The sequence below is a fragment of the Bos grunniens genome, chromosome 5 (assembly GCF_055505025.1).
Source record: "Bos grunniens cultivar Pamir isolate PY7600 chromosome 5, Bosgru_T2T1.0, whole genome shotgun sequence".
Taxonomy (NCBI): domain Eukaryota; kingdom Metazoa; phylum Chordata; class Mammalia; order Artiodactyla; family Bovidae; genus Bos; species Bos grunniens.
Window position 1 is genome coordinate 77,030,439 of NC_141169.1, and position 71,211 is coordinate 77,101,649.

General features: G+C 45.7%; 1 protein-coding gene and 1 long non-coding RNA gene across 5 annotated transcripts; both read left to right on the forward strand.

The window, feature by feature from the left end:
* The first annotated feature begins 766 nt into the window (after positions 1-766).
* Positions 767-31,146, forward strand: USP18 (ubiquitin specific peptidase 18). 4 transcript variants are annotated; one of them, XM_086404039.1, is made up of 11 exons: positions 767-1,058; positions 12,750-12,860; positions 13,922-14,018; positions 15,053-15,198; positions 21,138-21,217; positions 21,473-21,619; positions 21,948-22,043; positions 22,469-22,636; positions 27,990-28,121; positions 28,594-28,643; positions 30,214-31,146. In XM_086404039.1, exons 2-11 carry the CDS (start codon positions 12,857-12,859, stop codon positions 30,257-30,259), a joined length of 966 nt encoding a protein of 321 aa, XP_086260165.1. In that variant the 5' UTR covers positions 767-1,058; positions 12,750-12,856; the 3' UTR covers positions 30,260-31,146. The 4 variants fall into 4 exon arrangements, with proteins under 4 accessions (XP_086260165.1, XP_086260164.1, XP_086260166.1 ...); XM_086404038.1 differs by having other exon boundaries at positions 767-1,015; XM_086404040.1 differs by having other exon boundaries at positions 767-854.
* A 4,350-nt stretch (positions 31,147-35,496) lies between these two features.
* Positions 35,497-36,413, forward strand: LOC147372477 (uncharacterized). The gene is made up of 2 exons (XR_015164878.1): positions 35,497-35,637; positions 35,735-36,413. It is a non-coding gene; the product is annotated as an uncharacterized LOC147372477 (long non-coding RNA).
* The last annotated feature ends 34,798 nt before the right edge of the window (positions 36,414-71,211 follow it).

Here is a 71,211-nt window from a genome sequence, read left to right on the forward strand (position 1 = left end):
TCTGTTTTATGTTTTGGTGTTTTGGCCGTGAGGCATGTGGGATCTTAGCTCCCCAACCAGGGAGACCAGGGACCAAACCAGACCCCCTGCTTTGGAAGGGGAAATCTTAACCACTGGACCATCCGGGAAGTCCCACTTAGCCTCTCTGGAAATTAGTATTCTCGCCTATAAAACTGAAATAAAAATGGGGCCTCTACTAGGAACCTGTCATATAGACTGAATTAGGTTTAGAGCTTAGTAGGGAGCCTGGCATTTCTCAGGGACCCAGTGTACGTGAGGTGCTAAGGTGGAACAGTTCACTTTCTGTTCCCCACCAGCTCTGCGTCACAGCGGGTTCCCCGAACCAGCCCCCGTGCCGCCCCAGGGGTACCAGAGGACAGCGGGCTACGTCTTGCATCTATCTACCGTATGTCATAGAATCTACAAGCCATCCAATTTTAAGATACCCAATTTAAGAAATTACATCATCGCTTCAAGAAAGAAAAAAAAATGCTGTCACGTAATAACGAAATGCCAAACGACTGTAAAACACCTCCAAATGACTATGGAGATCTTAAAATGTCCAAACAAGAGCTTATGCTAGGAACCAGTTTAGGCCTTGTTCTGCAAACCGCGCGCAAGTTTAAACACGAAACCAACTGCGGAGGCACGGACTTCGAGCTCAGGAGCGCTTCCTCCGCTGAGTTTCGCTTTCAGTTCGCAGGAAACGAAAGCCTAGGGCCAGGGTAGGGGCGGGGACGGGGCGGGGACGGGGCGGGGACGGGGCGGGGACGAGGGTGTGGGCGGGGACAGAGGTGCTGGTGAAAGGGCGCCCGGTGAGCGGGGACCCAGAGGGCCAGAAGTAGGGGACCGAGGTGAGTAGGGAGGCGCGGGGACAGACGCGGGGACCGAAGTGGACGGACCGGGCGTCGCCCGCTGCGCCAGCCCCGCAGCCTCCTGGAGGGCCCCACACTGTGGCTGTACTTCCCCCGCATTCGACTTGGCAGCGCGGGTCTGACGCTTCGCGGCTCTTAAGGCAAGTTTGGTGGTACTTACTGGAAACTTTCTCTCTACGGAAGGTAAGGCGGGGCTCTGCTCATTGCCTCGTGGATACTGACAGGATTTATTTGGGTTCCGCGGATTATAATAATGGTCTGTATTCATTAATAGGTGTATTGGATCGATGCAGTTTTCCCACTCTGATGTACTGATTGAGACTTTTTGCATGACTTTAATTAAAGAAGAAATGGCAAAACTGTCGAAGCTTGTAAGAAAAATTCCAAAAAATGCAGACAAATCTGTGAGATAGAAATGAGGTTTCTTTTAATCGTTAACTCGCTATCATTTTATTGGGTACCTTACCAGAAATTTTTATATGTACAACTCCAAAATTGCTCTGTAAGTTTGCTTTCCCCCCACCTAACAGTATATTATAGACATGTTTCTATGGCAAGAGATAGGGTAGGTCCACCTCATTTTAAAAACTGGTGAAAAATATGAGAGGTACGTCTTTCTATTTAAACATTCCATGGACATTTAGGTTCTTTCCCGTTTTTACTGGTATGGATGATACAACAGTATCATTTATAGTCATAGTTGTACAAATATATGAGCATATTTGTGGAGAGTTCCTATAAGTAGAATTGCTGGGTCAGTGGCATACAGACTGAGAAATTTTAAAGATTTTGTTAAATTGTGCAAATCAGAATATTTTAGTCTGAAGTTAGACCTTTAAACCTAAAACTCTATTCTATGACCCCTGAAAATCTGGACTTAAAGCGTTTTGAAAATTAAAGCAGAGCCTTCACTTTCATGCTTTACGGCATTGAGGTAGCTATACTTTGAAATCGTTGAAATAGGGGCACATATTTAAATTATTTCTTTTTGGTGGCTCAGACAGTGAAGAATCTTCCTGCAATGCGGGAGACCTGGGTTTGATCCCTGGGTTGGGAAGATCCCCTGGAGAAGGAAATGGCAACCCACTCCAGTATTCTCACCTGGAGAATTCCATGGACCTAGGAACCTGGTGGGCTACAGTCCATAGTATCACAAAAGAGTCAGACATGACTGGGTCACAAAAGAGTCAGATATGACTGAGCGACTGACACATACTTTGCATTTGGTGTCACACTGTGAGGGTGAGGTGGGGGCTTCAGCCTGGACATTTAGGAGGTCTGCTGTGCTCATAGGAACCAGACAGGCCATCAGCTAACAGGTACACAACTCCATCCTGGTTTTTGGATCTCTATCAAGGAACTGGAAAAAAAAGAAACTTAAATTTTTTTTTTTAACCAATAAAAATTCATTGCACAGTATAGATGCTTTTATATTAAATATGGTGATGAGCTTGCAAAGAGGTTTCATCTGGAGTGCTTCAGTCTGTGTGCCCAGCGCATTACCATTACTGGAGAAGCACACACAAACATGAAATATGAGATCTGAATCTGTTGCCGTGATGGGTTTGATTTGGACTGTGAGGCTTGCATCACATTCCAGGCATGTAGGTTTTGTTCCTCTTTGGGCATTTAAGGACGGATTTGGTTTTCCTTGCAGAGAGTCTAGTAGTGAGTGAAGAGCCCAGTTAGAGCCCCGGGCCAGCCCAGGTTTCCTACATTGGGTCTTACGCTGTTTCTCTGAAGTCTCCGGTTGTTTCTGTGGCAACAATGGTGCCTAGTCTAAGCCAGCTGTTTCTGTCCTCCACATCTCCCATTTATAAGCGTGAAACTTTTAGGAAGAGTGGGTTAAGTTAGTTTTGTTCTTTGGAACCTAAAATTTTATTAAATAGGAGACTATTTTTCAGAGCAATTTTAGGTTCACAGCAAAATTGAGTACACAGAGTTCCTATATACCTCCTGCCCCTCCAGCCTCCTCCACTGTAAACAGTTTGTTACAATTTATGAACATAGGTCATTATCATCCAAAGTCTGTGCTTTACATTAGGGTTCATTGTTGTGTGCATTCTATGAATTTTGACAAATGTATAATGGCGTGTATCCACCATGTGTCAGACAGAATAGGAATAGTCTCACTGCCCTAAGAATCCTGTGTTGGAGCCCATTTTTCAGTCAGGCATTGAGTTTGAAAATTCAGCATCGTTAAAATATTCCTCAAAATATATCCATTCTCCTTTCCCCCGTCACCACTTGCTTAGCTCACTTTCCCCATCCTTCTCAGATCTTTAAGTTTCGCTTTCCTCTTTTTTTTTTTTGCCCCACCTACCTGTCTCCTCTGTGACTAGCTCTGAAGTTTCCCTCCTCTCTCTTGCTCTTTGGGATCTGGCCTCTCACCTCTCCAGATGATACCTCCACTGGGTTTTACTGTCTTATTTTCAAGGTCTGGCAGACTGCAAAGTAATGTCTCTGGAAAACAGGCTGATCCCTTCCTACTGTTTCATCAGATTTCCTTCGATGGGGTCTCAAAGTCCTAGGTTTTGCTCATGGAATTGTCAACCGCCATCATTTCTCTGTCAGTTTAACTTTCCTAGGCTGATCCTCATAAGGGGAACAACTGTTTATGACTATTGAAAATATTTACTAAGAAAAGAGAGAGTGTTATCTGAGCCATTTAACATGAGCCTGTTAATTATGCCACTTATATTTAGCATTTTCTGAGTTTATTATGTTCTCCTCCCTTCACCTTTTATAAAAGGATTGAGAAAAAATTGTAAAACTTCTCATTCCTAATTCACTAATTTTTTGGATCTTAGAATAGAAACACTATTGCTAAGAAGGACTCCCTTAAAAGATTTTAAATCTATGCCTTATATGATTTATTGCTTGTTTAAACTCATATTAATTGTAAGAAATTAAGAGAAATAATCCAGGGAAAGACAAAAATTGTTTGTAACCAATTGGAATTACCCTTTAATGACATTTTTGATATATTTTGTCTCAGTCTTTTTTTCTCTATGTGTGTAGTTATGTTTTATAAAATTGAGTTCATACTATGTAATTTGTAAAATAAAGAAAATAGGCTGTAAAAATGAATTGTGGTGAACAGTCTTCACATAGATCTTTGTATGGATCTCTATTTCTTGAAGCCAGAGTCCTGGAGCAGAGTCATGTTAACCAGTAGTCTTTCAGCTAAAAGTATCAGGAACCCATTTCAGGCTAATTTTAAAAAGAGCAGAGGGGATTCTGAGTGGAGACCTCTGGGGGCAGGCATCTGGAGGCTGGGTTGGTCCAGGGCATCAGCTGGCTGTCTTGGGACTCTGTCTTCTTCTCCATCTCTTAGTTCTGTTACCTGTCATTGGCCCTTTTCCTTGGCTGGGGTTTTTTCTTCCTGTAGTGGGAAAGATGGTCTGATTTACAATCTTCTGGCCTAAAATCTCATCTAAGAAGTCTAAAGGCTGATTATTAGTCCTGATTGGGTTGTGTGACCATTGCAGAAACAGCCACCGTGAGCCCTGTGAGGCCAGGCCTCTGAGCCAGGCAGTGGGTGTGGGCTCCACCCCGTCTTCATAGTCTGAAAGTTGAGAGAGTTTTTGTAAAGAAAAAGTGAGTCTGCTACCAAAAAGTGGGGTACTGGGCTGCAGAAATGACAGCTGTCCACTGGAGTCGTTTTTGAGGTGTGGTGCGCATTGCCAAGTGTGCGCCCAGGCTGACTGTGGTTGTCCACTCCCCGTGGCCATGTGTGGATGAGGAGCTGCTGCTCTGCACCTCGTCTGTGTCTGCCCAGGTGACACTATGAGATCTTCACTGCTGACGCCTTAAATGGAAATAAAGCAGCTGGGAAATCATGCCCCTTTAGGGAGAGCAATACTGGAACTGAACTGAAAACAGTCTTCATGAAATGACTTGAAGGTAGCTGGTCTGCACGCACACCTCTGTGCCGGTGGTCAGCCCCCTGAAGCCTGAACTTGGTCAGTGCTTGTCCAGAATAGCCTCTCAGCCTTAATACGCCCCTAGGCGCATTCACTCGGGAATCTTGTCAAAATGCAGATTCCAGTCCTGCCTCTTTAACAGACTTCAGGTGGTACTTACGCCACTGGTCCAGAGACCTGCCTTTCTAGTGACAAGATGTTAGACAAGTGGTTGCCAGTATTTTAGCAAAACGAAAGAAAACCTCCCCTTCAGATAAGAATCATACTCTCAATATCCATTAATTGAGAAAACACATTGGAAATTACTACATATTCAGAAAAGCTTTTACACCTTTTGGCAGAATACTAAAGGACTGAATGTTAAACTCAATGTTTGATTATAGGTGAGGCCATCTGCCTTTCGCCTGTGCTGAAATGCACTCCAATTTCAGTACATTGCTGGGGTTGAAGAACGGGAGGATCTTATAGCTGGTGTCCCCTGAGAAGCGTTTGGATTCTCAACAAGGCTTTTAGTGTGGCTACTTCTTCAGTACTTTCCAGTGAACAAACTGCAGGTGCTAAGTTCTGCAAACTACAGCATTAGGGCGTATTTGTGTGAGTGTGTGTGTTATTGTTTGAGTAGCCTTTTAATCACATAGTGTCTGCTATTCAGTAGTGTTTGAACATCTTACAGTAAGTTTGTGACAAAACCATTCCAAAATCTCTGATGAAGGATGGCGAAACTGTCTCGCTGTCTTTCTCTGACCAGGATTTCTTGTTAAATTCTTCTGTGCTATAGTTACCTCCTGGACACATACTGAAGGGTGTGAACAAAACACTGTATGCCAGACCTGCCATATAATTTGTGGGTCCCCTAGTAAAGTAAGAACATGGGGCTCCTTATTAAACAGTTGTGAAGAATTTCAAGACTGCAACAAGGGAGCATTAAACCAAACCGGGCACTTCTGTGTGTGTCTTTGCAGCTACACAGGTTGTGTACTCATCAAGCCAGCCCTGACTATGTCTGTGACTGCCAAACCATTCATAGCCTTCACCTTGTTTGCTCCACTGTTGATGACAACTGTATGACATTGACATTTAAAAAACTGGTTTTCCAGTCTATAAATATTCTTCAATCAAACTTTTTAGGAGAGAATCTGACTGGACTCACCATTAACCCATCATGCTGTTTAAAATAGGCTCTGGTTGTTTCTGCCTGTTCAGATGCTTGGTGTATATGATACAGAAGTAGCACATTTAAAATGATCACTGTTTATTTGATGTGTACAGCAGAATGTAATTCAGAAAATTTATTTCTAGAAACATATTTTCCAGAGCAGGTTGTCCTTAGGATTCATAGTTTAGGTAACTGTCAAAAGTCAAGCGTTTTATTTCCAACCATTGAATTGAGTAACCATCTAAAGTCATCATTCAGACAAGCGTTTTTAACCTCCACAAGTAGAACAGATCTTAAAAAGAGTGCTTGATTCATGTGTATAGTCTGATTTTTGAAGTTTGACAAGTGTGAACAAATTGTGTTTTTGGCATTTGGTTTCTTTTCAGATTTTTTAATATTGTTTCTTATACCTGGATTGAAAAATGATTTATTCTTGATTTTTTTGTAGATATTTTTGGAGTTTTTCCTCCTGATGATAACTGGTAAAACTGATGTTCTGGTTTAAATTCATCTACACAAGATTTGAAGTATTTGCAAAAAAAATAATTTGCAGATATGTTTTTTTTTCTTGAAAGACTCACGACTTAATTGGAATTACATAATTAAAATTTAAATACAATTCTTAGAGATTATTTTGTTTAATATGAGAAGTCTGACATACTGAACAATTTTGCAAAGTGTAGAATTGTTACAATCTAACTCTGTTATTCTAAATTACTTTAAAATTTAATAAAATTGCCTAACATAGCTTTGTAAATCAGCTATATTCCAATAAAAAATTTTCATAAAGTTGTAAGCCAAAAAAGATAAAATATTCTCTGTAAGCTATTTAGCAAACTTATTCACTCTCTTTACTACATGTATTTTCAATTTCTTTTCCTTTTTTAATATTGTAAGATAATTTTATGCATATAATTAGTGGTCCAAACCATTCACTGTTGCAGCATCTTTCTTTTGCAGTGAAAATTATGCTTTAATGTCTCAACATAGAAAGTATATGAGATTCTCTACCCTAAGCTGTGTGGATCATTTGCAACTGGATCTTCAGATATTAACAGTTAATCCAGGTGACCCCCGTTTTTTGTTACACTGGTCACCTGGGTGGTGACCACAATGACCATTCAATCATGTGCCAGTGCAGGGACACCAGGAGGGACACTGAGGTGGGCGTTTGGTGGTTGGGCTCTCAAAGGCTGAGGCCAAAGAGTGGATGGATCTTAGCTGAATAATAATAAAGTGAAGCCATGCTCTGGTACTTCCTACTCCATCTGAAAAATGGAAGTCCTCATACAGTGTTTAGCGTGCGTTTGGATACGGTGCCACTTTCGTCCAGAGCTCTGTCTGTAGATGGGAATGACTGGTCTTTCTGTCACATCTAGGGTTTGGTATTTTGTCTTTTACTATCTGTTCTTCAGTGTGTGCTCTGGTCTGCCTACTTGGTACTCTGCTCTGCAGTCTGTCTTCAGCCTTTGTCTACACGGTCATTCCCCTGCATCCCACTAGGTGGCAAGGCTGACACACCCACATGATTCGGCTTCTGCTTTTCTCGCTGGAGACAGAGCTCTGAGGGAATCTGCCTTTAAGGTTAGGGTTCTTCTTAATTAAATTAATTAAACTGAGTGTCTTTGGGAAAAATCCTGGGAGTGATCTGTGATTCAGATTTGTCAGCAGTAGGTCAGCTCTATGTTCCCGGCTGGGCTATGCAATGTGAATGACTCCTTCATGCCCATGTCAGACCTGTGTCTTCATGCCTGTGTCTTGTCTCCTCAGACTACTGCCCTTGACTCCAAGTTCCAATTAATTCATTAGCTGCTGCTGCTGCTGCTGCTAAGTCGCTTCAGTCGTGTCCGACTCTATGCGACCCCATAGACGGCAGCCCACTAGGCTCCGTCGTCCCTGGGATTCTCCAGGCAAGAACACTGGAGTGGGTTGCCATTTCCTTCGCCAATGCATGAAAGTGAAAAGTGAAAATGAAGTCGCTCAGCCGTTTCCTACTCTTTGCGACCCCATGGACTGTAGCCTACCAGGCTCCTCTGTCCATGGGATTTTCCAGGCAAGAGTACTGGAGTCGGTTGCCATTGCCTTCTCCGATTCATTAGCTAGTGAATTATAAATAAATGTTTATGAACCCCTTTCCCCTAGCTGGAACATTACTGGCAAGTACATGCTTTCTGCTTGTCTCTTCTCTCTGCTTCCCTGTCAGAGGTAATGGCCTTTTTGATCATAGTTATCTATTTAAGAAGCTTTATCTCCTGTGCCCATTGATGCCTGAACAATGTAATATCTCATTTTCCTTGAGTTTGAATTACAAAAGAAATATTATATATTATCTTCTAAGAATTGTCTTTTGACTCAGCACTGTTTCTAAGATTTACCCTTTCCGGACATGTTCACTCAGGTGCAGCTAAGGAGTATAATTTCACTGTGTACATCTATTACAGCCCATGTACTCATTCTTCTGCCTTTGGGTCAAGTGCTTGGATTGTTTCCATGTTTTTGCTGTACAAACAGGACTGATGTGAACTTTCTTGTATATGTCTCCAGGGACGCACGTAAGAATTTCTCTTAAAAATTTTTGGGTCGAAATTAAGTGAAACTAGATGATGCCAAATTGTTTTCCCAAGTGATTGTACCATTTTACACACCCCCCAAGTGGTGTGTAAGAGATTGTATTTATCTACATTCTTTCCAACACTTGGTTCAATCACAAATTTTTTTGGCTGCACTGAGCCCTTGTTACTTGAACCGTGAACTTCCAGATGTTCAAACTGATTTTAGAAAAGGGAGAGGACCCAGAGATCAAATTGCCAACATCCACTGGATCATTAAAAAAGCAAGAGAGTTCCAGAAAAACATCTATTTCTGCTTTATTGACTCTGCCAAAGCCTTTGACTGTGTGGATCACAATAAACTGTGGAAAATTCTGAAAGAGATGGGAATACCAGACCACCTGACCTGCCTCTTGAGAAACCTGTATGCAGGTCAGGAAGCAACAGTTAGAACTGGACATGGAACAACAAACTGGTTCCAAATAGGAAAAGGAGTACGTCAAGGCTGTCTATTGTCACCCTGCTTATTTAACTTATATGCAGAGTACATCATGAGAAACGCTGGGCTGGAGGAAGCACAAGCTGGAATCAAGACTGCCAGGAAAAATATCAATAACCTCAGATACGCAGATGACACCACCCTTATGGCAGAAAGTGAAGAAGAACTAAAGAGCCTCTTGATGAAAGTGAAAGAGGAAAGTGAAAAGGTTGGCTTAAAGCTCAACATTCAGAAAACTAAGATTATGGCATCCAGTCTCATCACTTCATGGCAAATAGACGGGGAAACAGTGGAAGTAGTGGCTGACTTTATTATTCTGGGCTCCAAAATCATTGCAGATGGTGATTACAGCCGTAAAATAAAAGATGCTTACTCCTTGGAAGAAAAGTTATGACCAACTTAGACAGCATATTAAAAAGCAGAGACATTACTTTGCCAACTAAGGTCCATCTAGTCAAGGCTATGGTTTTTCCATTTGTCATGTATGGATGTAAGAGTTGGACTATAAAGAAAGCTGAGCACTGAAGAATTGATGCTTTTGAACTGTGGTGTTGGAGAAGACTCTTGAGAGTCCCTTGGACTGCAAGGAGATCCAACCAGTCCATCCTAAAGGAGGTCAGTCCTGGATGTTCATTGGAAGGACTGATGTTGAAGCTGAAACTCCAATACTTTGGCCACCTAATGCGAAAAGCTGACTCATTTGAAAAGACCCTGATGCTGGGAAAGACTGAGGGCAGGAGGAGAAGGGAACCCACAGAGGATGAGATGGTTGGATGGCATCATCGACTCGATGGACGTGGGTTTGGGTGGACTCCGGGAGTTGGTGATGGACAGGGAGGCCAGGCGTGCTGCGGTTCATGGGGTCGCAAAGAGTCGGACACGACTGAGTGCCTGAACTGAGCCCTTGTTGTGGTGCACAGGCTTTCTCTAGTTGTGGAGTGCTGGCTCTAGAGCACGGGCTCAGTAGTTGTGTCATATGGGCTTAGTTGTCCTGTGGCGTGGGGGATCTTCCCTGACCAGAGATTGAACCTGTGTCCCCTGCATTGGAAGGTATATTCTTAACCACTGGACCACCAGGGAAGTCCCCAGAATTCTTAACCGATGCCAGTTTAACAGTGTAAAATGGTATCTCATTATGGTCAAGGTTTGCAGTTCCCTGACCACTAGTGACCACTTAACTTTTTATAAAACTTCAAATTCTGAAACTCTACATTTTTTCCAGTCCTGACTTAGATTCAGCTATGCAGATTTGCTCAGAGTCCTTTGCACACTCTTCCCACATGCTCCTCCCCCAACCATTGGGCTTCTTTGCACATCACCTGCCTTGTCCCAAGGTGTCCTTTATTTTAAACCATACCCTTTCCTTCATAATAAACTCAGATCCAGACCCACTTTTCCCACAAAACTTGCCCTTGTGAACATCAGGGAATTTAGGTCACTTCATTTAAGTACTGAGTCCTAATAGGCCTCTCAGCCAGTGGCTAAAGTGCAGATGGGTGCAAGGCGTTTAGCTATGTTTATTAATAACCTTAGGGGGAGTTCCATGGTGGTCCAGTGGTTAAGACTCTGTGTTCCCCATGAAGGGGCCTGGGTTCAATCCTGGCCGGGGAACTAGATCCTGTCCACTGCAACTAAGAGATCCCTCGTGCTACAGCTAAGATCCAGCACAGCCAAATAAATGTTTAAAAGCAAACCCTTAACTTTGTACACTGTGACCTTGTAATTATATTTCTAAGAATCTCTCCCAAATACTGATTTAGCGACTGGTTGTATCTGATGGTCAGGTAAGTTAGAAAGCCACAGACTTATTTGCATCAGGATAGGGAAATGATGGTCATGAGTTTGCGCAAGCTCTGCAAGATACAGAACAGGGAAGTCTGGTGTGCTGCAGTCCATAGTGTCACAAAGAGTTGGACACGACTGAGTGACTGAACGACAACAAGGGGAATAATTGAGCAAACAGTATGGGTTGTGGCCTCAGCTTAGACTCTGGGCAGGCCTGAGCCCTGAGCTGCCGGCAAAGCTGAAGCCCTATCAGCAGAATTCCATGAGATGAAAAGGAAGGAGGCAGTGGGAGGCCTGGGCGTAGATCCCACTTCCGTATCAAGTCTGCTTGTAGACACAAGGGAACCTTTGTGCATGGATCGCTGTGTTGGGCAGTGCCCTGCAGACACCTGTGTGCACTCTGGGAAGGTACAGACAGGGTACGGTGCTTGGGACCTGTTCTGAGACTCCTGAGATTCCAAGTATACCTGGAGAGGATGCACAGGTAGCTGAAGTCTGTGCTGTCTGGAGGAAGTGGGTTCTGGTTCACATGACCTTGTTTACAGCTGTGGTTTTGTTGTATCTGTGACCTTTGGTTTGACTGAGGAAAAATCAGATAGGTAGAGAAAGGTTTTATACCTAAAGATATTCCCTGTATTTTTTTTTTTTAAGTAATGGTAAATAATTGAAAACAACCAGATTATTCCACAGTGTTTGTTGCTATATTAGGAATCATTGTGAAATGGTTGATAATGTACTGCTTTTTCTATCTCATGTTACAAGAATTTTCCCAAGTCATTTTAAGCACTTTACAAATTTTCTTGTGTGCTGATATAGCAACAAAATTACAGGCCTCTGTCAGTGACCCGTGACCACAGAAGGGGAAAAGGAGAAAGCCCAGGGCAGAAAAGAATGTGTGATAAAGTTTATTATGTGACTGTGCACACACGGGCGTGGTGTTTGGGTTCCCAAGGACATTTACCAGTCAGTGCTGGCTGAGTGTCGGCATTTCTTGGTGGAGCCTGTTGAGAAGAAGAGTATATACTGTGTGTGTGTGTGTGTGTGTGTGTGTGTGTGTTGTCTAAGAAAACTCAATAGACTGAGGACCTGCTATTGACTTGCTCCTCCGTTGATGGTGTCATCCCAGCTGAGATGATCGTGGGAGAGGTGTGCTGGGGAGCACCCTTGGGAAGACACCAGGGCGGGGGGCAGGGAGAAGTGAACACAGCAGGGTGGGCAAAGAGGGGACTCGAACTGCCAGACTCTGCAACAGAAGCCTCAGCTGATCCTAAGGGGAACTCGGGACTGGGTGACCCTTCAGAGCTATCACACCTTCAGGCAGGTGGTAAGGCCGTCATGCCCCTCATTGTCCAACCCCTGGAGAGGGACTGGGCCAGCTGTCTTCACTGGGATGAATTCCTCGGGGGCCTCAGTGGGGGGCTGTTGACCACCAACACCTGTCGGCCTGGGGAAGGGCTTCTGCCCTTCCAGAGTCTGGGTGTCGCCACCTCCCACCACAGGCAATATAGCTGTTCCCACATCAGGGTACAATGAGCCAGGTATCCGGATGGTCCTTGTACTGCACCCATGGGGCGTCAACAGCACCCTGGCTTCCCCGCTGAGGAACCAGGACAGGCTTCCTCCGGTCCAGCATGCAGACAGCCTTCGGGCAGTGGCACTGATGGCCTCCAGCGATGGTTTGGGCCTGGGATTGAGCAACAGGGAGACCCAGGTGTATGGCCTGGACCCTTGGTGAATGTGGAGCCGTTTGCCTGAATAGAGAGCCCGGAGGTAGGGGGAGAGGTTGTGGCCATGGGTCCTGATGAGGAGACAGTGGGGATGAGGGACCACAGGGATGGTGCTCGCCGAGTTGTCGATTTTCGCCCTATAGCTTTGTGGCTGGTCTCCCCAGACACTGACCCTCTAAGACTGACTGTTGGAAGTCAAAACTGGTCACACAGATGTTCTTCCTCTTCACAGAGGGCCTCCCAAGGCCAGCTCATGAGCGCTCTTCTGGGAAGTGAGGTCTAGCTGTCCTGAAGACGCCTGCAGCAGCTGTCAGTCCAGGGACCTTGGAGCAACCACTGATGGGTACGTGTCAGGACCCCTGCCGGTCCTGGCTGTCTGCATGTTTCTCTGCAGAGCCCATTGAGAAGGACGAGGCAGAGGAAGCCCAAGCCCACCAGCCACGACCCCGCTTCTGCTCTTTTGTCTGCATAGAAACGCTTTGCTTGTCCACTGGACCCTGAAGCCGTGGAGCCGTGTGGTCCATGAGGCCTGCTCTCTTGTGCCTCCACTTTGGCAGCTGTGCAGTGGGGACTATTGAGCTCCTGAGCACATAGGCTTGTTGGGAAAAATGGGGACCACTTTAATCCCGCACACCTGGGGCTTCTGCTGAGTGGGGAGTGGACATCTGTGGCCCTGCTGGACCAGATTCCTGGTTCTTGTTGCCCTAGCGTGTATACCAGAGCCCTTTCCCCAGGAACTCTGAGAAAGTGGACTCCCTTCCTCTTAAATGACACACCTTGTAGGGCCTGCTGAGCACAGGGTGGGTGGGAGAGGGGAGGTTGGTGGTTAGTGGGTCAGAGAAATGCTCTCTTGGTTTTCCCACATCCACGGAAGTTCCCTGTAGCTTGCAGCCTCTTGAGGTAAGTTCAGATGAGGTGGGTCCCCCAAGCTTTCTCTTGATTTCCTTCCACCATGTGGTAGGGGCTGGGTAGGGTGTTTGCACCAGGGTCTGGAATAGGTTGTCTGGGAGGGTGTTCTTGGCCCTGACCCCGTGGATGCCCACTGTGGCCCAGCGCTGTGGGGCAGCTGCCGGGCAGGGCTCCAAGCTCCCCCAGATGCTGTCTGTAGTCTTCTCTTCCTCTGCTCTTACTGCTGCACTGTTACCAGTTTGACAGCGAATGATGCCCCTCGTTGTGGCGTGTCTCTTTCCTGGACGGTGGAGACTTTGGCTGCTGTTTCACTTTTCAGAGGCTGGTGTTTCTCTTTCGTTTCCAATTTGTTTGCAACCTCCTTAGTGAATTCTTTGTGCCCCTGGGAGTCCTTTGTAGGATTTCACGTCCTCATGAGGGCCGAGAAGAATGTTTGGTGTTTGTTGAGTTCCATGGAGGGCCTTTCTCTCAGTGTCTTCCCTCTGCTCCTTGCAGGCCCGGTCGGTTTACACAACATTGGACAGACATGCTGTCTTAACTCCCTGATCCAGGTGCTTGTTAGAAATGTGGGATTTGCCAAGATACTGAAGAGGTAAGACCATTGTTAAGGCAGATAAATGTGTGTATTGTTTTTTGTTTTTGTTTATTCTGTTATTCAGTTATTTGGACTTTGAGAAGTCTTCTTTCAAAAGCTGCCAGAGAAGAGATCTTGTTTTGTACAATCTGAACTATACATTGTAATCATCTAGGAAGTTTAAAAAAATGTGAAATGCTGATCCCACTCCAGATATTTGGTTTCACTTGGAATCTGCATGGGTTTCTAGGGTGGGGCCCAAGATGGGTACTTTCCAGAAAACTCCCCAGATGATTCTAAAATGCAGCCAGACTGAGAACCACTGATTTGGTTAAAAGGAAGTTGGGGTAGTATCAGTAGGCGGGTCCATGAGTCTGTTGACTTTTCTCAAACAGCACACACACACACACACACATACACACACAGAGTATATATACACACAGTACACACACTGTGAAAACCCTTCTTTTCAGTGGGTTCTGCCAAGAAGTGTTGAGGCTCAGCCAGCAGTGACTGAGTGGAAGACCATACCAATGTGTGCATATTCACATAATACACCTTATCGCTCATTCTTTTCTGCCTTGAGCTTTCTCCTTTTCCCGTTTCATGGACACAGGAGGTTGCCTGTAATTAAATCATTGCCAGAATACACTGACGTTCCTTCCCGTGTCCTTCCCAGGACTAGACCTTACTTGCTGTTTCCCTTTGAAGGACTTCAGGCTGGGCATGTGCTGAGGACCGAGGACCTACTGCTCTTGCCCTTCATCTTGGTGTGATTCTCGTGCAGGGTGGGGAGAGGGTGCCCCGTCTCGAGAGGATGCTCTATAGCTGATTTGCTGACATGGCCGTCCTCAGCCTTGTCTGTACATTTTAGTCATCCGGGAAATAAAAATTTTGATAAATGGGCCCCGCCCCCAGAAATCCTGATGTGGTCCATCTGCGGAGTGGCCCGGACATGGAGATTTTTGAAAGTTCTCCCAGGTGACTCTAGTGTGGCCCTGGCGTTGAGAACAGTGGGGACAGGGAGGTTTGTGGCTCTTCTCACCCGGCAGGATAACGGTGCCAGGCGGAGCTGAGGAGCAGAGGAGGAGTGTCCCCTTCCAGCTGCTCTTGCTGCTGGAGAAGATGCAGGACAGCCGGAAGAAGGCGGTGCAGCCCACGGAGCTGGCCTACTGTCTGCAGAAGTACAACATTCCGAGTAAGACGGTCCTCCTGCTCTGGCTCCCGGCCTGGTGCTCTGAGGGGAAGGGGAGCTCTTGGAGGGGTGAGGGGGAGGGAGCAGAAGAGAGGAGAGTGGAGGAAAGGAGGGGCCTCATGGCCCTTGAGTGCACAGGAAGGAAACCCTCCTTGTGTTGGACGCCTGTGTGTGTATCTGAAATACCTTAAACAACCCTCATCTCGCAGGGACAGCATTTATTTCGTTATTCATGTTTTACTTTCGTACTCACTCTTTTCCTGCCTCTCAGTGGAGTAAGTCAGCCTAGGAGTCTCCTCAAAGCTGGTTCAGCTGCAGGTAAAGCATCCTAAAGAAATAGAATACAGGATTCGTAAGGAGAAACCATGTTCTACGAAAGGAAACTCTTAAATAGCTTAGTTTTTTTTTTTAAACAGACTCAAATGAAATATACATCACATACTATAAATTTAGTCATTTAAAAGTATACAATTCAGAGGTTTTTAGGATTTCACAAAGCTGTGGAATTATCATCACAGTCTAAATTTAGCAAATTTTTATCATCTCCCCAAAGAAATCCTCTACCTGTTAATAATTGCTCACCATCCTCCTTTGTCTTCTTCCAGGTTTCCCACATCTAGCTTTTAGATCTAGACCTGTGTTTCTCTTAGAGTTAAATTTTGTGAATGGTAGGGGTCCAGCTTCGTTCTTTTGTACGTGGTATCCAGTTGTTTCAGCGCCACGTGTTGAAGGTACTCCTCTCTTGCTCAGTTGGTCTAGTTTCTTTCCTTATTCCAGTGAGCATCCTCTCACTTCAGCCTGGCAAACTCCTCTCAGCCATCCTTGTGAGGCAGGCCTGGTGGTGATGATCTCTTAGCTTTTCTCTGTCTGGGAAAGCCTGTGTCTCTCCTTCATTTCTGAAGGACAGCGTTCCCGGATAACGTTCTGTTTATCAGCAGTTTCTCCTTTCATCCCTTTGTATATACCTTCCTACTTTCTCATGGTCTGTAAGGTTTGTGCTGAGAATATACTGATACCTTATGAAGCGGGTTCCCTTGGGGTGATAGGCTTCTTTTCTCATATGGCTTTTAAGATCTCTTTGATTAAAAAAAAAATATTTTTGGTTGCTCTGGGTCTTTGTTGCTTTGCGTGGGCCTTTTTTCTAGTTTGGGGGAGTGGAGGCTACTTTTCCTTGCAGCGTGTGGGCTTCTCATTGTGGTGGCTTCTCTTGTTGCGGAGCACTGGCTCTGGGGCACGTGGGCTCGGCAACTGCAGCTCCCAGGCTCTGTCGCACAGGCTCAATGCTGTAGCCCATGGGCTTAGTTGCTCTGTGACTTGTGAGATCTTCCCAGACCAGCGATTGAACCTGAGTCCTATCCACTGCACCATCAGGAGTTCCTGTCTCTGACTTTTGACAGTATTATGATGTTTCTTAGAGAACAGTTAGTTGAGAGGAATATGTTTGGGAACCAACAAGCTTCCTGAACTTCAATGTCTGAATGTCTCCCCGGATTTGGGATGTCCCAGCCACTGTTTCTTGAGATAAGTTTTCTACCCTTTCCCTTCTCATCTTCTGGGACTCCATCAAAGTGTAGGTTGTTTCCATGCATTGTAAGTTAGGTCGTGGATTTGAGATCTTTCTTGTTTTTTTAACATAAGCATTTGTAGTCTGAATTTTTCCTCCAGCTTTGCTTTCACTGCAGCCCATAAATTTTGGTATGTTGTGTTTTTATTTTCATTTGTCTCTCAATATTCTCATTTTTTTCTGTTACACAACACAGTGATTAAGTATTTCTACACATTTCAAAATGAACACCATAGGTCTAATTACCATGGGTTACCATGCAAAGATATTACATAACTATTAACTCGGTTCCCCACACTGTACATTTAATACCTGTGCTTCACTTATTTTGCAACTGGAAGTTTGTGCCTCTTAATCTCCCTCACATATTTCTGTCCTCTCTCCGATTCACACTGGAGACGGCTCAGGTTCCTTTTTCGTTGTTATTCAGTCACTCAGTCATATCTGATTCTTTTGAGACCCCATGGAGTGTAGCATACCAGGCTTCCCTGTCCTTCAGTATCTCCCAGAGTTTGCTCAAACTCATGTCCATTGAGTTGATGATGCCATCCAACCATCTCATCCTCTGTGGCCCCCTCCTCCTCCTCCTCTCAATCTTTCCCAGCATCAGGGTCTTTTCCAATGAGTCAGCTCTTCCCATCAGGTGGCTCCATTATTGCAGCTTCAGCTTCAGCATCAGCCCTTCCAATTAGGTTGTTTGTTTTCTTAGTGTTGAGTTCGAAGAGTTTTTTGTATATTTTGTATCTTCTTAAAATATCTCTTTTGTAAATATTTTCTGTCAATCTGTAGTTTGCTTTCTCATGCTCCTGACAGAGCAGAAAGTGTTAATTTTAATGAAGTCCAGCTTATCAGTTCTTTATTTTATTGATTATACCTTGCTGTCATATCTAAAAAATAATCACCAAACCCAAGGCCGTGTAGATTTAGTCTTATATTGTCTTAAGGAGTTTTATTTACAGTTTTGCATTTTAAATTTAGGTCTGTTATCTATTTTGTTCATTTGCTTCTTTTTTAGGATATAAGGTCTGTGTCCAGATTGGTTTTTTTCATGTGAATGTTCAGGTATTTGAGCAACATTTGGTGAAAACGCTGGTTTCCATCGTGAAAGAGCAGTGGACAATTGTTTCAGTCAATTCAGTCGTTCAGTCACATCTGACTCTTTGTGACCCCATGGACTGCAGCATGCCAGGCTTCCCTGTCCATCACCAACCCTCGGAGCTTGCTTAAGCTCACGTCCATCAAGTCGATGATGCCATCCAACCATCCTATCCTCTGTCTTTCCCTTTTCCTCCTGTCTTCAGTCTTTCCCAAGACCTTTCAATCTTTTGACATTGTTTATTTTGATGTATTTTGGGCTCTCTCTTCTGTCCCATTGATCTGTTTTTCTATACTTTTGTAATACCACTTTGTCTTGATAACTGAGGCTCTGTAGTTTGATATTAGTCATCTGATTTTATTTGATTTTTTCCTTCAGTACTATGTTGGCTATTCTGAGTCTTCTGCTTCTCCAGGTAAACTTTGGAATAAGTTTATCAATATTCATGAAATAACTTTCTGGTATCTTTTTTTTTTTAATTATTTTATTTTATTTTATTTTTTTAACTTTGATGGAATTGCATTGAGTCTAGAGATCAGGTTAGGAGGAAGAACTGGCATGTTGACAATTTTTAGTCTTTGTATCCATGAACATGGAATATCTCTCCATTAGGTAGGTCTTTTGATTTTATTCATCAGTGTTTGTAGCTTTTCTCATATCGATCTTGTACATATTTGGTGAGATTTATATCTAAGCATTTCATTTTATGTGCTCTAATATAAATTATATTGTGTTTTAAATTTAAAATCTCACTTGTTCATTGCTGATATATAAGAAAGTGATTGACTTCTATATATTTGCCTTGTAGCCTGCAATCTAACCATAATCACTTATTAGTTCCAGCAGTTTTTGGTTATTTTGCATTTTCTATGTGAATGATCATGTCATCTGCAAAGAAGGACATTCTGAAATCTTCCTTTCCAGTCAGTATACCCTTTATTTCCTTGTCTTATCTAATTAGCTAGGGCTTCCAATACAACATTGAAAAGGAGTGGTAAGAGGGAACTTTCTTGTTTATTTTCCTGATCTTGGAAGAAACGCTGCTAGTTTCTCACGATTAAATGTGATATTAGCTGTAGGTTTTTTGAAGATGTTCCTTATCAATCTTAGGAAGGTTCTGTCCGTTCTTAGTTGGCTGAGAGTTTTTATCATGAATGGGTTTTGGATTTTGGCAGATGACTTTCTGTATCTATTAATGTACTCATGTGAATATTCTTTAGAGCCTGTTGATGTCATAGGTTCATAAATTGATTTCCAGTTGAACTAGTCTTGCATGCCTGGGATAAGTCTTGGTTGTGGTGTATAATTCTTTTTACATTGTTTGGATTCTATTTGCTAATATTATCTTAACAGATTTTGAATCTGTGTTCATGTGAGATATTGATCTATAGTTTTCTTTTATTGGAATGTTTTTGTCTGGCTTGGTATTAGGGCGAAGGTGATCTTATAGAATGAGTTGGGAAGTATTCCCTCTGCTTCTATTTTAGGAGATTTTGGGGAATTGGAAGAATTCCTCCCATAAATGTTTGGTTGAATTCATCAGTGAACCCAGTGGATGCTCTGTTCATTTTTCATCATTCATTTTTCCTTTCATTTCTCAGACTGGATAACCTCCGTTGACCTATTTTCAGGTTTGATGATTCCTTTGCCAACTCAGATCTGCTCTTGACTACTTCTGGTGAGCACTTCTGTCCTTCTACTCTTCTAGTCAGGAATTTCGATTTGGTCTTTTACGTGTTTCTTTTCTCTATTGATACTTTTTATTTGGTGAGACATTGTTTTCATTCTTTAGTTATTTTGGGTTTTTGGATGCTTTAGTTCTTTGAACATACAGTAATAACTAATCTGAAGTCTTTGTCTAGTACATCTGGGGCATCTCAGTGAGTTTCTAGTGATTGCTCTTCTTCCTGTGTGTGCACCATATTTTCCTGTTTCCTTGTGTGTCTTGGAATTTTTTGTTAGAAACTAGACATTTTAGATAATGTGACAACACTGAACATCAGAAACCCCCACAGTGGGGTCTCTTCTTGCTGTTGTTTTTACTGTAAGATCTTTCCTTTGAGTTTCTGGCCAGGCTTTTCTTGCCTCGGCTGGCATGGTTGCCTTAGGTAACTGAGTTGTTTATTGTCGCTGAGCATTTTCCACAGACACCCTGGGAATATTACAGGCTTTCAGCTTTGAGTCAGGTTAAATAACAGCAACCTCCTTTAAATGGGCTTTTCCCCGGAGCTGCTGCAAACAGGTCAGATCGTGGGAATGCTCCTGGCCTGGGGCTTTCCTAGGTGCCCAGTCCAGCCCCAGCCTGTCGCCTGTGGCAACTGCAAGGCTTCTCGTTTTCAAGCCTTCTGCAGAGCATTGAAGAGTGTGTGGGAACCAGCCAAGTTGAGGAAGCCGCAGTCCCTGCTCTGCAGTTTTTCCTGAATTCCTAAGATTTTTGTAAACTCTTGGTTTTGTTGCTTGTGTGGAGGAGTGGGTTTAGAGAGACCCTCTCTCTGCTGCCCCAGGTATAGCTCATGTTTCTCTAGTTTTCCTAACAGTTTGTATGCCTGGGGAAGTCTTCTCTAAATTGTGAGTCCATACATGGATACTCACCTTCTGCTAGAATGTAGGTTTCCTGGGAACAGGCTTGTGCAGTACCTGCATGTAGCAGGAGTGAAGGAAATTATAGGTTGGGCAGGGCCCCGGTATTTCTCAGATGAATTGGGACTCCTGGTTCTGGAATGGGCAGATGAGGCAGGACGTCTCTGCCTGGCAAAGTGACTTGACCCTCTTCATGTTCTGTGTTGGCTCTGGGGAAGGCAGCCTGCTGAAAGTAATTCTCTGGAGACAGCATCAGTTCAACCTGCTACTAGCCTGTTAATCCCTGTTTTGGGATTATTAGCTTGGAAGTTGGATTGATTAACCATTCATCTGGGCTTTCTGGGTGACTCAGATGGTAAAGAATCTGCCTGCAATGGAGGAGAACCCGGGTTCGATCCCTAGGTGGAAGATCTAATAAGTAATGCTCACTGATTATGTGCTGGTTATTGAGTTGGTAAGGGAATTAGACTGACAGAGTCTTTGCCTCCATGGAGCTGACAATTGAGAGAAGAGACAGGCCAAAACAAAATAAAACCCCCAAACACTGAGTACAAATTGTGATAAGTATCACAAAGGAAATGGTGTTAACAGGTATGAAGGAAATGGTGTTAACAGGTATGAATTCTGAGTCTGGCAGCTGGGGCAGGAGGGCATGACCCGCATCATGGGCCCTCCCTGGGAGTTGCTTTTCTCTTTGGCCAGTGTTTGTCCAGCATGATGCTGCCCAGCTCTACCTCACAGTCTGGAACCTGATCAAGAACCAGATCACAGACGTGGACTTGGTAAGTCCTAGAACAGAGAGCTCAGAAAGGGAGGATGCTGTCCTTGTGCACATGGAAACCAAGAGGAAACGTGTAGAATGCTCACCACAGTCGTGCAGTGTGGCCGCTGTGACTTCTCTGCACCTTAGTGAGCAGGGGCAGGGGCAGCCGCTATTTCTGGAGCTCTGTGTGGTGTCTCCAGCTCTGGACGTGGCTGACCTGTTCACTCGGGCTCTCTTTGCCCCTCTTCCTCCTACCCCCCGCCCCACGTTGCAGGTGGCAAGGCTGCAAGCCCTCTACACCATCCGGCTGAAGGAGTCCTTTGTCTGTCTTGAATGTACCTCGGAGATGAGCAGAAACAGCAGCATGCTGGCCCTCCCCCTGTCTGTCTTTGATATGCACTGGAAGCCCCTGAAAACGCTGGTGAGGTTCCTCCTGGGGAGTTTGCTATTCCCTGCAGCCCAATGTTGTCAGCGCTCCCTTGCTTCTTTAATGCACCCTTGGCTTTTAAAAACTGATTTCCATTTCCTAAGCATGGGTCTGCTTAGTTCTCCTTTGATTTGCAGGAAAAATAAGTCTCTCCTCCCGCTCCCCTTGTCCTTCCTGCTCCTCAACAAGTAGATCCTCTCTGAGATCCTGGCACGTGTACCACGCGGGCTGATGTTAGGGGAACCTGAGGAGAACCCTTGTCTGTGGGGAAAAGGGTGACCCCAGGTGGAGTAACCCTGGCTTTCCCTGCTCTCTGGGGCAGGAGGATGCTCTCCACTGTTTCTTCCAGCCCCAGGAGCTGTCCAGCAAAGACAAGTGCTTCTGTGAGAGCTGTGGCAGGAAGACTCTCTGGAAGCAGGTACTCGCTGCTGATCAGAGGCTTCCCTAGACTGTGGGGTGGGGGGTGCGGGCCCTTGGGGAGGGGGCATGCTGAGGGAGGGAATCCGCCAGGCTGGGTCCAGGATCCTGGGGGCTTCTGATGCCCAGAGCTGTGGATGCGCTCCTGGGGCCCCATCACTGTAGGGGTGGGGAGGGCACAAGAGCCACACTCAGGCCCACCCTCGCCTGGGCTCAGGGAGCAGACTCCATAGTCCCCTACAGACACCTGTGGAACCCTGGGCTGCTCAAGCCTTCTGTGGGAGACCCAGCAGATTCCAAGGAGGGGTGCTGTTTCACTCCCTTCTTTTTGGGGAGGAAGAACATCCTGTTGGCCCTGGTGCTTCTTGGAATTGACCTGTTTGAAGTGCCTGGGACTCATCTCCACGGTGACTGTGTTTTTTCCAGGTCTTGACACTGACCCATCTGCCCCAGACACTGACCATCCACCTCATGAGATTCTCCATCAGAAACCTGCGGGCAGAAAAAGTCTGCCACTCATTGTATTTCCCCCAGAATCTGGATCTAACCAAGCTCCTTGAGACAAAGGGAGAGCCCTGCAGTGCTGAGGAGCAGGTGAGGGCCCTCGTGCTCCTTACACACAAACACGCACACACACACATATACACACCCCACACACACACACCCTGGCCTCATCAGAGCCCATGTCTTTTGTCTGTCTCCCTCCCCACCCCTATCAGACACCACATCCTTTGTCTGTCTCCTTCCCCTGAGCTGCCCAGCATCACACACACCAGAGATGCATTTTGGGTTTGGGGCGTCATCCTCTCCTCTGTGGCCGAGCTCAGGACGCACAGGGAGGAACACTCACCAACGCTTAGTGTGATTCATGGAAACATAGTCACACATTTAAGAAACACTGATCTTTCAATAAGGAGTTTAGACTCTTCTCGAATAACAGCCATGGGGCTGTTAGCTTCACATTCCCACCAGGGTTGCTGTTGGCAGCTGCATTTCTGTTAAGACTATTTCTAATGACTGGACAGCTATCTCCCAGTACTGACAGAAGAAACCATACTTCAGAACCTTCCTTTTACATAGGGTGTGCCACAGGTGACCCACATCCTGGGTGCTAAGCAGCACCAGCCTTGCTTCCTTCTCCCGACAGATTACACTTGCCTTGGGGATAAGAAAGGAGCCAGCACTTGGGGCCAAATTGATTTAGAGTAAAGTTGAATCCAGTTGTCTCGAGCTAGTAAGTTGTCGGGAGATTCTGAGAAAAGTGACATAAATATCTTTTCTCCATAGGTTTAAAATCCTACATTTATTGCCATATATACATGGGTCAGTTTTTGGACTGTCTGTTTTGTTCCCCTGAGCTCTTTACTATCCATGCTCTAGAACTATGGGTTTGTGTTTTTTTTTTGAAAAATTGAGGCCTGACCATGTGTTTGATTGGCTCCTATTATAATAGGGTTTCCTTCCCTGTTTGGGGCATAGGATTCTGTTCTTTCCTTCTAGTTTCCTTATTTCCACTTGCACAGCCTACCTAATGAAGTATCTTAAAATTCTTTTACCTTGAAAAGACATGTGAGACATATAATGTCTCCCTATCTACCAACAGCCTAAACAGTTGTGCAGACTCACAACCAGTCTTTCTTTATTTGTACCCCATCCTTTTCCTTCTCCAAACCTCTACTGGGTTATTTTGAAGCAAATCTCAGATGTCATGCATGTCATTTGCCAGTATTTCATTATGTCTCTCTAGGGCTTCCTTGGTGGCTCAGACGGTAAATGCTTTCAATGCTGGAGATCTGGGTTCAATCCTTGGGTCAGGAAGGTCCCCTGGAGGAGGGCATGGCCACCCACTGCAGTATTCTTGCCTGGAGAATCCCCATGGACCGAGGAGCCTGGCAGGCTACAGTCCATGAGGTCTCTAAGAGTTGGACATGACTGAGCACCTAAGCGCACAGCACATGTCTCTCTAAAGAAGAAGCACACTTTTTCCAAACATGACCAGTTTCATCTCATGATTATGTAATATCCTCTAATATCCAGTTGGTATGTGGATCTCTTGACTGTCCTGTAAGTTGTTTGCTGTGTTTGAATCTAGATCCACATAAAGTCTACACTTGCATTTGCCTCAGTTTGCTCCCTCCCTCCCTTGGCCTTTCTTTCTTCCATAGGTTCTGTTTCTTTGTTGTTCTCTCTCCTTTTCTTTTCCTTGAGATGCATTTGTTTGAAGGGTTTTATGTACGTCCAGAATTGGCTGGTGGTCTTGTTTGGCGCTTTCCTCTCTCCTTGTATTTCCTATAAACTGATAGTTCCATCCAGAGTTTGCCCCAGAGTAATATTAAAAACCCAGCGTAATGTCCTCACGTGAGAACAGAGAATGATTTGAGCCCTCCCTTTTAGGGACAAAGCTTTGTTTTGTCGACTAAAAAATACAGTCACAACCTGAAAGTAGAGAGTTTTTTATTTGGTGGGAATATTTAGGACTCAGAGTCCCAGAGACAGTGTCTCAGTAGCTCTGAGAAAACTGCTCCAAGGAGGCAGGAGGGCAGTGAACCAGTGAGGTTGCTCAGTCGTGTCTGCCTCTTTGCAACCCCATGGACTGTAGCTTACCAGGCTCCTCCATCCCTGGAATTTTCCAGGCAAGAGTACTGGAGTGGGTTGCCATTTCCTTCTCCAGGGGATCTTTGTAACCCAGGGATCAAACCCGGGTCTCCTACAATGCAGGCAGATGCTTTACCATCTGAGCCACCAGGGAGTCAGTCTACATACAAGTTTGCAATGGAGGGAGCAGGCAGTCTGAACATCACAGATCAGGTATGAAGCTAAGGAGTTTGGCATTCTGTGTATGGGTGCAAGCCTCTAGGCTTGGATTCACTCCTTTCATGTGCAGCTCAGCGACCTGAGCACCTCAGCCAATCCTGTTTCCTCGTTTGCCTGGCTTCTTGCATCACCTCCCCCCAACAGCAGTCACTGTGGGGTGGCAGCATCTGCTGGACCTCAGTTTTGGGGAGCCCTCATTCACATTTGGAGGCCAGAAATCGCTGGTGGCTGTGACATTCCTTGTTTATTAATAGGCAGAAGATATTTTCATTTCACAGTTTGTACCACCCTCATCCTCTCCCCTTCATAATCCCATTTCAGAGTCTCAGGTAAGGGACATTATTTGACTGTATTGAGAAGAAAAGTACAATTTTCCTGACTCTTGTGGAGATCTTGCTCAAAATGAAGACTCTCACCACTGTTCCCTTTTCACAGAGAATCATCTCTTATCTAGCTTTTCTGAGACCAAAGGGAGCAGGGTTAATTACCCCAAACCTGGTGACTATGCTGGTCTTTCCCTTACCATGATGCTCTCTTACTGATTCTGCTCTGCTTCAAATCTGTCTCCTCCAGGCCTCTCTCCTGGGGCTTCTTTCTCTGCTTCTGGGTCCTTTCCTGCCCATTTTTATTGGTATTTAATTTTCATCGCATTCCTTTTTCTTCCCATTGTTCAAATGTCTTCTCATTAATTCTTATGGTTTCGATCATCTGAAACTGAGGACTTTCGAGTCGCTGTCCCCTACCCAGGTCTCACTCTTGATCCCCAAACCAGGGTGTCCACCTCCAGCTGAGTCCTGAGAAACTCGCTGTCTTCATCCCCAGACACCTCTGTTCCATGCGTAACTTTATAGCACCAACATCTTCCTAATTTCCAAGCCAAGAATCTGGGGTTCATCCTTGCAGTGCCCCCTACTTACTCCTCCCCACTGTATCCATCAGTTGCCGAGTGACTTACTGTTTTTCCTTGACTTTGCACAAATCTGTCCCCCACTTCCTCAGTACTGCAGTCAAAAGCTGGCGCCTCAGAGCCAGGCAGGCTTGGGTGGAGGTCCCACCTCTTGATAAGCTCTGAATCTGATGTGAGTTACTCTACTCCTTGAGCTCAGATTCCATGTCTGCAAAATGGGATTGATGCCAACACCCTGTGTACAGGTTCGTTGTGGATATTAAATGAAATAGTGCATATGAATCACATTTATCTCTAAACATAGAATCCTATTTAGTCATTAGCTCTCATCAGATGCAAAATCCATTTCAGAATGCATCATGTTATATGAAGACGTACCATATTGTCTTATGAGCCTTGAATGTCTTGTTCTGAAGATGTATTATTATTATTTTAAACAGTGGACCTCCAGGGAAGTTCCCATAGCATCTTATTTTTTTTTTTAATTTTATTTATTTTGGCTTTACTGGGTCTTTGTTGCTTTGTACTGGCTCTCTCTAGTTGTGGAGGTCAGGGGCTACTCTTTATTGTGGTGAGTGGGCTTCTCATTGTGGTGGCTTCTCTCGTTGTGGAGCACAGGCTCTAGATGCGTGGGCTTCAGTAATTACAGCAGCCGGGCTCAGCAGTTGTGGCTCGCAGGTTAGATCTGCAGCATGTGGAATCTTCCCAGACCAGGGATCGAACCTGTGTCCCTTGCATCGGCAGTTGGATTCTTATCCACTGTGCCACCAGGGAAGTCCCTGAAGGTGTATTATTAAGTGAAGTACAAAGTATTTCCTGCTTCTAATTCTTACACTTCTCATGAAAGATGTGAAGACAGTTTTCTCTCAGTGGCTAAACATATTTAGGCATATTTTTTATATACAGCATAGGTGTGTGAGTATGTCTGCAGTTAGTAAAATTGTCATCACAAGACTGCTAAAAGCACTGTAAAATCATAAAAAGCTGTAACTTTTAGCAAAGCAATAAATAATACAAATCTAACAAAGAACCAGAATAATAATGTTTAAGCTTGTTTTGAAGTAGTTCACTTGAGCAAGTATGTCATAAAATATTTGAGTGTGTTGCTAATGGAAATATCACTTTTCAAATTTTACATTATATATACATTTGTCTATCACCTATCATATAACAATTCAAGTATGGTATTAATATTGTAGCACATAAATTATATATTTATGCTCATTATTTTTCTTACAGCATATGAACCTTAGGTTTCTAAAGAAAAAAATTATAGACTCAGCATCTAGATATGACTCTTTAATTGGTCAGGAGGAATAAGAAACATTTAATTCACAATGCAAAGTAATTTTTTTCTTTGAGGGTGCTTTATGATGTAATATGTAGAAGAATATTGTATTTGAAAGTGAAAGTCACTCAGTCATGTCTGACTCTTTGCAACCCTGGCAAGAATACTGGAGTGGGTAGCTGTTCCCTTCTCCAGGAGATCTTCCTGACCCAGAAACTGGGGTCTCCTGCATTGCAGGTAGATTCTTTACCAGCTGAGCTCCCAGGAAATATTGTATGTAAATCATGGAAAAATAAAATATTAGTTCACTTTTAGGATAAAAAAAGTAATGTATGTGAAGACTTAGCCAAATGCTGGAAGCTAGCTAGTAATTATCATGTTTATAATGCTTGTTGTCATTTCGTGGTGCTTCTTGCAGGTGGTCAGTCTCTCCCCACTTCTTCCGCTCTCAGCTGTGACTCTGCCTCACTTGGACTCTCAAGCCATTTTCATATGCCTTCACTCTGGTGTTCTCAAACACAAATCTGATGCTGCTGCTCCTCTGCGCAGAGCCTTCCAAGGCTGCCGCTGCTGGGATGTTTTGACTCCTGACTTGGCCTCAGTGGGTCCCTGCACCCCTGCCCCATCCCTCAACCCCATCCCCCACCACCATGCCCTCCACAGATCCTTCAGGGTAGTTTAAGCACATTGTCTCTGGGGAGCTTTTCTCAACTGCCCATTCCTTCTTGTTTTGGGGTAGAGACTGCTTCCCAGATTTATCTGTAAACCTGGTGTGAAACCTCGCTTTACAGCTGTGCTGTAATTAGGTATGAGCATCTTGTGGTCAGAGATGGTCTTCTGGGGCCCTGGGCGCACCAGTGCCTGGCAGAAAGGCACTGAGAAGCAGAGGGTCGGAAGAGGAGGTGTGATGGGGGTCCCTTTATCCTTGTGTCCTTCAGTGTGGAGGGCACTATGAGCTCTTTGCTGTGATCGCCCACGTGGGGAACGCTGACTATGGTCACTACTGTGCCTACATCCGGAGTTCTGAAGATGGAGAATGGTTCTGCTTCAACGACTCCAATGTTTCTTGGGTGAGAAGCGTCCTCCCAAACTGCCTCTTGCCGTGGGTTCTCCATCGCTAATGGGTTCTGAGCCAGGACTGGAAGGCTATTGTGACCCAGACACACTAAGATCCTGTTTTCTGTGGCAGGGGGGCCTTTGTGAAATTTGAAGCCCTTTACTGCATGGAGCCCCGTCTGGTTCACAGCTCTGCTACGGTCTGCTTAGCTTAGCGTCCCGGTTTCTGGAATTCTCAGCTCAGGGCCCTGCAACCTTGTGCTCTGGACTAACCTATGAAGCCAAGAAGCTCTAGAAAGAGTTACAAAATCTGGGCCCAGCATAACCAAGTGTAGACAATGCACCTGAGGGACTTGGTGTGCCGAGCACCTGTCACTGGGTGACCAGGCCTGGGAGTAGTCAGACTGGTCTGTCTAGGGGAAGGAGGGCAGCTGGCAGCACCATCACTCTCTGGCCACTTAACCTGGTTTGTCTCTGTCCTTGCAGGTGTCCTGGGAAGATGTCCAGTGTACCTATGGGAATCACAGCTACCGCTGGTGAGGAAGGCTGGGTCGTGGGTCCCATGAACTCACTCAGGGCATCTGTTGCTGTAGGAAAGGGCTGCCACTCACCTTTGGAGGCCCAGAGAATATGCTCAGCCTCGTTTTTCAGCCCCATCCACTGCACTGCTCCTCTCCTAGTTTATTTTTTAAATTTTTTTCATAGATAAAGGTTTGAAATTACATATGTATTTTTAAGTTAATTAAGAAAAATTTTTGTCAATGCTGTGTCTTCGTTGCTTTCTCTGGTTGTGGTGAGCGGGGGCTCTTTGTTGCAGGTGTGCAAGCTTCTCACTGTGGTGGCTTCTTTCGTTGCAGAGGACAGGCTCCAGAGCTTGCAGACTCAGCAGTTGTAGTGCACAGGCTTAGCTGCTCCATGGCACGTGGAGCCTTCCCAGACCAGAGATGGAACCCGTGTCCCCTGCACTGGCAGGTGGAGTCTTAACCACTGCACTGCCAGGGAAGTCCTCCTCTTGCAGTTTAGACCCAGCAGTGCTAAAGTGTCTGAGGCTCCCAAACAATCACACCATCCCTGGCTTTGCACGTGCTGTCCCTTCTCCTAGTTTGTCCCTGAGGCAAACCACCTTCATGCTTCCGTGCTTCTGCTCATGCCCACCTGCCTTGTACTGCCTTCCCAGCACCATTCAGGCAGGTGTGCAGGAGCCTCTCAGGTGTTTTCCATCATGTGCTCACCTCTTCACAGCCAGGACCACGCTGCTTGGTCATTGTTCACCTGCATAACATTCTTTCACGTTAACCATGAACTCTTCGGAAGCAAGGATCACTCTTGTCCTCCTCTGTTGTCTGGTATGCAGGCTTGAATTTAGTCAATAATAACAGTAAATATATTATTGAAAATCAGTAACTACATAGAGGGGAGGCTGGAGAGGAAAAAGCTTGGCAGAGATAAAGCAGAGACTTTGCAGGTTTTTTCTGCAGAGCTTCTGGGTTAGAGGTGTCATTGCACACTAAGCGTGGTGTGGGACGTGGACCCAGCCGCACGAGTAGGTCTTCACTTGGAAACTGATAAATTGGGTGAAATTTGTGCTTGAAATCCTGCCCCCCCACCGCCCCCTGCTACCTGCTGCTTCTCCTTTTCTTCTAAGCATCTCCCTTAGATACACTCTTAGATATACACTTGGTCATCTTTTGGTTGTCAGTGACCCCCCGTTATTTAGATCAGGGTTTGGCAGACTTTTTCTGTCAAAGGCCAGAGAGTGAATGTTTCAGTTTCTGGGATACACAGTCTGTGTCTCGGCTCCTTGGTTCTGCTTCTGCAACACAAAAGCAGCCACTGGTGGTACATGAGTGAGCATATGTGGCTTTGTTCCAGTTACATTTACTTAAGTTCATGGGCTCATAGTTTGTCAACCCCTGCTTGAGATGTTAGCTAATAGTTATTTACCCTGGTCCCCAGTTTTGTCTGCCCTGAGCTGATAGATTGATGAAGACCTGATCCAGTAAACCGGGAAGTTTTCTGATGGGTGTTCTATCAAGAAGTAATGATGTAGTAATGAACTCTGAATGTTTCGTCTCAGTGATGCCCTTGCACTTTTTTTCTTTCTAGGCGGGAGACTGCCTATCTCCTGTTTTACGTGAAGACTGAGTCCTAATGGATGCTCCCTAAACCTTCAGAGACCTACAGAGTATCATCTTCCTTTTCTGTTCCTGTCTCTGCAGATTGTAAGAGATCCTGCAGTGAGGAGAGGCACCATTTTCAAGCTGTTTACATTTTATTTATAATAAGTGGTGATTATTAAAATATTTAGCAGTGACACTACACAGGTCTGGATCGGTCAGAATGGGAGCCACTGGTGGACTCATGGTCTGGATTGCTCCTGCTGCACAAGGCAGTGATCTGTTAGCTGGGAGCTGCAGAGTCCGGGTGCTCCCAGGGGAGGAGAGACCAGGCCAGTGCTGGTAGCAAGAGGCAGTCGGGTAACAAAGGGCTGTGGTCAGGAATTATTTCAATATTCTACAGCTAATGTGACTATACTGATAGGTACTGATTGTATATCATTTCTGTTTATAATTTTAAAAACTTTCAGGGCTTCTCTAGTGGCTCAGTGGTAAAGAATCCACCTGCCAATGCAGGAAACATGGGTTTGATCCCTGATCTGGGAAGATCCCACATGCTGTGGAGCAACTAAGCCTGTGCACCACAACTGCTGATCCTATGCTCTAGAGCCCAGGAGCCACAAGGACGGAGCTCACGTGCCCTAGAGCCTGTGCTCCGAAACAGGAGAAGCCACTGCAATGAGAAGCCTGTGCACCAGAGCTAGATAGTAACCCCTGCTCGCCGCAACAAGAAAAAGCTCTAGCAGCAACAAAGACCCTGCACAGCCAAAAATTAAAAAGAAAAAATTTTAAATGCGTATCAATTACATGAAACTCAAGTGCTTTGTAATTGTTATTCGTTTATTTGATAAATACGTATTGATCACCTACTCTGTGAAATGGTATGCCAGACAGTAATGAATACAATTCTTTCTCTCAAAAAGAACTTTTTAATTTAATGGGGGTTGATTAAAATACACGGTACTGAGGGTCTGTGCTACAGGAATTCAAAGGAAAATAAATGAAAATGCTTCTGCTGTGCACCCACAGGAGCAGCCTGAAGGCTGGAAGGGGGCTGAGAATGAGGACAGTTTGTTTACAGGGAGAAGCACACCCAGTGGCATGGCTCAGGGTTCAAGGACCCTCCACACACCCAGAGGGAAGGGAGGTGGGGCTCAGCACGTTGATCTTGATCCAGGCTCAGAAGTTTGGGTCTAGCTTAATAAGTAATGAGGATTTTTTTTTTTTTTTTTGGAAAGTGTTCAAAAAGGAAAGGAACACTTAGTGGTGTTGCAGTAAAATGGATTTGCGGGTGACATGGGTTAGAGACAGGTTGGCAGCATGGGTGGGCAGGCGTGCACAGTCCCTGGAGCCGTGTCAGAGGAAGAATGTGAATCGTGGGGTGTCCAGGGAAGGGAAACCCTGCACCAACCTGGGAAGAAGTGTGTGGACACCCCCCACCAACAAAGGAAGTGACTCAGTCATTCACGTGTTTAACGACTTGTTCGAGATTTCATATTTTGTAAGTGGCAGAGCTGAAACCTCCAACCTGAAATGAGGGTGATTTATTCTTTTTATTGGCAAGAATTTAGCCACGTGAGAGTAAATTCTCACCGTATAATAGCCAAACAATGTCGTCATGGACAGATCCTCTTCCTCAGTGCTAACTGTTGCTAAGCAGGTGTGTGTATATTCTTATCTCTACTGTCACAAGCTATCATAAAGCACTTGGCTGAAAGCCACAGAAGCTGTGTTTTTTTCTTGCAGTCTGGAGGCTGGAGTCTGAAATCAAGGTGTCACAGGGTTGGTTTCTCCAGGAGGCTGTGAAGGAGAGTCTGTCCTGCCTTTCTTCTGGCGCCTGGTCGTGCCAGCCCTGCTCTCATCCCCTGCGTGGACCTGAGTCCCTCTGGCCTCCACCTCCATCTTCACGCGCTGTCTTCCCTACGTGTGTTAGTCGAGGACACCAGCCATGGGTTAGGGGCCATCCCAGTGTAGCATGACCTCACCTTCACATGGCTTATTTCATCATTCTGAGGTTCCAGGTGGGTGGGAATTTTAGGGGGACCCTATTCAGAGTAGTAAAATGTATTGATCCCTCTAGGCCTTATTCTGGGCATTGGCATGCATATTCACAGATATGAATAATTTTTACATCATTAATTCTACTGGAAACATTATTCTGCTCATTGTTTTTTCTCATAATAGTGTCTTAGGGAAGTTTCCAAGTCTGTATGTAAATGGAAAACATTCTTTTGAATTGTTACATTTACTCCATAAATAGATATACTATATTTTTTCCATTCCCATATTGGTAAATATTAGGGCATTCCCATTTTTTCACTATTTAAAGTGCAGAGTGAATGAGTACCTTTAGATGTGTTTTTGTACATGAGTAAATATTTCTGTAGGTACTGAGGAATGAAATTATGGATCAAAGAGACTGAAGGGAGAAGTTACATGTAGACTCCAAGTTAAAGAGGAAGGGTACTAGTAGATCATTTTTAATGTCCTGGATTGAAGGAGAAGACAAGGAATCAATTGACTTGAGTCTCTGGAAGTAGCTGATTTCTATGCTATTTTGTTTCTTCTCCAAAGTGCCCCCTTACTCATCCATATATCCATTTGTCCAAAAATCAAGGTTCACAGTGATACCTGATGCCTGACCGTATGTGAACTTTGCTGTGATCTTGTTTTGAGGGTTTGAGGTCTGTTGTTATTTCATCCCTATGTACCCCTGCTGTCTGCCGCCCCAGACTTCTTCAGCACGTACACCCAATATCTTTGTCCCTGTGTTTTTTCCTTAAAAGTAGTATTGTGAGGAATTCGCTGGTGATCCAGTGGTTGGAACTCCACAGGGTGAAGGGCATGGGTTCAATCCCCAGTAGCCACCCAGGCCAAGGCCAAGTCCTGCCTGCTGGGGTGCCCACAATAGTCTGCCCACATAGAGTTCCCATAGACCATACAGCTCCATTACAGGTGACCTGACGGGAGTGTTGTTGGGCCCCATAGAGTGTCTTCTGTATGAGGCCACTTCTCCATAACAGGGAGGCATAAGCAACCTACATAACATACAAAGAAGCACAGAGATCTAGGCAAGATGAGGCAGCAAAGAAATGTCTTCCAAACAATGGAACAAGATAAAATAAGACCTAAGTGAAGTGGAGATGACAGTCTACCCAGTGGATCTCAAAGTCCTGATCATAAAGATGCTCAGTGATCTTTGGAGAAGGCTGGGTGAACACAGAAGTTTAACAGAGACGATATTAAGAACCCAATGGAGCTGAAGAATGAAATCACTAATGCACTTAAAGAAAACAGTAGCAGATTAGATGACACAGCGGAATGGATGGTGAACTGGAAGAACATAGTGGGAGTCACTCAAGCTGAACAGAAAGAAATTTTTAAAATGACAGTTTAGGGACTTTCCTGGTAGCCCAGTGGTTAAGAACCTGCCTTCCAAGGCAGGGGATGAGGTTTCCCACCTTGGTCGGGGAAGTAGGATCCCACATGCCTTGGGGCAACTAAGCCCGTGTGCCACAACTAGAGAAGCCCGTGTTCCAGAGCCCACGAGCCACAACTGCTGAGCCCGTGCTCACCTCTGTCCTCACTGAGTTTAATCTTCATCCTTCACCATAACTCACCTTGAGTATAACAGCTTCAGGGACTTCTGGGAGCCTCCATGTAAAAAGAAGCTGAGGAGGGGGTCTCTGGATCCCCGATTCTGTAGCTGGGGTCAGAAGCAGGTTCGGGGGAGTGTCATGGGGCCCTCTACCAGGGAGGGCCAGGAGATCCCAGTGGTAGTTAGCCGAGTCCAAGGCCCTCCTGGGTACAAGGCATCCTAGCCCCCTTGGTGCATCATAAAGAGACCAGCTCCCTCCTCCCCTCAGCCCCCAGGCCTAGTCCCTGCTTCTGAGAAATTCCCTAGGGTGGGTCCTGGTGCGGAGGTACCCGATGCTGGGGCTCCTGAGTCTCTAGGGAGGATAGAGGAGTGAGGGGAGACTTATCCACAGAAAGAGAGCATCTGTCAGAACAGATCCTGGGGCTGCTGCACCCCAACCTGCACCACCATCCCCAAGTCCACTGAGGCAGGACCATGAGAGCAAGGCTCCTTCCCTCCCCAAGACAGAGACACAGAGGAGACACCAGGTGAAGGCAAAGATGGGAGGGAGGGGCCCACAAGCCCAGGGATGCCTGGAGACCCCAGAAGCTGGAAGAGGCAGGAAGGACTCTCCACTGGAGCTTCTGGAGAGAGCATTGCACTGGGACACCTTGATCTCAGATGTCTGGTGTCCGAGACTGAGAGAGGACAGGCTTATGTTGTTCCCAGCCCCAGGAAGCTCATGCAGCTGGTGGGAAGTGCCTGCCCTGATCTAAAGCCTCCCTCCCATTAGGTGAGGTGGCCCTACAGACTCCACCTCTTCTTCCACATCTGGTAGGTGGGAGACCCGCTTCTCCTTGGTACTCCAGGAGCGGCTCTGGAGCTGATGGGAGTGGTTCTGGGGTTTTGCAGGCTGAGCCCCTGTTGCTGTGCCCCCATTTCCCCATATGAGCATCCAGAGCTCTGGATGTCTGCTTCGCTGACTGAATCCCTCCTCCCCCAACCCAGTATCCACAGGAAAAGTCAGGGATTCTGTAGCAGGGTCTTCAGGCAGTCTGCGTCTGGACCCATGTGGGAACCCCAAGTTTTACTGTTTTCTCAGAAATGTCTCCTGGAATTTAATCTTACTCATTCCCTCTTCCTGATCTCTTTCCCCCACCCTTAAGTTAGATGTTCTGGCTGACCTGTCAGCATTAGTTAGATGCTGTTCTGCGTGCGGAACAAGCCCCCTTATCTTCAAAGACCTTTCTTGACGACTCTCGTGTGATTACCTCTGGACCTCCAGAAGGAAGCCTCCTTAATCCCTGCATTCTGGTCTCTGTCTTGCTTTACTGCTCTTAGTTAAAGATTACAAGATAAGTTACCAATAAATATGTGCTCAGCATTTTCTCAGGAAGTTGCTTCTCTGAGAGCTTTCCCTGCATTGTCTCTTATAATGCTGTGTGTTTGTGAGAATTGTTCATTGCAAAACTGCTGCAGACCCACGTTCACCTCTTCCCTGTAAACATAGAACTTCCCCTGACCTCACGCCCCATGCTAACCACCTCCACATCTGGCCATGGGCCCAGGGCAGGTGTAAGACTGACTGCCCTCTCAGCCTCTCCCTTGTGTTGTCAGAGCTGCTGCAGCCCTTGGTCAAAACCCGTGAACCCACTTTAATAGGGGTGTCCTTGCTCACAACCCTCCAAGCACCTCTTTTAGCAAGAGTTAACAGAAGTCTTTAAATCATAGGGTCCAGAGAGAAGAAAGGAAGCTACAAAGAAAGAAAACCAGATGGAGCCAGCTAGGACCAAGATGGCAACCTATTCTGACCTCCAGCAGACCCTGAGTTTCATTGTATGTTGATTTTATTGTATTATCTATCGTATATTAAAAAGCGGAAACATTACTTTGCCAACAAAGGTCCATCTAATCAAGGCTATGGTTTTTCCAGTGGTCGTGTACAGATGTGAGAGTTGGACTTTAAAGAAATCTGAGCGCTGAAGAACTGATGCTTTTGAACTGTGGTGTTGGAGAAGACTCTTGAAAGTCCCTTGGGCTGCAAGGAGATCCAATCAGTCCATCCTAAAGGAAATCAGTCCTGAATAGTCATTGGAAGGACTGATGCTGAAGCTGAAACTCCAATAGTTTGGCCACCTAGTACGAAGAACTGATACATTTGAAAGGACCCTGATGCTGGGAAAGATTGAGGGTGGGAGGAGAAGGGGATGACAGAGGATGAGACGATTGGATGGCATCACCAACTCAATGGACATGAGTTTGAGTAAATTCTGGGAGTTGGTGATGGACAGGGAGGCCTGGCGTGCTGCAGTCCATGGGGTCGCAAAGAGTCAGACACAACTGAGCGACTGAACTGAACTGAACTGATCTATCGTATTCAGTGACACATCTACCGGTGACCAGACAGGAAGAACCTAAACAGTAAAAAGGAGGTAGCCTTCCTCTCCCCTTCCCAATGCACGTGCCTCCCCAGCATTAGCCTCAGTCCTCTTCCTTTTCTTTACTCTGGAGAATTAAATCCCTCTCTGCAGAGGGCGAGAAGCTGAGCTGTGAACTTGCTTTCTTCTCTGTTCTTTGACCTCTGAGTAAAGCCTGTGCTGTGTTGGTCTTGGCTTTGGTTTCATAATCGCCTACTTGAACCCGCTTGGAAAAAGGAAACCTTCCTTTTTGAGGCAGAGAGCCTCGGCCAGGCTAGGGCCCAAGCAGGGTCCACAGGACTTAACTTGGTAACAATCTGTAAGGGGACAGTGGTCTGCCCCATGGAGTGGGGGGAGGCACACCTTCAACCGCAGCACCTGGTCTGTGGACAGCATGGCCCCTCATGGGCCTGGACTGTGTCCTCTGCCCCCCTACCCCTGACACCACCTGGCAGTCTGACTCGCTGACACTGACTGCTGGGCCTCCAGTCAGGAGGGATCCAGAAGCAACACTTGGAGCCAGATCAGATGTTTCTTTTCACGGGCAGTGGCAATACTGGATATTAGGACATTGTTTCTAGAAAACAAACAGCTGCTAGAAGTTGATGTATGCTCTGGATTTGAAACCCATGTGCAAGACAAGAGTTCCCACCAGACCCTGGCTTGGAAGCTTCTGTACAGGTGATGACCACACCAGTGCTTCCTTGCCAAGTCCTCCAAGCTTCCTTGGTGGGCACAGCTGGACTCACTCCACGGGCTCCCCAACCCAAAGCCTGAAGGGCCAATGCTGGCAGGGCCTGGAGATGAGAGCATCACTCCACCAACCACCAAAACCAAGCCCATCCCAGGCTCTGCTACAAGTCTGCTCGCATTTGCTCTCTGGATTCCGAAGACAGACCTGCAGGAAGTGGGCTGTGAGTCCCATATTGATGGTTTTCTGTGGAATTTCCATGAGACCCTTCTCTGCCCTGTCCTGAGCAAATGACTAGTCAGTCCATGCTACCATCATTCCACAAGCAGGATGAGAGGCTGAGGCTCTGAGAAGCCAAGTAACCCACCCAGAAGGACAGACGTGTGGCCATGGAGTGGGGTCTGTGCCCGCTGCCTGCACAGGGTGACTGCCTGTTCACAGCAGGTTCACACCTGTTCCCTTGACCCCTTGCAGGGCAGTTCACAGAGCCTGCTCTTAGGGGGTTGACTCATCTTCTTTTACCAGGACTCTTGTCTCACATTCTGTCTCTGGGATCATCCAGAAGGCTTGTCAATCTGAAGCAGGGTCAGTCTTATGTCACCAGGGTTGCTTTCTTGGCCCACACACACCACCTGCTCATCCACTCCCAGCTCAGACCAGAAAGGCCCCCTCGGGTCCTGAGCTCCGTGGCTCTGCTGGGGCACCCACTCCCCTCGTGCCTGGTCCTTCTCTCACATCCCCTTCAGGGTCACCAGGAGCTCCCACCACCCAGGGCAAGCTGTCTGCTGTGTCCTGGGAAGGCCTCTGTGGTGTCAAGTGGAAGAAACAAGAGGTACCTATGGGACCTCCCACACACAGCACAGTGGCCAGCACCTGCCGACTGACTGCGTCACTCTGGATGGGCCCAGGGTGGGTTCAGGGGCCTCACTGCGTGTCCTGGTTCTCATCTCATCCCAGCGCTGCCTACACAGGAGTCAGTCACTAAGCTACTCTGTGCTGGCTGCACAGATAGGATGCTCATTCATACACCCCTCCCAGGAACACAGGGTTCTGGTGGGCAGGCTCCTCCCAGGATATGGGGCTCACCTGAGCAGGTACCCACAAGGCTCAGGACCCAGGAACCATGCACAGAGCCCTCTTTGCAGAGCACTTCCAGCCTACCTGTTGGTCAGGCCTCACCCTGAGCCCCTCAGAGCAGGACCTGAACTAACAAACAGCTGCTCCTGGACAGGTCAGTAGCCTTGGGCTTCACTATGCAGCCTCCCTCCAGTGGGTCTTCCAGAGGCTTCCACTGCACCCGGGCACTGGGACCCTGTCTTCACCACCACCCCTCCTCTCCCTGACTCTTGGGTTCCTCTCTTTAAGAGAGGGTCTTCTTGAAATTACCTCCTACTTGTGGGCCAGATAAAATGACTAGAAAACAAGCCAGAGCTGCAGCCCAATGTCTATCCTGACCCTCAGGACCCACAACTGTGTGCCTGGCAGGCACAACAAGGCCCATTTTCTGCAACAGTGAGCCCCTGATGGGTGAGGATTTGGCTAATCTGACCTGGCTGGCCAGCCCTTCCCAGATGTGCCTAGGTTGAGGTCTATGTAAGCGGGTGTAAGAGTGCCTGCAGCTATACTCTATGCCATACTCTGTTGAATGTGTGGAGCTGGGCTGGCAAGAGGGCCGTGTGGATTGCTGTTTGTGATCAGGTCTTTTGTAGACCAGATAAGAAAGGGATGTGTCACCTGTGCCTGCTGTCGGACCTCCCCAGGTGGGGGTGAGGAAACAAGAGAAAAGGCAGTGGGAACCAGGATGGGAAGGATAACTCAGGCAGGGAAATGGAAAGCTTCCAGAAGAGCCCCTGGGGCCAGGACCATCCTGCCTGGCCTGCACGAGCCCGCTCAGCAAGCATGCTGTTGCTGGGATGGCTCCCGCCTGTGAAGTCTTTACTCATATTCGGGTGTTTTACCTGGGAAGGGTGGATGAGGTTCAGGAACAGCTAGCCTGGGGGTCAGCCAAGGTTTTCTTAGAGATGCCTCTGTTTGTTATCCCAGCTTCCCACTGAGGACTCTTCTTAGGGGAGTAGGTGGGGTGAAGGGGATACAGGGGTGGAGGAGGGGGTGGGGAGGGAGGAAGCACTGCTGGTTGCACCTAAGTCCCCACCCCTGACCATCTTAAGAATTGTTCATTGGTGTAGCAAGCGTCCTAATTGGGTTTTCACCTGTGTAACTCGTGACTTCTTAATGAGCAACGTGAACGGTGACATTAAATGTCCTCAGTCAGGACTAAATACTTACTACACCATGTGTATAGTGTAAGAACCTGGGGAAGCATGTGCAGCTGGTACCCCAAGGGACGGGCTTCAGACTTGACCCTTCAACATTCTGGTGTCCAGCCACTGCTTTAGGAATTTTTTTGGGGGGGACCAATGCTGACTCTAAGGGTTCTGTAATCCAGCCTCCTTTTGCCTTCGGTGAGACCCACACTTCTAGGATCCTACAGAGCAGGGTCTGTGTGGCTGCCCTGTGGCTTCTCTAACAAATGACCACAAGCTGGGTGATTTAAAACAACAGGAGTTCATCCTCCCCCAGTCTTGGAGACCAGACACCTGAGATCAAGGTGGTGCAGGGCTGAGGTCCCTCCAGAAGCTCCAGGATAGGGTCCTTCCTGCTTTTTCCAGCTTCGGGGGCTCTAGGGGTCCCTGGGCTTGTGGCTTCCTCCCTCCCATCTCTGCCTCTGTCTTCCTGCAGCTTGTCCTCTGTGTCTGTATCTCCCTTCTTTTGTCTCTTACAAGGAACCTGTAAGAGGTTTGAGGGCCACCCACACCCAAGATGACCTCGCCTTGACATCTTTAAATGCATCTACAAAAGCTCTTTTCCCACATGCGGTCTTGTACATCTTTTGACGCCACCGTTCAACCCATTAGCTATGTACAAAATCACCCTCATTTTAGGAGATTACCAAGGTCTCATATAGACTGGCACAGACAGCAGCCATGTGGGTGGAGGTCTGGGGAGAATGAAGACCATGGAATCCCCTGGACAGGATCAAGTCCTGGCTTCATCAGAAGGTGAGCTCTTCCTCCATAGGGCCTGTGAGAGCAGTCACTCCATCCTACCCATGGAAAGGGTCCCAGTGTCAAGCCCAGAAGTGTCTACCTTGCAAAGCTGGCTTTTCTGAATGTCATCATCAATACCATCATATAACCAGTAACTGCGGGCTTAGAGGTAGGGAGGAATTAGTGTGGGGACTGGCCATGGGCTCTGGAGGAGGTGCTGACAGTCACTGGGGCACAAGGAATTGGGAGCCTGGAAGGCCCCAGTGTTACTGACCAGACTTGGGTCCACACTCCTGAGTGCAATAGAGCCAGTCTACTGATGTCAGGTTGTGGTGAAGGGAAGTGAAAGTCACTCAGTCGTGTCCGACTCTTTGTGACCCCATGGACTCTACAGTCCATGCAGTTCTCCAGGCCAGAATACTAGAGTGGGTAGCCTTTCCCTTTTCCAGGGGATCTTCCCAACCCAGGGATCGAATCCAGGTCTCCCATATTGCAGGCAGATTCTTTACCAGCTGAGCCACAAGGGAAGCCCGTGGTGAAGGAAAGTGAAGTGATAATTCTAAAAGTACCAATACAAAGAGGAAAGGTGGCTTGTGCTCTAAACCCTGAACTCCCTGAATTGTTTCAGCAAAGCAGTTGTACAGGCCACATGAGGGAGGGGGTCATAGAGTATGTGACCCTCTGGTGCATGGTTCTCTGATTGCTGAGGTAACAGGTGGCTAAACTCACAAATTCTCAGGCACTGGAAGCTCTGGTTATGTGTTCATGCTCATCAAATAGTTAACTTCTTCCACTCAGTGGGGGTTTTAGCATTTGTAAAACAACTCAGGGAGTGTGCCTCAGATACTGTTATCTCCATACTTCAGAGAGGAGCTACAGCAGAGGATATGGGACTGGGTCTCTTCTGAGAAGGCCCCATAGGCTCCTGCTCGGTTACACCAGGTGTCTGGGCTCAGCAGCCAAGAAAGGTGGGGCTGCCTCCTGGGCGTGGGGAGCAACAGGATCACAGTCCTCTGAGGGGCCTGTTAGTCCCCAAGATGTGACGGGGAGGCAGTGGATGAACAGATGTATCTGAGCTGGGGGAGGGATCCAGGCTAGAAATGTCACTGGAATCATTGGGAGGAAGAGGAAAGGTCAGGAGGGGGCAGGTGGGCTATAGCACCTACGTGCAGGTGATGGTGGTCCTGTTGGAAGCAATTCAGAGCTGGAAGGACTGACCCACAGAAGCTCAGCTTCATCCTCTTGCTCTTTTGTAAAACACTGTCAGAGTTTGAGGCACCCTCAGGAGACTTCTCAGTCCAGTGCTGCTGTGGCTTCATCAAAGGGGCTCAGGCCCTGCCCACATCCCCACTGGGGATGAAGCCCATCAGGGCACTGGGGCCCACAGACTTCAGGGAACCCCTGCCTCCAGAATTTGTTTCTCTTCTTCCAACCAGCTACTGGTTAGAGGCCCACGCTCCCCCATCCTGATTCCACCCCCAGAGCCTGAGGCGTAGTCCAGTGTATAGATGCACCACTCAGTCTTCATGTTCCTGTTGCTGAACATTTTGGTGGACTCTATGTCCTGGCCATTATAAACACTGCTTCCTTGTAAACAGAGGTGCATGTGTCATTTCAAATTGTGGTGTTCTCCAGATCTGAGCCCAGAATGAGGTTGCTGGATCCCATGGCTCCTCCGCGTTTACTTTTTTCAGGAACCTCCATGCAGTTTTCCATTGTGGCTGCACCCTGTGCATCCCCACTCAGGGTGTAGGAGGACTCCATTTTCCCCACATCCTCTGCAGCATTTACTCTTTGGAGATTTTTCTGGTCATGGCCATTCTGACCAGTGGGAGGGGATTCCTCAGTGTAGATTTTATTTGCGTCGATTTAATAATGAGTGTGTCTTCCCTTGTGTGGCTCAGCACTAAAGAATCTGCCTGCAGTGCAGGAGATGCAAGAGATTTAGATTTGATCCTTGAGTGGGGAAGATCCCCTGGAGAAGGAAATGGCAACCCATTCCAGTATTCTTGCCTGGAGAATCCCATGGACAGAGGAGCCTGGCAGGTTAGAGTCCATGGAGTTGCAAAGAGTCCGACACAACTGAGTGACTGAGCACAGTAATGAGGGAAGGGGATGTCCTTCCAGGTGCTTGATTCATGAATACCTAGACATACACTCGGAGAAGGCAATGGCACCCCACTCCAGTACTCTTGCCTGGAAAATCCCATGGACAGAGGAGCCTGGTAGGCTGCAGTCCATGGGGTCACTAAGAGTCTGGACACGACTGAGCGACTTCACTTTCACTTTTCACTTTTCGTGCATTGGAGAAGGAAATGGCAACCCACTCCAGTGTTCTTGCCTGGAGAATCCCAGGGACGGGGGAGCCTGGTGGGCTGCCGTCTATGGGGTCGCACAGAGTCGGACACGACTGAAGCGACTTAGCAGCAGTAGCAGCAGCAGACATATACTTGGTTTTTAAAGGTTTTCTTCCCATATAGGTTATTACAGAGTGTTGAGGAGGTTCCTTAGGCTTTGCAGTGGGTCCTTGTGGATGATTTTATAAAGAGTAGTGTGTGTATGTTAATCTGAACCAGCTCATTTCTCCCTTCCCTCATCTTTTCCTCCTTGGGAACTATAAGTTTCTTCTTGGGAACCATAAGTCTGTGAGGCTGTTTCCTTCTGGTAAAGAAGTTCATGTGTCTCCATTTTTCGATTCTACCTACAAGTGATACCATATGATTCTTGTCTTGCCCTGTCGCCCCTACTTCACTTAGAATGATCACCTCTACTTTCCTCCCTGTGGCTGGAAGGGATTCCAGTCATTATTTGATCCTTTTTAATGGCTGAATCAGAGACAGCAATGGCACCCCACTCCAGTACTCTTGCCTGGAAAATCCCATGGATGGAGGAACCTGGAAGGCTGCAGTCCACGGGGTTGCTGAGGGTTGGACACGACTGAGCGACTTCCCTTTCACTTTTCACTTTCATGCATTGGAGAAGGAAATGGCAACCCACTCCAGTGTTCTTGCCTGGAGAATCCCAGGGACGGGGGAGCCTGGTGGGCTGCGGTCTATGGGGTCCCACAGAGTCAGACACAACTGAAGTGACTTAGCAGCAGCAGCAGCAATGGCTGAATAGACCATGCAGGTATGACCTAAATCAAATCCTTTATGATTGATTATACAATGGAAGTGAGAAATAGATTTAAGGGACTAGATCTGATAGACAGAGTACCTGATGAACTATGGACGGAGGTTTGTGACATTGTACAGGAGACAGGGATCAAGACCATCCCCATGAAACAAAAATGCGCAAAAGCAAAATGGCTGTCTGAGGAGGCCTTACAAATAGCTGTGAAAAGAAGAGAAGTGAAAAGCAAAGGAGAAAAGGAAAGATATAAGCATCTGAATGTAGAGTTCCAAAGAATAGCAAGGAGGGATAAGAAAGCCTTCCTCAGTGATCAATGCAAAGAAATAGAGGAAAACAACAGAATGGGAAAGACAGAGATCTCTTCATGAAAATTAGAGATACCAAGGGAAAATTTCATGCAAAGATGGGCTAAATAAAGGACAGAAATGGTATGGGCCTAACAGAAGCAGAAGATATTAAGAAGAGGTGGCAAGAATACACAGAAGAACTGTACAAAAAAGATCATCATGACTGAGATAATCACGATGGTGTGATCACTCACCTACAGCCAGACATCCTGGAATGTGAAGTCAAGTGGGCCTTAGGAAGCATCACTATGAGCAAAGCTAGTGGGGGTGATGGAATTCCAGTTGAGCTATTTCAAATACTGAAAGATGATGCTGTGAAACTGCTGCACTCAGTATGCCAACAAATTTGGAAAACTCAGCAGTGGCCACAGGACTGGAAAAGGTCAGTTTTCATTCCAATCCCAAAGAAAGGCAATGCCAAAGAATGCTCACACTACTGCACAATTGCACTCATCTCACATGCTAGTAAAGTAATGCTCAAAATTCTCCAAGCCAGGCTTCAGCAATACGTGAACTGTGAACTTTCAGATGTTCAAGCTGGATTTAGAAAAGGCAGAGGAACCCGAGATCAAATTGCCAACATCCTCTGGATCATGGAAAAAGCAAGAGAGTTCCAGAAAAACATCTACTTCTGCTTTATTGACTATGCCAAAGCCTTTGACTGTGTGGATCACAATAAACTGTGGAAAATTCTGAAAGAGATAGGAATACCAGACCACCTGACTTGCCTCTTGAGAAACCTATATGCAGGTCAAGAAGCAACAGTTAGAACTGGACATGAAACAGCAGACTGGTTCCAAATAGGAAAAGGAGTACATCAAGGCTGTATATTGTCACCCTGCTTATTTAACTTATATGCAGAGTACATTATGAGAAATGCTGGGCTAGAAGAATCACAAGCTGGAATCAAGATTGCCGGGAGAAATATCAATAACCTCAGATATGCAGATGACACCACCCTTATGGCAGAAAGTGAAAAAGAACTAAAGAGCCTCTTGATGAAAGTGAAAGAGGAGAGTGAAAAAGTTGGCTTAAAGCTCAACATTCAGAAAACTAAGATCATGGCATCTGGTCCCATCACTTCATGGCAAATGGATGGGGAAACAGTGGAAACAGTGTCAGACTTTATTTTTTTGGGCTCCAAAATCACTGCAGATGGTGATTGCGGCCATGAAATTAAAAGACGCTTACTCCTTGGAAGGACAGTAATGACCAACCTATATAGCATATTCAAAAGCAGAGACATTACTTTGCCAACAAAGGTCCATCTAGTCTAGGCTATGGTTTTTCCTGTGGTCATGTATGGATGTGAGAGTTGGACTGTGAAGAAATCTGAGCGCCGAAGAATTGATGCTTTTGAACTGTGGTGTTGGAGAAGACTCTTGAGAGTCCCTTGGATTGCAAGGAGGTCCAACCAGTCCATCCTAAAGGAGATCAGTCCTGGGTGTTCATTGGAAGGACTGATGCTAAAGCTGAAGCTCCAATAAACCTCATGCGAAGAGTTGACTCATTGGAAAAGACCCTGATGCTGGGAGGGGTTAGGGGCAGGAGGAGAAGGGGATGACAGAGGATGAGATAACTGGATGGCATCACCAACTTGATGGACATGAGTTTGAGTGAACTCCGGGAGTTGTTGATGTACAGGGAGGCCTGGCGTGCTGCGATTCATGGGGTTGCAAAGGGTTAAACAAGACTGAGCGACTGAACTGAATGGAATATTGTATTATGTCTAGGTCCACCATCTTCTTTATCTGTTCATCTGTGTTTTGCACTTTGATTGCTGCCGTATCTTGTTTATGGTCCTCGGAAAAGGCAATCCAATCCATCTGGAAAACCCCTTGGATGGAGGAGCCTAGTGGGCTGCAGTCCATGGGGTCGCTAAGAGTCGGATATGACTGAGCGACTTCACTTTCACTTTTCACTTTCATGCTTTGGAGAAGGAAATGGCAACCCACTCCAGTGTTCTTGCCTGGAGAATCCCAGGGATGGGGAAGCCTGGTGGGCTGCTGTCTCTGGGGTCGCACAGAGTCGGACACGACTGAAGTGACTTAGCAGCAGCTTGTTAATGGTCCTAGTGCAGCTGTGAACATAGGGCTGTAGGGTCTTTTCAAATTTTGGTTTTCTCCATATCTACACCCAGGTGTGAAATTGCTGCATCTTAAGGTACTTTTATGTTTAGTTTTTAAAACAAACTTCATACTCTTTGCCTAATGGATGGACCGATTTACATTCCCACCAAGAGTGCAGGGGAGTTCCCTTCTCTCTGCATCCTCTGCAACATGTATTGTTGGAGATTCTCTGAGATGGGCATTCTGACTAGTGTGAGGTGACAGCTCATTGGACTTTTGATTTGCCTTCCTCTAACCATTAGTGATCAGTTCAGTTCAGTTCAGTCGCTCAGTTGTGTCCGACTCTTTGCTATCCCATGGACTGCAGCACACCAGGCCTCCCTGTCCATCAACAACTTCTGGACCTTACTCAAACTCATGTCCATTGAGTCAGTGATGCCATCCAACCATCTCATCCTCTGTCATCCCTTTCTCCTCTCATCTTCAACCTTTCCCAGCATCAGGGTCTTTTGAAATGAGTCAGTTCTTCACATCAGGTAGGCCGAAGTATTGGAGTTTCAACTTCAACATCAGTCCTTCCAATGAACAGTCAGGACTGATCTCCTTTAGGATGGACTGGTTGGATCTCCTTGCAGTCCTAGGGACTCTTAAGAGTCTTCTCCAACACCACAGTTCAAAAGCATCAATTCTTCAGCTCTCAGCTTTCTTCACAGTCCAACTCTCACATCAATACATGACTACTGGAAAAACCATAGTTTTGACTAGACAGACCTTTGTTGACAAAGTAATGTCTCTGCTTTTTAATAAGCTGTCTAGGTTGGTCAGAACTTTTCTTCCAAGGAGCAAGTGTCTTTTAATTTCATGGCTGCAGTCACCATCTGCAGTGATTTTGGAGCTCAAAGAAATAAAGTCTGTCACTGTTTCCCCATCTGTTTGCCACGAAGTGATGGGACCAGATGCCATGATCTTCGTTTTCTGAATGTTGAGCTTTAAGCCAACTTTTTCACTCTCCTCTTTCACTTTCATCAAGAGGCTCTTTATTTCTTCTTCGCTTTCTGCTATAAAAGTGGTACCATCTGCATATCTGAGATTATTGATATTTCTCTCAGCAATCTTGATTCAGCTTGTGCTTCATCCAGCCCGGCATTTCTCATGATGTACTCTGCGTATAAGTTAAATAAGCAGGGTGACAATATACAGCCTTGACGTACTCCTTTCCTAATTTGGAACCAGTCTGTTTTTCTACTGTAGCCATGCATTCCGGGAAAAAACTCACTCAGAAGGACAATGCAGATAGTGGAGTGCAGTTTATTACACCAGTGGGCCCAAGGCAGTCTCCTCTTAGCCAAGGACCCCGACCAGTTTTTGTGAAAACCTTATATATCCTAGGAGAAGGCAATGGCACCCCACTCCAGTACTCTTGCCTGGAAAATCCCATGGACGGAGGAGCCTGGTAGGCTGCAGTCCATGGGGTCACTAAGAGTTGGACACGACTTCACTTTCACTTTCACTTTTTACTTTCATGCATTGGAGGAGGAAATGGCAACCCACTCCAGTGTCCTTGCCTAGAGAATCCCAGGGACGGTGGGGCCTGGTGGGCTGCCATCTATGGGGTCACACAGAGTCAGACACGACTGAAGTGACTTAGCCGTATATATCCTAAATGTACGTGCTCAAACCCATCTCCCCAGATTCTCTGAAACTAGTCTGAACAAAGGACAAGAAGGATACAATCAAAGTTAATCCGTGATTCATATGCCTTAAACCTGTGATTTGTATGCCTTAAGCCTAGATAGTTAACAGTGGACAATTATCAGTAGGCCTGTGGTCATACCCCAATAAGCATAATAGAATTTATGATTCTATTCGGTTACACAGATAATTAGGGTATTCTTTTAGGCAATGGAGAGTAGGTACAAGCCCTGGGGCTCTTCCATCTGAGGGCTTTGGTTTTCCAGTTGGTATGTTATTTCCATAGATACTGGGCATATAGTTCAAAGTCCACAGTCCGGCCCAAGATGGAGTCCTGCTTTCAAGATGGAGCCTGTTCTGTCTGTTTGCTCCTTCAGTTCCATGTCCAGTTCTAACTATTGCTTCTTGACCTGCATACAGATTTCTCAGGAGGCACGTCAGGTGGTCTGCTTTTCCATCTCTTGAAGAATTTTCCTTAGTTTGTTGTGATCCACACAGTCAAAGGCTTTGGCATAGTCAATAAAGCAGAAGTAGATGTTTTTCTGGAACTCTCTTGCTTTTTCGATGACCCAACAGTTGTTGGCAATTTGATCTCTGATTCCTCTGCCTTTTCTAAAACCAGCTTGAACATCTGGAAGTTCACGGTTCATGTACTGTTGAAGTCTGGCTTGGAGAATTTTGAGCATTACTTTGCTAGCATGTGAGATGAGTGCAATTGTGCGGTAGTTTAGTTTAAGCATTCTTTGGCATTGCCTTTCTTTGGGATTGGAATGAAAACTGACCATTAGTGATCGATGGAGGAGGGTTCTCATTTCTCCACACCCTCTCCAGTCTTGGTTCTTTGTAGAGTGTTTGACAATGGCTATTCTGACTGGTGTGAGGTGATACCTCATTGTAGTTTTGGATTTCTCTAATATTTGGCAAGGTTGACATTATTTCCTGTGATTTTTTTTTTAAGGATATGAGTGAAACATCTTGCAGTTGACTCTTGAACATCTGCCTGGTGTTTTGATGAACACTCCGAGAACATTTCTTGAAGGCAGGTGTTGTTTACTCACAACCCCATGGCCCTTCTGAATATTAAGTGCCCATCAGCACAGCTTTCAACGTTGTTATGGAAAACGGCCACAAGGTGGCAGCATTTTTCACGGCCCTTTTTTCTTTTTCGTTCTGTGCAATTTCATTTTGATCTTATACTGAAATAGAGTTGATTTCCAATGTTGTGTTTGTATAAGGCGTACAGGAACTTAATTCAGTCATGTATAAGTGCATATCTATTCTTTTTCAGGTTCTTCTTCCCCTACACAGAAGATCCTAAAAAGTACTGAGAAACAAGCATCAGAGAAGGGAATAAAAATGCAGCAAGAGGTGGTGGAGGTGTTGGAAACAAACGCGAAATCCAAAAAAATGTAATCCTGTAAAGCAGGGCTCTACAATTTAAAGCATGGAAACTGGATTCCGAAATTTTTTACAGTGGGCACGTTTTCCCTAAGAAACTGCCAGAGAAGCCACCCACCATGCCTATTAGCTTTGATTTTGAAACGGAGAAAAGAATCAAACAGCGAGAAACAAAGAGGACATTGGAGGATACACTTTAAATTTATGCAAAGCCTTGCCCTTATTGTATCTTGTTAGGTGTTGTGGGTGTTCCCGATAAGAAAGCAATTCCACTCACTGTCCCCAGGACTCCTGCCTTTGGAAGACAAGAAACCCAAAACCCACCCAAGAGGGTGAGGATGAGGAGAAGTCAGGAGTGATAAGAGCTTAACAATTGCCCCACTATGGAGTACATTTTAAGCCCAAAATTCCAGTGAGGAGAACTGTGGAAATACGCTCTTTCTCTTTTGATTCAAAAAAGTCACTTACAGAAAGAAAAGGAAATAAAACAGCTGCAGAAAGGGGAGGTATCCAAGTTCTAGGCACTTCCTTTGCCTCATTTTACTGCCATTAACCTGCAGGAGAAGAAGATGAAGAATGCAACTCAGGCTGAGCCTTCTGCTTGGAGCCTGGCAGAAGAAGTGCATGAAGGCACAGACTTGGGCTCTCTTCATATCCTGGTGACAAAGAAGGCTCCTTCTGGTGTGATGAAAAGAGCAGCTCTGGTTCCCGGATGGTGTCTGCAGGCAAGTCTAGCGGTGGAGTCGACTGGAGAACTTGGGTGGTACCCACTTAGTCAAAGGCTGCTCACTTAGAGTAATTTGTGTGGCTTCCATCCTCCTCCCCTTTTTTATATGTCAGAATATATAGTTGATTTAGTTTGTAATTTATTCACTTAAAGTGTAATTTTTACTGATTTTATCCTTCACTTTTTATATTTAAATTTTAAAATAGAGATACTTGATTTAGTTTATAGTTTATGTCTGATTCTTTCCTCGTCTCTGTGCAAAATAAATTTGGAGTTAAGGAGAGTTTTGCTATGAGTTATGCCTTGTTAACCACCTGACGAGGAAGAGACTTGACTGCTGTGTCCCTCACTGAGGCTGTCTGCCGGCTTTGGGCAGAGCTGCTGTTCAGGCACCTTCTTCCTTTGCTGGTGCTGACAATGAGGGAATGCTGAGCAGGACATGTTTTAAGTCCTCCTGTGACCTGATCTGGAATCAATATGTTTATCTTACTAAAAATTAACAAAGGCATTTCCATACTCTTCTCAACAGTAATTCTTAGCATTTGCATCTCATCAGCACCCTAAGTGTTCTCTTTCCTCCATGTCTTCTCCACCATTTTCCTTTGTAGACTGAGGATGGCCTTTCAAACAGGTGCAGAGCGTTCCCTCGCTGTGGTTTTGATTTGCACGTTTCTAACAAGATTTCCAGGAGAAATATCAATAACCTCAGATATGCAGATGACACCACCCTTATGGCAGAAAGTGAAGAACAACTAAAGAGCCTCTTGATGAAAGTGAAAGAGGAGAGTGAAAAAGTTGGCTTAAAGCTCAACGTTCAGAAAATGAAGATCATGGCATCTGGTCCCACTTCATGGGAAATAGATGGGGAAACAGTGGAAAAGTGTCAGACTTTATTTTTTGGGGGGCTCCAAAATCACTGTAGGTGGTGATTGCAGCCATGAAATTAAAAGAGGCTTACTCCTTGGAAGGAAAGTTATGACCAACCTAGACAGCATATTGAAAAGCAGAGACATTACTTTGCCAACAAAGGTCCGTCTAGTCAAGACTATGATTTTTCCAGTGGTCATGTATGGATGTGAGAGTTGCACTATAAAGAAAGCTGAGCACCGAAGAATTGATGTTTTTGAACTGTGGTGTTGGAGAAGACTCTTGAGAGTCCCTTGGACTGCAAGGAGATCCAACTATTCCATCCTAAAGGAGATCAGTCCTGGGTGTTGATTGGAGGGACTGATGTTGAAGCTGAAACTCCAATACTTTGGCCACCTGATGAGAAGAGCTGACTCATTGGAAAAAACCCTGGTGCTGGGAAAGATTGAGGGCAGGAGGAGAGGGGAATGACGGAGGAGGAGATGGTTGGATGGCATCACTGACACAATGAACATGGATTTGGGTGGACTCCGGGAGTTGGTGATGGACAGGGAGGCCTGGCATGCTGCGGTTCATGGGGTCACAGAGTTGGACGTGACTGAGCAACTAAACTGAACTGAACAATTCCTGATGTGCAGCACGTTTTCATAGGCTTTGATTTTAACCAGTGTGTGTGGAGTTGATTGTGGAAATTTTCTTCTTCACAGTCTGCCCAGTTTTTATTTATTTTCAGTTAGTTACCCATGGACATTTTTAAAGTGCTGGTATCATTTAGAGCCCAGCTCCTGCTGCTGCTAAGTCGCTTCAGTTGTGTCTGACTCCGTGCGACCCCATAGATGGCAGCCCATCATGCTTCCCCGTCCCTGGGATTCTCCAGGCAAGAACACTGGAGTGGGTTGCCATTTCCTTCCCCAATGCATGAAAGTGAAAAGCGAAAGTGAAGTCGCTCAGTCATGTCCGACTCTTCGCTACCCCATGGACTGCAGCCCATCAGGCTCCTCTGTCCATGTTAGAGCCCAGCAGTCCTTGTGAATATGAAGTGTTTATAAATGTTGCAGTGAAATAAGAAACAGTTTTTTTTCTCTGTTGAATCTTTGTCTATTTTAACTATTCCTGATCTACAGTCTGCACTGTTAAGTTTCCTTCTTTTCAGAAGACTAACCCATTATGTAAAGAGTCGCAAAGAGTCGGACACGACTGAGCGACCTGTGTGTGTGTGTGTGTGTGTTAGTTGCTCAGTCGTGTCTGACTCTTTGTGATCCCATGGACTGTAGCTCACCAGGCTCCTCTGTCCATGAATTTCTCCAGGCAAGAATACTGGAGTTGGTTTGCTATGACCTTCTCCGGATATATCCCGTGCCTATTGCCCTCTAACTGTACATGAACCATACTTTGCATCTATTATTTTTTAATTTCATGTTAGTCACATCCTTAAGTTAAATGATGGTTAATTTTATGTTACTCTGCAAACCATCCCTTGTCATTTGTTTGTCCCTCTTTTTGCCTTAAGGAAAGAAAGCTGCAGTGCAGTCCACAAAAAGCAATGGACCCAACTCCTGGGACCGCCTGTTGGACCCAAGATACTGGGCTCCCTGATGCCAGCCTGTTGACTCTTTTTGAAACAATGCAAAAAGAAAGAATACAGGATCCTTACATATTTGCTCTTTATCTACAGCCTCTGAGTATGAGGCCCAACTGTGTGATCTCCTTGATTCCCCATTGGGGGAGACACAGTTCTTGAGGTGCAAGCCTAGTGCGTTCTCTCCTCTGCCAGCTTGGGGATTAAAGCCATCTTTTTATTTCCTTCCAGAAACATTTATTTCCACAAAGGTATAAGGTTCCTATATTCTTGTTCCTTCCTGCATTGTTTCAAAACAGTCAATTGGTTAATCTTCTGAAAAGAAGGAAACTTAGTTATCAATGCAGACTGTAGATCAGGAACAGCAAAAGTAGAGAAGGAATCAAAAGACCAAAGAGAAAAAAGTTTTTCTTATTTTACTGCAGCATAAGCAATAGCTTTAAAGTTTCTGTTGTGCGAAATGGCCACAAGGAGACAGGATTTCTTCATGTTCTACTCCTGTTACTATAGTAACCAGAACTTTAGGGTTACTCCTAGTCCATGGTTTTGTCACGCGAGTGTATGTTCCTCAGTTCTTTGTATCGTCACAACAAAGATTTGGAGTGATGGACATTAAAGCCCCTCGGCATGTCACAGCTCTCAGGTCTTGGATAGACCGTGTTATAGCTCTCAGGTCTCAAATGAACCATGTTATAGCTCTTAGACAAATCAGTGTTACAGCTCTATTTTATTTAGAAGATAGGAAAATCCATCTTCGAGGCGTGAGGGCACATTGATCCAAAAACGCAGAGAAGAGTGCCCCAGCACACGGGAGAGAGAGAGAGAGAGCGAGCGAGCTGGCTTTGGCTCTTCCATTTACCTGTTTACCTCTCCCTGGGCCTGTCCTATGTAAATTGGGCCAACCAGGAGTGTTGTTTGTTTTACCTGAGGTCCTCACTCCGGTCCTCGGAGTTGGTGATGGACAGGGAGGCCTGGCGTGCTGCGATTCATGGGGTCGCAAAGAGTCGGACACGACTGAGCGACTGATCTGATCTGATCTGATGATACCTCTATGTTTAGTTTTTCAAGGAAACTCCATGCTGTTTTCCATCGTGGCCCCACCATTTACATCCCACCAAGACTGTGGGAGGATTTTATTTTCTGTACATTCTCTGCAGTAATTATTCTTTGTAGGTCTTTTCGATGATGGCCATTGTGACCAGTGCGAGGTGATACCTCATAGTTTTGTTTGGCATTGATCTAATAATTACTGATGTGGACTGTCTTTCCGTGTGCTTTTGTTATTATTTTACATCTTGTAAGAACAGTTTACCTCTTCAACCTGGCTTCTTCCAAGCTGGCCCTGTTTAGAATTGTTTTCCGGTGCTTTACCCCAGGACATTTCTTGAGGGCAGGCGTCATTTACAGCCCTCTTGGACTTGTGACTTATGAGCCCTTTAGCATCTCTTTTAAGGTGTATATGTTGATCCGGACCAGCTAATTACTCCCTGTCCCTCTGCCTTTCTTTTTTGGTAACCATGAGTTTCTTGTCTAAGTCTGTGAGGCTGTTTCTCTTTTGTAAAGAAGTTTATTTGTATCCATGTGTAGATTCCACAGGAAGTAATATCCTATACTTGTCTTTCTCTTTCACTTACTTCACTTAGTATGATTATCTCTAGTTTCTTCCCGGTAACTGGAAATGGCATTATTTCATCCTTCTTTACATCTGAGTAATACTGGCATTGTGTACATGTACCCCATTTTCTGTCTTCATTCATCTGTCCTTGTACACTTAAGTTGCTTCTGTGTCTTGGTTATTGTACCTAGCGCCACCATGATGATCATTGGGTGCAGGTGTCTTTAAATTTTGGTTTCCTCTGGATCTGTGCTTAGGTGTGGGACTGCTGGCTCACTGGGTACTTCTATGTTTAGTTTTTAAGAACCCCCATAATGTTCTCCCTAGTGGGTGTACTGACTTACTTTCCTACCAACAGTGTAGGAGGGGGTCCCTTTTCTCTGCACCCTCTGCAGACTTTATTGTTGTAGGGTTTTCAATATGGCCATTCTGGTCAAAGTGAGGTGATACCTCATTGTACATTTGATTTGCCTTTCTCTAAGAACTAGTGAAGAAAGCTGAGCACTGAAGAATTGATGCTTTTGAACTGTGGTGTTGGAGAAGACTCTTGAGAGTCCCTTGGGCTGCAAGGAGATCCAACCAGTCCACTCTAAAGGAGATCAGCCCTGGGTGTTCTTTGGAAGGACTGATGCTAAAGCTGAAACTCCAATACTTTGGCCACCTCTTGCAAAGAGTTGACTCATTGGAAAAGACTCTGATACTGGGAGGGATTGGGGGCAGGAGGAGAAGGGGACGACAGAGGATGAGATGGCTGGATGGCATCACCGACTCGATGGACATGAGTTTGGGTGAACTCCGGGAGTTGGTGATAGACAGGGAGGCCTGGCGTGCTGCAATTCATGGGGTCACAAAGAGTTGGACACGACTGAGTGACTGATCTGAACTGAAGAACTAGTGATGTTGAGCATTGTTTCATGTGCTTTGTGGCCATTTCTATGACTTCTTTGGAGAAATGTGCGTTTATTCTTTGGCCCATTTTTTTATTGGATTGTTTGTGTTTTTGATATTGAGCTGTACTAATGGTTTGTGTGTGTTGAAGAGAAATTCCCTATAGGTATCTTTGTTTGCAAGAATTTTTTTTTCCATTCTGAGAGTTGTCTTTTTCTTTTACTGATGGTTTCCTTTGCTGTGCAGATGTTTTTAATGTTTATTATGTCCCATTTGTTTATTTTTGTTTTATTTTCATGATTCTACGAGGTGGATCAAAAAAGAACTTGCTGCATTTTATGCCAACACATGTGCTCTTTTCCTCAAGAGTTTCATAGTATCTGTCCTTTTATTTAGATCTTTAATCTGTTTGGAGTTTATTTTTGTGTACAGTGTGAGGGAGCATTCTAACTTCATTCTCATTTTCGTTGCTAAGGAACCTGCCCGAAGTCCTCCACGGTGGCTGCTCCCAATTTCCATGCCCAGCGTCAGTGCAGGAGGGCTCCCTTTGCTCTACACCCTCTCCAGCATTTATTGCTTGTAGAGTTTCCATCTGTGGCCATTCTGACTGTTACAAGGTGATACATTCTTGAAGTTTTGATTTGCATTTCTCTCATATTTAGCGATACTGACATTTTTACATGTGACTTTTTTTAAACAGTGTGAGTTAAACTTGTTCAAATTGGCTTCTTGAACGCCTGCTCTGTTTTTTAATATTTTTCTGTTGATGTCCCCGAGGGCATTTCTTGAGGGCAGGTGTTTTTTACTTACAGCCCGCAGGTCTAGTGCAGCCTAGTGGCACCACAGTGCCAGTGAACAAAGGATTTAAAGTTGTTGTTATGGGAAATGGCCACCAGGCGGCAACATGTCTCATGCCCCTACCCTGGTTACTGGGGGAACCAGAGCCTTAGGGAAAGTCCTGTTTCTGGATTGTCAATTAAAGTGGAATGTGCCAGAAGAAATACCCAAAGCTTGTGTTCCATTCCTTCTTCCTTCCTTACCCCTATCCCCTGGACACATCCCAATTCCTGCAACACCACTCTGTGAAGGGTGCTTTAATCATAGGTGGGGTGACCCTGAGGAAGGAAGCTGGAGGTGGGAACTGCATCACCTGGAAACGTGGAGTCCAGGGGGCTTTTCAAAGCTCCTCCAGCCCAGTTGCTCCACATCCTTTGGGTGCAGTAGATGTAGTTTCACTGCAGGAGGACCTGCCAGGATCTGGTTGTTGTGGGCCGCTGCATAGGGGAACAGGCTTACCAGGTCCATGGGGCAGGGCTCATTGGCTGGCCCATCCTCCCCAGCTCCCTCAGTCCCAAGACAGGCCATCCAAGGAACCCAAGCCTGCCCAGGCTTCAGGGATATGGTAGCAGCCCAGGTCACTAAGGCCTGAAGGGAACAGAGTCAGCATTCTCTTTTTGTAATTTATATTTTGTAATGGTGTAGAGGTGACTTCAGAGAAGGCAATGGCAACCCACTCCAGTACTCTTGCCTGGAAAATCCCATGGATGGAGGAGCCTGGTGGGCTGCAGTCCATGGGGTCGTGAAGAGTTGGTCACGACTGACGGGACTTAGCAGCAGCAGCAGCAGCAGAGGTGACTTACAATGTTGTAGAGTTTATTTGTTTCAGGTGCACAGCAACATGATTCACTCATGCATAATGATGCATAGTACATGTTCTTTTTTGAGTTCTCTTCCCATATAGTTTATTATGCAGTGTTGATTCGGGGTCCTCATCCTATAGTGGGTTCTTGTTGATTATTTTACAGAGTCGTGTGTGTATGTCCATGTCCACCTTCTCATTTCCTTTGCCCACCACCTTTCCCTTTTGGTAACCATATGGTGCTTCGCTATGTTATGAGGCTGTTTCTTTTTGGTAAAGACGTTCATTTGTATCCATTTTTAGAATCCACCTCTAAGAAACGTCATATGATACTTGTCTTCCTTTGTCTTACTTCACTTAGTGTGTCATCTCTACTTCCTTCCTTGTTGCTGGACATGGCATGATGTTCCCCTTTTTACGGCTGAGCTGTAACTGCTCTGTGTGCCTGTATGCATCTTGTTTACCCATTCATCTGTGCTTACCCACTCAGGCTTCATCCATGTATTGGCTATTGTACATAATGCTGCCATGAACATTGGGTGCATCTGTCTTTTAAAATTATGGTTTCTTTAGATGTGTGCCCAGGACTGGGATTGCTGGGTCCTATGGTACTTCACTCTTTTTTTAATGACCCTTTGTCCTGTTCTCCTTCGTGGATTTAGTGACTTTCATTCCAATCAACAGGGAGGAGGGTTCTTTTCCCTCCATTCCCTTTCCAGGATTTATTGTCATAGATTTTCTATGCTGACCATGCTGACGTGTGTGAGGTGATGCCACTTCTGATTCGCAGTTCTCTAATACTTATAGATACCTTCATGGCCATCTCTATGATTTCTTTGGAGAAAGGTCCATTTAAATCTTGTGCCCTTATTTGACTGGGTTGTTTCTTCGATATTGAGGTGCATAAGCAGTTTGTATGTTTTCGTGAGAAATTCCTCTTGGGTGTCTCCGTTTGCACATATTACTTTCATTATGGGGTTTGTCTTTTTGTTGTGTTTATGGTTTTCTCTGCTGTGCTAGTACTTTTAAGGGGAGTTAGGTCCCATTTATTTTTATTTTTTTCATTTATTTATTTTTGTTTTATTTTTCATGATTCTAAGAAGTAGATCAAAGAAAAACTTGCTGCAGTTTATGTCAAAGTGTGTTCTGCTTTTTCCCTTAAGAGTTTCATATTATCTGTCCTTTTATTTAGGTCTTTAATCTATTTGGAGTTTTTGCTGTTAGGGAGTATTCTAATTTCATTCTCATGACCATTTCTTAAAAACCCTGCACACTGTTCTTCATATGACTGCTACGAATCTACCTTTTCACTAAGTGTGGGAGGGTTCTCTTTTTCTCACACTTTCTCCAGCACTTATTGTTTGTCAACTTTTGGACAATGGCCATTGTTAACCATGTGAGGAAATACCTCATTGTAGTTTTGATTTGCATGTCTCTAATATTTAGTGATGTGGACATCTTTTCACGTGATTCTTTTAAAGGGTGTGAGTTAAACTTACCTCTTGAAATTGACCACTTGAATGCCTGCATTGTTTTGAGGTGTTTTTTTCTTTTTTTTCCAGTGACACCTAGGACATTTCTTGAAGGCAGGTATTTTTTACCTTCAGCCCCTTGATCCTTGTGCATATGAAATACCCAGGAGTACTGCTTTTCATGGTGTTGTTACATTAGATGGCCACAAGGGAGCAGCAGTTCTTCATGTCCCACTCTTCTTTTTTTTCCCTGTAATTTCCTTGTTATTTTATGTTGGAATATTGTTAATTTCTGATGTGTTTGTTTCAGTTGTACAGATACATGATTCAGTTATGCATAGATGTTTATTCTCTTTGGGTTCATTTCCACATATAGGTGGTTACAGTGTGCTCATCGACTTTCTTATGCTATTCAGCAGTTACTTTTTAATCATCTATTTGATATATATTACTGTGTATGTGTTAATTCCAAACTCTTAATTTCTCCCACTAGTTTCTGAAGGATGGAGGCTCTGCAGAGGGCAACAGGCACTCCAGGCTCATTGTGGAGGTACACTGCCTGCTACATCCTCGCAGCTCCCTCAGCCCCAGGACACTCCAGCCTTGGTACCGAAGCCAGTCAGGCTCCAGGGATGTGACATCAGCTCAGGTAACTACGGCCTGAGGGGGATAGAATCAACATTTCTTTTCCCATATTTTTCTGTTTTTACCCTATAATTTGAACAGGAGTGAATTACAATCTTGTGGGGTTTTCTACTCTTTTTTTCTTTTCGATCTACTGCATCTTGATTTTCTTGGTGACCAGGAGTTTCTTTTCTAAATCTGTGAGGCTGTGTCTCTTTGGGAAAGAACTTCATTCGTATCCATTTTTAGGTTACACCTACAGGTGATATCGCATGATACTTGTCTCCCTTACTTCACTTGGAATGATCATCCCTACTTTATTTCCTGTGGCTGGACTTGGCATTATTTCCTACTTCCTTATCACTGAGAAATATTGCATTGTGTACCTGTGCCCCATCCTCTGTTTCCATTCGTCTGTAATTTCTACATTTAGCTTCCTTCCTAGACTTGACTATTGTACCTTGTTGGGCTGAGATTGCAGGGGTTTCTTTGTCTTTTAAATGTTTAAAATTTTTTCTCTGGGTTTATTCCCAGCGATGGGACTGCTGGATCCTAAGGTACTTGTGTTGCAGTGAAAAGGGATAAAAAAGAGAGAAATGGTTTTTCTCTTTCCCCTTCCTGAGAACAAAGAAAATAAAGAAAACAATGAGCAGAACTGAATATTCCTTTTTTTTTTTTTTTCTTTTAGCCATTCCTGGCTCTGCATGTCTGTAACTAAGTTTGCTTTCTTGCCCTCTAACTCCGCAGGAGCTGCACCTTGCACCCATTTAAAGTCTCCTCTATACTGGGAACAATTAAATCATTCTATGGATAATCAGTCTAATAACACTAGAAAACTAGGCTGGGTGCCTTATGGACAATGCCAGTATATAGTTTCTCTAAAAAATAAGAATTTGTATGGAACAAACTAAGTCAGATGACTTAGGTATATATTGGGGTATACATCTGGTCCCATCACTTCATGGCAAATAGATGGGGAAACAGTGGAAACAGTGGCAGACTTTATTTTGAGGGGGGCTCCAAAATCACTGCAGATGGTGACCGCAGCTGTGAAATTAAAAGATGCTTGCTCCTGGGGAGAAAAGTTATGACAAACCTGCTGCTGCTGCTGCTGCTGCTAAGTTGCTTCAGTCGTGTCTGACTCTGTGCGACCCCATAGACGGCAGCCCACCAGGCTCCCCCGTCCCTGGGATTCTCCAGGCAAGAACACTGGAGTGGGTTGCCATTTCCTTCTCCAATGCATGAAAGTGAAAAAATAAAGTGAAGTCGCTCAGTTGTATCCAACTCCTAGCGAGCCCATGGAAGCCAGCCTACAGGGCTCCTCCATCCATGGGATTTTCCAGGCAAGAGTACTGGAGTGGGGTGCCATTGCCTTCTCTGTATGACAAACCTAGACAGCATATTAAAAAGCAGAGACATTACTTTGCCAACAAAGGTCTGTCTAGTCAAAGCTATGGTTTTTCCAGTAGTCATGTATGAATATGAGAGTTGGACTATAAAGAAAGCTGAGTGCCAAAGAAATGATGCTTTTGAACTGTGGTGTTGAAGAAGACTTTTGAGAGTCTCTTGGACTGCAAGGAGATCCAACCAGTCCATCTTAAAGGAAATCAGTTATGAATATTCATTGGAAGGACTGATGTTGAAGCTGAAACTCCAATACTTTGGCCACCTGATGTGAAGAACTGACTCATTTGAAAAGACCCTGATGCTGGGAAAGACTGAAGGCAAGAGGAGACGGGGATGACAGAGGATGAGATAGTTGGATGGCATCACCGACTCAATGGACATGAGTTTGAATAAACTCTGGGAGTTGGCAATGGACAGGGAGGCCTACCCTCTTAGTCCGACGTGACTAACTGAACTGAACTGAACTGAACTGACGTTGGATGGCCGCCAGAGGGCACTCTTGACCTGCTGACTGTCCAAGCAGTACACCAGGTAGTCACTGGGACTCCAGGACATTCAGGTAAGTTTCCATACAGACTCCTTGCTTCTAATAGCACCGACCCTACCCTCAAGATTTTGCACAAACGGACAGGGACAACGTAGGGTATTTGTGGCCCAACCACTCAGAAAAAATGAGCAGAAAGCAGCCCTGCTAGCAGCAGCATTGAGGAGCTTAGATCCAGCGAAACAGACTGTTCCCTTGTGGAAAGGGGAAACTAAGAAGAGACCACCACTATGCTACGACCAGTGCACCCATTGCAAAGAGACTGGACACTGGAGGAATGAGCGCCCCCATTGCACAGGGACATCTAAAGGGTCGAAGAAGTTCAGTCAACCCAACAAAGAAAGGTACCACCTGAGATGGCTGTCCAAAACCTTATCCACTTGGCTGGAGCAGTATCAGACTAGGGAAGACCGGACTTCCTGATCCTGGGCGTCTGGGAGCCCAAGGTCACGATGAAAGTAGGGGGCCAATCAATGAATTTTATGGTGGATATCAGAGCTGAGCACTCCGTGGTAACCACACCTGTGGCTCCCCTCACAGGCCAAATAGCAACTATTGTTGGGGCCATAGGGGACTTGACAGCCCTCTCATTTTGCAAGGCCGGTTTGTGTCAGCAAGGGGGCCATCTGATGACTCATGAATTTCTGTACTTACCAGAATACCCCATTCCCCTGCTGGGTAGAGACTTACTGACAAAACTGGGGGCACAAATCACCTTTACCCCCCAGAAAGCCTGCGAGCCTCACCTTGGGGAGCCAATTGGCTCTGATGATGGCCGTGACCATGCCCAGGGAAGATGAATGGCATCTCTACTCCTCAGGGAAGGAACAAATAAATCCCCCCAGACTGCTAAAAGAATTCCCTGATGTTTGGGCAGAGAAGGGGCCCCCAGGTTTGGCCAAAAACCATGCCCTCATTGTGGAGAACCTGAGGCCAGGAGCCACTCCTGTTAGATAAAAACAATATCCATTACCATGGGAGGCATGCCTGGGAATTTGGGACTACATCCAGCGCCTACAAGATGCCGAGATCCTAATCGAATGTCAGTCTCCCTGGAACACTCCGTTCTTACCTGTCAAAAAGTCTGGAGGGAATGACTACAGCCCCATCCAGGACCTCCACACCGTCAACAGTGAAGTGATCACCATCCATCCAGTGGTCCCTATTCTCTCCTGAGTCTCTTACCCAGGTAAGCTGGTTCACCTGCTTCGATCTCAAGGACGCATTCTTCTGCCTCCGGCTGTCACCAGCCAACCAGCCATTGTTTGCCTTTGAATGGGAGACCCACACTGGGAGAAAGACACAGCGTACGTGGACTCCAGTGCCTCAAGGCTTCAAAAACTCACCTACCCTGTTTGGTGAAGCCCTAAGTGTGGACCTTGCTGCCTTTCCCGGAGAAACTTTAAACTGCACCCTACTCCAGTTCATGGATGGCCTGTTGCTAGCCAGCCCCACCCAAGGGGACTGCAGGAGAGGCACCAAAGCCCTGTTGGCTCCACTCTCCACCACAGGGTGCAAGGTGTCATGGAAAAAGGCTCAGCTCTGCAGACAGGAGGTCAAATACCTGGGGTCTGTCATCACAAAAGGGCATCAGGTGCTTGGACATGAGAGGAAGCAAGCCATCTGTTCAATACCTCGGCTGAACACTAAGAAAGAAGTCTGTGAGTTCCTTGTGGCTGCTGGATTCTGCCGGATCTGGATACTGGGTTTCTCTGAAATTGCCAAGCCTTTGTTTAAAGCCACAGCAGGATCTGGTAAGGACCCCGTGGAGTGGGGGCCTGAACAGAAAAAGGCCTTCGAGGAGATAAAGAGACTCTTGACCAGTGCTCCAGCATTAGGGCTGCCAGATGTGACACGGGACTTGGACCTCTTTGTGCATGAGAAAAATCACACTGCCCTGGGGGTCCTCACACAGACAGTTGGGCTGTGGCAGCGCCCAGCTCCATATCTGTCCAAACGACTGATTCAGTGGCTGTGGGTTGGACGACATGCCTCCAGGCATTAGCTGCAACTGTGGTTTTGGTCAGAGAAGCAGATCAGCTTACTCTAGGACAAAATATAAATGTAAAGGTTCCCCATGCTGTTACTGCCCTGAAGGACAGCCAGGGGCATAAGTGGTTGACCAACTCCAGGATGGCTCCCTATCAAGGACTGCTTTGTGAAAACCATGGGTCCAACTCGAGACTATGTGCACGCTGAACCCACCACCTTTTTACCTATGGAATCAGAAACCCCTGGTCATAACTGTGAGGAGGTCATGGATGAGATTTACTTGAGCAGGCTGGACCTGACAGACATTCCCCTCCAGAACCCGGAGCTGGAACTGTTCACTGATGGAAGCAGTTTCGTCCAAGACGGGCAGCACAAAGCAGGCTATGCCATAACAACTGACGAGAGAGTGAAGACTGAGGCCTTGCCACAGGGTGGTCAGCACAACGGGCTGAGCTACGGGCACTTGCCCAGGTGCTAAGGCACACTGAAGGGAAACGAGTCAACATCTATACTGATTCAAGGTATGCCTTTGCTACTTTACATGTACATGAAGCCATTTATAAAGAAAGGGGACTATTGACAGCAGGGGGAAAGGAGATTAAAAACAAAAAGGAAATCCTTCAGCTGTTCGAAGCAGTCTGGAAGCCTTTCCAAGTGGCAGTCATCCATTTTAAAGACCATCAGCGAGGAACTGATCCGATCAGCAAAGGAAATCGGTTGGCTGACCAGGCAGCCAAGGAGGCGGTGACCCAACCGAGCCCCACAGTGGGCCCTGAGTCAATCTTTAAGGTCCACTTGATGCCAGAATTGCCTCTGTCCCCGAGATACACCAAGGAAGAAGATTAATGGACTCTAAATGAGAGAAGAATAAAAGAAAAAGAGGGCTGGAGGAAGCTCCCAGACCAAAGACCCTTTGTCTCCAGCAATATAGCAATCCAGCTGGTAAAACAACATCATGAGACAACTCATTTAGGAAAAACTGTGCTGGAGAGTATACTGAGCTGCTACTATTTCATTCCTAAGCTCCCAACCCTGTGTGCCCAGATCATTGCAAGATGTGTGACTTGTGCACAGAACAATGCCAGCGAATTTGGCACCCCAACTTGGGGTCTTGGCACAATGGTGCAGACCATTGTGACACTGCCCTTTGAAGATCAAAAGTGGACTTTACTGAAGTCAAGCCCTATAGGGGCTGTAAGTATTTACTTGTGGTAGTCTGCACCTACTCAGAATGGGCTGAAGCCTACCCCACTTGCACTGAACGGGCACAAGAAGTGGCCAAGGCCTTACTAAGAGACATAATCCTGAGACATGCATAGCCTCTCTCCATAGGGTCTGACAATGGGCCAGCTTTTGTGTCTGAGATAATCCAAACTTTATCCAGGACAAATGGGAATCAAATGGAAGCTTCACACTGCTTATAGGCCACAGAGCTCAGGGAAAGTTGAATACATGAATTGGACCCTCAAGACTACATTAGATAAACTCTGTCAGGAGACCCAGTTATCTTGGGTCGACATGTACCCCTTTTCTTTACTCTGAGCCCGATGCACCCCGAGGTCCTCAGGCTGTTCTCCCTTTGAGATCTTATGTGGAAGGATGCCCCCAGTGATAGGAAAACTCAAGGGAAACCCCCAACAACTAGGTGGCCTGGAGATGTCCCAACACCTCCAGGCCCTGGGAAAAGTCTTCCACCACATCGCCTGAGAAACCTTAAAAAGGACACCCATTCCTTTGGGCAACTGGTTTCATCCCTCTCGGCCGGGAGATGAAATATGGGTTAAAGACTGGAAAGAGGAACCACTTCAGCCAGTTTGGACAGGCCCTCACACGGTCATCCTGGCAACCCCTACTGCTGTTAAAGTTACAGGTGTCATCCCTTGGATCCACCACACCAGAGTCAAGAAGACAGTGGCTTCCTGTAATGAGGACACCTGGAAAACAGTTTGGGACCCTGAGAATCCCCTCAAGGTCTGGTTCCAAAAACAACGGCCCTCACCCACAAAAGACACTGAACCCAGCTCTAGTCACTCCGGAAGCTGACTAGTCCATGAACGGCAGAAGCTTGAGGATTCTTCAGCCTTGCTCCAGCCACACTCTGGCAGTTGGCTGGTCAATGCACGGTGGAAGCTTGAGGATCCGGCTATCAAAATATCAATGGATTTTCATTGTCAACCCTGGACTCTATCCCTGATTGGTATTATTGCTATGCTCTTCACTACCGGACTAGCTTCAGTCACACCCTAGGACTAGGATCTGGGTCAGAAGCTGTGGTTCTGTTGTCTATTATCTCACTGTAGTGAAAAGCCTCATTCTTATTAGATATCTCTTAAGATCGATTCTCCCTACTAACTAAATTGCTCACAGTATAGCTCTCCCCCCTTCACGATAGGCTCAGTTGCTATAGCCGTGACACCCCTAAGATGGGGAGAAAGCCTTTTGCTAGTGTTCAGTTATCTGTTATGTGCAGGCTGCTTTGCAGCCTTTTGGTGTCCCTTGCTCTAACAGGTGGTGCCATTCCTTATCCATCACACACCTGTCAACATTACAGTCAACCCTTGAAAAATCACTTACTCAACCATCAGCTAGAACAATGTATAGATAGCCAATCCTATAGGCCAATCACCTACTGCCTCCATAACCATTCGATGTATATCCAGGGGCCTGGGTGAAAAAATGTTTTCCAGTTATGCCCCCAGCTGCCACTACCTTTCCGCCACCAGAGGATCCAAACCCCAGGCAGTATCTCGACACCATGGCATTGCCATCAGGCCCCTGTGCCTCCGTCCACCCCCAAATGCCACGCAGATGTTACAACCCAGAACAGGTGTCTGTCTGCCAAATAAATGGAAAAAACCTACTGGACAGGGACAATAATGCAGACAAATGAAATCACGGACGAACTTTGCCCTAAAAAATCAGGCTCTGCCTGTTGGCAGCAAGACCCAGGTTACACAGTTAAACCCCCCTTAGACCCCCGTCTGTACTAGGTTCTCAAGAAACTCATCGCCTTCTTAATGACACCAACCCCCAGTTGGCCAGGGATTGCTTGTTTTGCTTAGGCGCTCCACAGTACTTAGCTACACCCGTACCATTAAATAGTGCAAGAACCATGGGAACTCCTGTAGATCCACCCTTACAAGGGCCAGTCTTAAGGGCAACTGAGTTAACTCAAAAGGCTCCAGAATGCTTTACAAATGATGGAGGAACTGAACCTGTAGGCAATTTAGCCAGGGACAAATGTAATCAAACTTTAATTGATGAGCGGCCCACTCATCCCCCCACAAACGCAATATGGGGCCGCCCCCACCGAGGCCTTTTCTTTGTTTGTGGGACAGATGCCTGCTTACGTCTACCAGTTAACTGGATGGGTAGCTGCACCTTAGCTCTCCTCACTCCCCAGATGAATATTGTCCCTAACAACCAGACTCTCACATCCGTACCTCTGGCAGCACATATGCAGTAGTCAAAAAGAGCCGTCCAGTTTATACCCCTACTAGTTGGTCTAGGAATCACGGCTGGGGTAGGTAGGGGAATAGGAAGAATTGCTTCATCAGCCACCTTAACCATACACTATCCAAACACTTCACAGATGACACTGAGAGAGTAGCCAAATCCTTAGTGGCCTTACAGGACCAACTAGATTTCCTGGCAGAGGTGGTTTTACAGAATAAGAGAGGGCTAGGCCTACTGACAGCCGAAAAGGGAGGACTCTGCCTCTTCTTGAACGAAGAATGCTACTTTTATGTAAACCAATCAGGAATAGCCAGGGATATGGCTCAACAACTAAGGGAATGAATCATAAAAAAGAGCGAGAAACCGGTAAATTCCTTGGGTAACTGGAACAATATCTGTAGCTGGGCATCGTGGCTTCTCCCTTTAGCCTGTCCTCTCATGTTCTTTGCAGTGCTCTTGTTTGGCCCTTGTATTCTCAGTCCAATCACCCAATCACCTCTCAGATTGAATCCATAAAGTTACAAATGGTAATAGCTCAATATATAGCCCCCTAAAAGACGGGGAGCTCTAAATGTCCTACCAAAACATGAGATGATGCTTTCTACGAGTGATAGAAGCATCAAAAGGGGGGAATGAAAAGGAAAAGTTAAAATTTTTACATAACCTCCTGTTCGTTCTGCCTCTGTAAGTCAGCTTGCTCCTTGTAAAGTCTAGATCACGTAGGTCTCAGAAAGCAGGGACTCAGAATACTAGGAGCTGGAGCTTGTCTCACTCACCCTCGTCCTACCATTTGCAATCACCCTGGCCCCGGCAAACCCTCTTGATCATGCTTGTCCGTGTATAAAAACTCTGTAACCCTTTGTGTGGGGCCCAGAGCTTGGAGTGGTAACTCCTCTGGGCCCACCGGCGTAATAAACCTGAGTTCTCCAACTCTTCAAGTCTGATGCTTAGTTTCTCGAGTACTGGTTTCTGCAACATTTCGTGATGCTGAGCATCTTTTCATGTGCCTATCTGCTATCTGTAGGCTTTCCTCAGAGAAATATCCATTTTGGTCTTTGGCCCATTTTTTTTTTCTTTGTTTGTATGTATTTTTGATACTGAGTTTCATGAGCTGTTTGTATGTTTTGGAGATGAATTCCTTGTGGGTCTCTTCCTTTGCAAATATTTCTTCCTATTCTGAGGGGTGTCCTTGTCTTTCCTTGAGGGTTTCCTTTTGGTATACAAAAGCTTTTAAGGTTAATTTGGTCCCATTTTCTGATTTGTGATTTATTTTTCATTTTTCTAAGAGGTAGATCCACAAAGAACTTGCTGCATTCATGTCAGATTGTGTCCTGTTTATATTTTTCTCAAGAATTTCATAGTATCCATCCTCACAACTAGGTTTTTAAATATATTTGGAGTTTATTTTCATGTATGGTGTTAAGGAGTATTCTAAACTCATTCTCATTTTCATGGCTGAAGGAAGCTTCACAATGTCCTCCATAGAGGCTGTTACCAATTTACATCCCGAGTGTGGGTGGAGAAGGGTTCCCTTGTCTCCACACCCTCTCCAGCAGTTATTGTTTTTAGTGTTTGGCAATGGCCATTCTGACTGGTGTGATGTGATATCTCGCTGTAGTTTAGATTTGCATTTCTAATAAATAGTTATGTTGACATCTTTTCTTGTGATTATTTTAAAGGATGTGAGTTAAACTTACTTCTTGAAATTGGCTTCAATAATGCCTGCCTTGTTTTGAAGTCTTTTCCAATGACCACCCCTAAGGCATTTCTCCATGCCTTAGGAGGGCAGGTGTTTTTTACTTTGTGAAATGAAAATATCTCCTGCCATATTAATAAACAAGAAATGTCACAGCCATCAGAAATTTCTGGCCTCCAAATGTGAATGCTGCTGCTGCTGCTGCTGCTAAGTCACTTCAGTCGTGTCCGACTCTGTGCGACCCCATAGACGGCAGCCCACCAAGCTCCCCGTCCCTGGGATTCTCCAGGCAAGAACACTGGAGTGGGTTGCCATTTCCTTCTCCAATGCATGAAAGTGAAAAGTGAAAGTGAAGTTGCTCAGTCATATCCGACTCCTAGCGACCCCATGGACTGCAGCCTACCATGCCCCTCGATCCATGGGATTTTCCAGGCAAGAGTACTGGAGTGGGTTGCCATTGCCTTCTCCGCAAATGTGAATGAGGGCTCCCCAAACTGCGATCCAGAGGATGCTGCCACCTGCCACTGTGATTGCTGAGGAGCTGGGGCAATGCAAGAAGCAAGGTGGACTAGGAAACAGGACTGACCCCAGACAGCTGAGGTGCATAGAAAGGAATGAATGCAGTGAGCCCAGAGGCTTGCATCTTCCATACACAGGATGCTAAATTCCTTAACTGTATATCTGATCTTTGCTGTTCAGACTGCCTGCTCCCTTTGTTGCAAATTTGTAAATAGCCTGACTCCTCTTACCTCCTAGGAGCAGTTTTCTCAGAGCTACTGAGATGCTGTCTCCCAGGACTAGAGTTGTAAACATTCTCACTAAGTAAAATAACTTGCTACTTTTAGGTTATGACTGTATTTTTTAGTTGACAACTTCAGTTCAGTTGCTTAGTCGTGTCCAACTCTGCGATCCCATGGACTGCAGCATGCCAGGCCTCCCTGTCCATCAACAACTCCCGGAGTTTACCCAAAGTCATGTCCTTGGAGTCGGTGATGCCATCCAACCATCTCATCCTCTGTCGTCCCCTTCTCCTCCCACCTTCAAACTTTCCCAGCATCAGAATCTTTTCAAAGGAGTCAGGTCTTTACATCAGGTGGCCAAAGTTTTGGAGTTTCAGCTTCAGCATCAGTCCTTCCAATGAATAGTCAGGACTGTTTTCCTTTAGGATGGACTGGTTGAATCTCCTTGCAGTCCAAGGGACTCTCAAGAGTCTTTTCCAACACCACAGTTCAAAAGCATCAATTTTTCAGTGCTCAGCTTTCTTTATAGTCCAACTCTCACATCCATACATGACTACTGGAAAAACCATAGCTTTGACTAGATGGACCTTTGTGGACAAAGTAATGTCTCTGCTTTGCAATATGCTGTCTAGGTTGGTTATAACTTTCCTTCCAAGGAGTAAGCGTCTTTTAATTTCATGGCTGTAGTCACCATCTGCAGTGATTTTGGAGCCCAGAAAAATAAAGTCTGACACTGTTTCCCCATCTATTTGCCATGAAGTGATGGGACCAGATGCCATGATCTTCGTTTTCTGGATGTTGAGCTTTAAGCCAACTTTTTCATTTTCCACTTTCACTTTCATCAAGAGGCTCTTTAGTTCTTCTTCACTTTCTGCCATAAGGGTGGTGTCATCTGTATATCTGAGGTTACTGATATTTCTCCTGGCAATCTTGATTCTAGCTTGTGCTTCATTCAGCCTAGCATTTCTCATGATGTACTCTGCATATAAGTTAAATAAGCAGGGTGACAATATACAGCCTTGACATACTCCTTTCCTGATTTGGAACCAGTCTATTGTTCCATGTCCAGTTCTAACTGTTGCTTCCTGACTTGCATACAGATTTCTCAAGAGGCAGATCAGGTGGTCTGGTATTCCCATCTCTTTCAGAATTTTCCACAGTTAATTGTGATCCACACAGTCAAAGGCTTTGGCATACTCAATAAAGTAGAAATAGATATTTTTCTGGAACTCTCTTGCTTTTTTAATGATCCAGTGGATGTTGGCAATTTAATCTCTGGTTCTTCTGCCTTTTCTAAATCCAGCTTGAACATCTGGAATTTCATGGTTCATGTATTGTTGAAGCCTGTCTTGGAGAATTTTGAGCATTACTTTACTAGCATGTGAGATGAGTGCAATTGTGCAGTAGTTTGAACATTCTTTGCCACTGCCTTTCTTTGGGATTGGAATGAAAACTGACCTTTTCCAGTCCTATGGCCACTGCTGAGTTTTCCAAATTTGCTGGCATATTGAGTGCAGCACTTTCACAGCATCATCTTTCAGGATTTGAAATAGCTCAACTGGAATTCCATCACCTCCACTAGCTTTGTTTGTAGTGATGCTTCCTAAGGCCCACTTGACTTCACATTCCAGGACGTCTGGCTCTAGGTGAGTGATCACGCCATCATGATTTTCTGGGTCATGAAGCTCTTTTTTGTACAGTTCTTCTGTGTATTCTTGCCACCTCTTCTTACTATTTTCTGCTTTTGTTAGGTCCATACTGTTTCTGTCCTTTATTGAGCCCATCTTTGCATGAAATGGTCCCTTGGTATTTCTAATTTTCTTGACGAGATCTCTAGTCTTTCCCATTTTGTTGTTTTCCTCTGTTTCTTTGCACTGATCACTGAGGAAGGCTTTCTTATCTCTCCTTGCTATTCTTTGGAAATCTGTATTCAAATGGGTATATCTTTCCTTTTTTCCTTTGGCTTTAGCTTCTCTTCTTTTCACAGCTCTTTGTAAGGCCTCCTTGGACAGCCATTTTGCTTTTTTGCATTTATTTTCCATGGGGATGGTCTTGAGCCCTGTCTCCTGTATAATGTCTCGAACCTCCGTCCATAGTTCTATCAGATCTATCTATAGATCTATCTATAGATCTATCTATCTATCTATCTATCTATCACTCTGTCTATCAGATCTAGTCCCTTAAATCTATTTCTCACTTCCACTGTATAATCGCAAGGGATTTGACTTAGGTCGTACTTGAATGGTCTCGTGGTTTTCCCTACTTTCTTCAATTTCAGTCTGAATTTGGCAATAAGGAGTTCATGATCTGAGCCACAGTCAGCTCTTGGTCTTGTTTTTGCTAACTTATAGAGCTTCTCCGTCTTTGGCTGCAAAGAATATAATCAATCTGATTTCGGTGTTGTCCATCTGGTGATGTCCATGTGTGCAGTACAGACCTTGAATCCTTGTGAATGCGCTTCTGTGCAGCTCTTCATGGTGTTGTTACAGAAAATGGCCACAAGGTGGAAGCACTTTCCAATACCGCACTCTTTTTTTTTTTTAAAACTGTAATTTCCTTGTTATTTTCTATTGGAATATAATTGACTTATAATGTTGTGTTTGTTTCAGATGTAGAGGAACTCGATTCAATTATATTAATACATAGACATTTATCTATTCTCTCTTGGTTTCTCTTTCACATATAGATGATCACAGTGTGTTCAATAAACTTCCCTATGCTATTCAGTAAGTACTTTTTGATCATCTATTTGATATATATTTATGTGTGTGTGTGTGTGTGTGTGTGTGTGTATTTAAAGAAAGAAAGTGAAGTCGCTTAGTTGTGTCTGACTCTTTGGGACCCCATGAGCTGTACCAGGCTCCTCTGTCCATGGGATTTTCCAGGCAATAGTCCTGGAGTGGATTGCCATTTCCTTCTCCAGGGGATCTACCCAACCCAGGGATCGAACCTGGCTCTCCCAAATTGTAGACAGATGCGTTACCGTCTGAGCCACCAGGGAAGTAAACAATATATATTTCAGATCAGATCATTCAGTCACTCAGGCGTGTCCGACTCTTTGCGACCCCATGAATCGCAGCATGCCAGGCCTCCCTGTCCATCACCAACTCCCGGAGTTCACTCAGACTCACGTCCATTGAGTCAGTGATGCCATCCAGCCATCTCATCCTCTGTCATCCCCTTCTCCTCCTGCCCCCAATCCCTCCCAGCATCAGAGTCTTTTCCAATGAGTCAACTCTTCGCAAGAGGTGGCCAAAGTACTGGAGTTTCAGCTTTAGCATCATTCCTTCCAAAGAAATCCCAGGGCTGATCTCCTTCAGAATGGACTGGTTGGATCTCCTTGCAGTCCAAGGGACTCTCAAGAGTCTTCT

Bases quoted from the DNA above. Each gene is read 5' to 3' on its own strand.
- USP18 (XM_086404037.1), top strand. From the start codon at position 13,879: ATGGAGGGCCTTTCTCTCAGTGTCTTCCCTCTGCTCCTTGCAGGCCCG. The intron at 15,199-21,137 runs GTAAGACGGTCC...CTCTTTGGCCAG, and splicing joins GCAGAAGTACAACATTCCGA to TGTTTGTCCAGCATGATGCT. The intron at 22,044-22,468 runs GTACTCGCTGCT...TGTTTTTTCCAG, and splicing joins GGAAGACTCTCTGGAAGCAG to GTCTTGACACTGACCCATCT.